Below are 53,229 nucleotides of genomic sequence, written 5' to 3'. Positions count from 1 at the left end.
TTTAAATGAAGCACTCTATTGTATTACTGTCTAGCTGTGACCAGATATCAATAAAGGCTGAAAAGGTGCAGCTACTCAATGTGTTCTCACAGCTGCAGTTAATTTTGAGATATGTTTGAAGCCAGAGAACAGCAGCAGAGAGGCACAAGAAACGTAACTGATAAGCTGTTCGTGTCAGTTCTGTAAAACACACGAAATAGACATCTGTAAGACCAAGGCCTTTAATCAGACAATAAGATTTGACACGCATAATATTTTGAAATCGCACTATGGCTCAGTTTTATATCGATTAATTTAATGCTGAAAATACAATATACAAGTTTTTAAAATATTTTCCCCTATTGAAAAATACAGTAGTGTATTTAGAATGTCTATCCACTTTGCTATGAGATTAGGCAGTCAGTTCTATTTCATTCTTTTTATTTACAAACAGCTTTTTATTTATTTATTATTATTATTATTTTTTTTACAAAGATTTCATTTGCTATTTGTAAAGGTGGCACCCACAGATTTTTTTTCTTAACGCAACAAAGAAAAATTGTCAAAGGCATTGTGAAACAGTGTTTGGAGTCAGTAACTAAGTATTACCTGAATGCAAAAAACTTGTTTCATTGAGGGCAGACTGAAATGCATGTATCTTCATACATCAATCATACCTGCAGTTAAGGGCAGTCTCTCCCTTTCCCGGTGATTCGGAGCAAAGCCCATTGGCCAGGTAGTCTGTGTGAGACCTCACCTGCATCTGCTTTTGCAAAGTGCTGACTGACAAAGGATCGACCTGTGAAGATAGTCTTTGCATGTCAGAAAGGCTCAATTAATTAGACAGCCTTTGCAGAGAGATGCTTCAGAAGATATAGGCAGAGGATTTTTACAGTAGGTCCTGAACACCGAGCTGGTTGTCTAAGGTGCGTATTGACCTAGCCGAGCTGTCACAGTGGTTCCCCATCTGTTGTGCTGGTGATGCTCTCTCCACCTTTTCTCTCCCTCTAGAGGTTTAATTAGGCCAGACAGAAAGCAATAGTGAAATTGTGCACGGTGTTTACAGAGCTGTGCACAAAAAAAACCCTGCGCAGCCACACAGATACATACATGTGCTGCACAAAAAGTCTGTATGGTAACGTGTTGAGCTCTAAGAGCTGCGAGTGGTTTGTGACAGATGGTGCCCCTCAACGCAATTTAAACCCTCACACACACAAACACCCCTGCTGCCACACTGCTTCCTCTCAACAGCAGAGGTGCTGAACAATTTGCCCTTATAGCAACCTTGGTGCTTCTCTCTGCCAGTCCGATCCAGTCCAGTAACCATCTCTGTTTGCCGTTAATCAGAACAGATGTCAGGCTATTCCTTCTTTTACCTTTGTTCTCCAAGTCATTACGTCCTTTAACTTTTGCCGCCTTCCCCATGTGCTACACTTGTATCTTGCAGAATAATAATAATCCAGGTGAACCATTAGGACCTTTGATTTCTTCTTTACGCATCAACCAGTGTGGTTTGAAGATCCCACTGAGGTACTAAAATGATATATGTGGGTTCTTTTGGTGCAGTGGACCACATAGTTAATTCTAAGGTGTAAAAAGGAACCCAGGAATGCTCCAGGCTTGGAACAGGGGTTTGTGCCACTTCACTGCCTGCTTCACTGCCTGCTTCACTGCCTGCTTCAGGGCATCCTTGACAGGAGCTCCTGGCCAGGCGTTTCTGCCTCATGGCAGCTCAGGATCCTTCCCAAACTTGTCGCTAAGCTGCTGAATGAGGCCGGCCAGTTCCCCCGTGGCCTGGGACTTCTCCTCCAGGAGCTCATAGCGGAGGCTGGAGATGTCCTGTTTGATCTCCTTCAGCTCACCTGAAGAACACACAAGTCGCAGTGATATGCTCAAAGAAGCCAGATATGGGCTCCCGTTATCTGACAGTCAAGAGGGCCAGTTTGGAGCCAGAGAGCAACCAACAAAGAGGAGTCTCATGGACACAGAGACCGAAGGTTTACTTTGGCAACAGAAATATTAATCATAGGAACAAGAGGCATCACTGAGACAGAATTTCACACGTTATCTAGATTTACTCAGACTTCTTTCAGATATACATTTTTTTGGTGACTGAAGTTGCCGTATTTGTAGTTAATGAATGGCTGACGTAATTGCACGTCCATAACAAAAGAATGCAAAGTATTGCATTCATATACACATGCAAATTTAGGTCAGTTGAGGAACAATGATGTTCCTTATTTTTTACCGGATAAGTACAGTTTTCTCTATGTTATTTATAATATCAAACTATATATTGAGATTTTTTGAAAGGGGCTTTGAAGATCGTATGATGCTGATGAAAGACATAACTTCAGAATTTTCACATAATATGAGGTTTTTGAGAAACAGCCAATTTTGATCTAATAATTGTAAAATGTTTAAAACTTGGTTATTTCACATAACACTGGTCAACAAAGAATTTTTCACGGAAGGGATAAAGGGTGTCTTCTATTCTGATTTAAGAAATACGCTCAGAATTTTTCTCTCACCCATAATTTTCTGTGATTTTTTTAGGCTATATTGATAGTATATAATTCCTTATTAAGAATGTACTGGCATATTCAAGAGCAATTTAGGAAAAATGATTTGATTTCTATATCTGAACATTTTTAGGACTTTACAGAACGGTGGATAAAGTACTGTAATTCTGTTTTGCCAGAGTTTACAGACTAACATGTTTGGACGTGTTGAATGACGGTTTTGCTTTCTCTCTGATATGGAAGGCGAGTGGAGTCCCAGGATGCTGGCTGACCTTTGCTGTACCCCTTAGAGGGATGTTCCTGAGGCCTTCCTGAGGAAGTACAGCAGGAAATCATACACTTCTGCATTTAAGATGAGTCGCTACCACCATGCACATACAGTATACTGTATATATACGTATAGTGCAAGGTTTAATTGTATGTCACTCACAATCCTTGCTGTAAATTCAGATTAGATATTTCAATTAATCACGAACAGTAATGCAAGGTTCATCTATTTTGATTTGTGAAACAAAAAGTAAAGATTTGTAGATCAGTGTAATTAAACAATATTGTTTAAATGTATTGTCTGATGACTTCGAGTAAATTTGTTGACAAGTATACGCTTTCTCTCTCTGTCCACTGTTCCTACGCTGGCTACTGAAGGAAATGCGATTTAATTTCTGCAAACAGCCTGATGTGTCAGGAATGCAATTTTTGATTAATTGCAGGCTGAAATAAAACGATCCTACGCAAGAGCAACTGCAAGAAAGATGGGCAGTAATTAGTTACTTTCCCGGTACCTGGAAAATAACTCAAACAGTGTTTAATGGAGAGGACTGACACACAAGCCTCCCCCGAAGACAAAGACATCTGTCGCATGGCAAGACGCATGGTAAGACGCATGGTTAGACATAAAACTTAGAAAGGTACAGCTTCAGGGCATGAGCAGTGTGACCGTGCCAAACCTCTGACAAGTATGGAGATGGCCAACATGTAGATGGGACATAAAAGTTAATGAGGTTTTTACCTTCGTTGACTTCGTCATTCTCTCTGTCCACCTGGGCCCTCAGCACGTAACGCTTAATGAGCCGCTTCATGATTTTCTCGTGTGCAGAAGCGAGGGAAGGAGAAGTGGAGGAAAAGAAGAGAGAGAGAGGAAACGAAAAGGGGAAGAGAGTTTGACATGTAGAGTTTCACACTCCCACACAGCAACACGCACACGCAGACACACTCACGGCACACACACACAATTTGTTGAAACTCTGAAATTTACTCGCTGCCAATTTACTGTCCCTGATGGCCTCTCCCACTGAGTTGTGAAGTGCTTACTAAGGAAACCTGGGCTACAAGCAGTTGGACACACACAGTATATTTTTACCTGCACTCGGCATCATGGGATATTGGAGGACTCCTAATGAGACACTGCCAAAGCCCACCTACGTTGCCATCCAATCAAAAAATACTTGCTACATACACAGGATTTTAAACTGAGAGTTCTATCAATTAACTGTGCATAGTATCTCTGATCATTCAGCTAATGGATCTGACTTGGGCTCTGGAAATGTCAAACCTCATTCATTCATTGACACCTACAGCCCCATCTTCCGTAACAAGTCCCACGGCTCACGCCTTATTAACATCCCCTCAATCTTTCAGTGTCAGTCTATATGACAGGCTGAATGTGCAACATCAACAAACAGCTCTTCTTCCAGACAACAGTCTCCAACAAAATCACTTAAACAATAAACATCTGTCCTGCCTAAATACTACACTGCAATAATGAGGATGCCCAGCTCGACCTCAGTAATACAGACGCCGACTATTGCCACAGTAATTAATGTGACCACTTATTAATAACCATGTGTATAGTTACTGTGGCCAGATTTGGGTTCCAGCAGTGTCTCTGCCCATGGACTTAGCCTATCTAGTTGCTTACTGGATAAAAAACAAGCTCTATGCAATGATAACAATACATTCGTGTCCTTCAAGTCTTCCTACTTAATTTGAGAGGGTCCTAGTCATCCAGGATATGTGAGAGTGTATCAAATAACCAGAAATCTTTGAGGATCCTAATCACCCTCAATGTTAAGAATCAGTAGCTTGTGGTAGGACACGTCCCACCAATTCTGCTGTAATTTAGGAAACACCTGAAGTCTGAGTATTTTGCTTTTTGCGAATACTTACCTGGTATCGAGTTGGGTGTGTAATTGGCTTTTTCAGTGTTAATTCATCCCGGCCTCTGGGATACATTCGGAATCGACCCTGCAGAGATATGTTAGCATCAAAACATTCTGAATTGCAGATTTATGTGGATTTAAATAAGGCAAATTCCTGCAGGGATTCTGGAGGGCGGGCGAGTGGAGAGGGATGTGCGGGAGAGCGTGATCTCTGCACCATGCTGGACCTGGCGGTAAACTGTGAAGCCTCCTGAGCCCAAGCAGCTCAAACCACCCACGAGAAGCCCTGCCTGCAGCCTGCAGCCTGCTGCTTTTAGCTCACCCTCTCACCCTGGTGCTTCAGTAGAGCCTGCTCTCCTGAACCCTCGTCTGCTGAGTCCTAGTCATGACCTTTGACTTCTCACTTTGAAGTATGAAGAAAGTGTGCCCTGTTCAATGTGAAATCCTTAGTGAAAGCCCTCCCAAATGTCACCCTAATGCATTGCTCTTCAAACCGCGGTTCTCAAAGTCCGAGCCCTGCTGATTTTCCAGCCTTCCTTTAGCTGTGAGCCAGGTATGAAGCATCTAAATCCCAATCAGAATCAGTAATTATTAAACTAACTACCTGGGAGAACTGAAAACAAGGCCTGGTTGAGGAGCCGTGCCCTAATGTCTGGCCATAATTTTATGATGTCCCCCTTGCTGTCATGATATGTATGCTCAAGCTTCTCACCTTAGCGCGTGAGTTGAGCATGCCCATCTCCACTTCGCTATCGTGGCTCTTGCCTTTGGCCTTACACAGGTGCACCACACACTGCCTACACCGCAGCACCAGATAGTAAAAGGACTTGGGACTGGGAACCAGGTTGAAAGGGGGTGGGAGGGTGCGACCCTCGTCAAAGTAGGACAGCCACAGCTTAGAGCGGGCGAACTTCCACTCCACGTCAGCGTCCTCCTGTACGGAGAAACACACAGCGGCAATCATTCATCTACAGCAGAGGTATTCAAACTGTGGGGCACTACCCCCTGGAGGGGTGCAAAGGAATTGCAAGGGGGTGCAGTCGAGGGAAAAAGATAAACAGAGACCTGTCTGGGGGGCTTGGGTGGGGGCAGACCTATTTCGAAATAGCAACCTTAAGAAATATTAAAAATAGAGAGACTTGCAGTGTCTAAAATCTCCCAGGACTTTGATAAGCTGTGTGCAACAACATTGAGGGAACATAGTTTCATTGTTTCCATTGACCTGTAAGGTAAAATTTATTTGTGGTCTTTCGTGTGTGTACGTGTGTGTGTGTGTGTGCGTGTAGGGGAATAAGGATAAATATATCAACACTAGGGAGGCCCTGTCAAAAAAAAGTTTCAATACCACTGATTTACAGCCTTCTAATGTCACTGGAGACACATTAAACTCATTTATCGGACAAGGAGTAACATTATTTGCCCAAGAAAAAAACAGTGAAAAACAACAATAATAATAATAACAACAACCACCATCATTCTATGATGCTATTCTCACCTCAATCTCCTGGTAGGAGTTATTGATCATAGCGATCAACATGTTGAGGAGGACAACCACCATGGTCACGTTGTAGACTCCATAGAGCACATAGCCAATGTTCTCTATAAACTTGTGGTCATACTTCAGGACCACCGAGATTACTTCAGACAGGCCGAAGATGGACCAGAACAAGGTCTTAAAGCTCTCCTCCACTCTGTTGGGCCGGAAACAGACCACACATTCGATCAAAAAGCGCTCAAATCTATCATTATAAACCACGGTGACATCAGATATTACTGAAAATGCAAACACTGGTAAAAAAAAAACTCAAATTTAATCAAGGTTACAGGCTCACTGTTCCACAATAATCTATAGTCCTACTGAACTCAGAAGCAGTGAATTAAATAGGGATAAACAAAAGGAACTTTATTTTATTGATTAGTACACCATGACTTGTGTGCGTATAAGAATGTAAATAAGGGACAAGCTGGAGCCTTTCACTGGCCTCTTAGGCACAGAGTGTGATGATGAGAGCAATAAGGATTTAGATTCACTGTGGTTTTCACAGCCAATACAATGACATTTAATGGGAAGGGGGTTAACCAAGGTAACGACTGACACCTCATTAGAGAAACATGGGCATTTCCTCATCGCTGACAGAGCGATGCAATCACACACACAGGTTTGTAATTATATCTTTGTGAGGACGCTCCATTCATTTCTATGGAGAAAACTCAAACCCCAATATGACGACCTTAACCCATACTCAGCCTTAACCTTAACCATAAGTAAACAAACAAAATATTTTGGTCCCCCCACAATGTAATATAATCCATATCCGCACACATACACACACACAAACTCTTTCTTGGTTACTCTTTTGAATCACACATTTTCTCATCCAGTTGTTTAAATTACTGTCATATCGGAACTTTCACTTCCTAATGAAGCATTTGTAGGTTTCAGGTGGGGAAGTAGCAGCAGGGCGTTTCTGAGATGTATGGAGGCTAAAATACAAGGATTTTGAAGGACAGATTCCAAATTATCAGCATTATGTAGAAAGAGGTCTAGAAATATAGTGAAGCAAATTTCATTCAAATGCTTAGTAGACCTTAGAAGATCATTAAGATATCATTTACCAGAATGGTCAAGTGTGTCACAATAGCATGTCAATATTCCTTCCTATGCATTATGGGACACTAGCATAAGAGACCATGGCTGGCTGACAGCTGTGTCTTTGGACCTTTTTAAACACATAACGTAACAAATCCATACATTTATTGTGCAGTGACTTACTTCCCCTGTAACTTTCAGGAATTCCATGCTATGCCCCAGGGCTACTGCACTGTGATGTTCTGTAAATGCCAAACAACGTCACTCCTGACCTGTCCCATAAAATCCAAAAATAACCATCCCCACAGAGTCTAAAGAGCAAAGTTCCCTAAAGAATCGAACATTTAACTGCCCTACGGCACCCAGCAGTGTCTTACAGTGAAGCAATTAAATTAATATCTCATTAAATTTAATATACTAATGGTATGATTACACTTCTGAATTTAATTAGCCAGAGCCTTTATTACAAGACCTGCTTATTAGACTAGTGTTTTTATATATATATATATATAATCTGTATTCTGTGTTAAAGTAGCATCTTACTATCGCAGCATCAGAGTGAGCCGACTGTCCTATCAGTCCCAGGAGAGGCCCTGATTCAACTCTACTCTCCAGTCAGCAAAGGCATTCACAGCTGGGGAAATTAATTTAATCTTATTACGCTTTCAAGCATGAGTGTCCTTTATGTCCCCATCACTCTGCCCCCTAGAGGGAGGGCCAAGTGCGGCAATCTCATCGTCAGGTATTCATCCGATGCATGGAGCAATCGCAGAGCCTTGGGCTCATGCACAGGTTTGTTAGATGCTCAGTGGAGAGAAACAAAGCCCCCCCCCCCCACCCACCCTGGCCTAATACGTCCGAGTGCCTCTTTGGGGTTGTTACTGGGTAACCGTCTGTAAAAGCTGCTGAGGAGAACCTGGTTTTTGACATGGGTGGAAGGGTCAGTGTTCATGCTTCATAGCTGCTGCTAGCATCATGGTAATATGAATGCACACGCCTGAGACACAGAGTAACGATATATATTCTTATTTTGTTTTGATGGAAATTGCATTTCCTTATCTACTACCTACTTCCTGTGGTTTTTACTAGTTCCCTCTCATAACACCGTGTTTAACCGTGGAATCATAATCAGAGCACTTTATGACACTGTGAGCTCCCTGCTGGAAGCCCGGCCACAGTTACTCCTCTCAATCTGTTTCTGTTAGCGGCCGTAACACTTAAACGGCTTTACTCTCACGCTCCACTCTCTTCTCCCAGTGGTTCAGAATAAGCAAGATTCTGACCCCTGGTGGCAGATTTGGAACGTGACGAAAATCGCTCTCCGGCCACCAGGCAAAATAATGAGATTTTTTTTTAAGAAAGGTGAGAAGGGGTGAGAAAAAATGTAGCTGGATGCTGAGAAAGAAACAGCACTGATGATAAGTGACCTGGAATGACTGGAATCTGGGATGACCCTCCTGCATTCATTGTGGGCTTAATTACTAGGCTCTCGATACCTAGGAAATTGAAAGGATTTATTTCTTTTAAATATATTTTTTAAATAATCTGGAGGTAGGTGTGTTGGAAGAGATTTCTAAGTCAATTCAATTACATAATCTTGATTTTGCAGATTTATCCCACTCTGAGTAAAATCACCAATGAACTTCAGCCTTGAATGTTCAGCTGTGTAGTTCTCACCCTGGTTTCCATTTCCTGAAATGTATTTTTTTTTTGTTGTAATCTACTGGTTTTATTATATTTTTTGCAGATTCCAGAAGCATGGAGTAGATGAAATGCGTGATGTTTTAAAAAACAGGGTGAGCAGTGACAGGCGGAGAACGGTGCTCCCACAATAACTTAGCCTTCAGCTGAGGGCGGCAAGGTTGTTAGCAAAAGAAATTCATGTTGCAAGGGATTTCTTAAAACTCACGTGGTGAAGGCGGGGTTATATTTGGCTCCCAGGTAGTAGGAGTAGAGGTTGAACATGCCGATCATGAAGGCCACGAACACCAGGATGAAGATGACCATGAACTTGAAGATGTCCTTGACGGTGCGGCCCAGGGAGATCTGCAGCGGGCCGAAGCTCTCGTTGGCGGGCAGGATGTAGGCGATGCGAGAGAAGCTGAGCACCACCGCGATGGCGTAGAGGCCCTCCGAGATCAGCTGGGGGTCTGAGGGTCTCCACCTGTTCCTGGCTGTGAGAGACACGGAGAGGCAGAGAGTCAGGAAGATCGCGAGAGACAGATGGGACAATGAGGCAGAGAGTCAGGAAGATCGCGAGAGACAGATGGGAAAATGAGGCAGAGTCAGGAAGATTGTGAGAGACAGATGGGAAAATGAGGCAGAGAGGCAGGAAGATCGCGAGAGATGGGAAAATGAGGCAGAGAGTCAGGAAGATCGCGAGAGATAGATGGGAAAATGAGGCAGAGAGTCAGGAAGATCGCGAGAGATGGGAAAATGAGGCAGAGAGTCAGGAAGATCGCGAGAGACAGATGGGACAATGAGGCAGAGAGTCAGGAAGATCGTGAGAGACAGATGGGAAAATGAGGCAGAGAGTCAGGAAGATCGCGAGAGATAGATGGGAAAATGAGGCAGAGAGTCAGGAAGATCGCGAGAGACAGATGGGACAATGAGGCAGAGAGTCAGGAAGATCGCGAGATAGATGAGAAAATGAGGCAGAGAGTCAGGAAGATCGCGAGAGATAGATGGGAAAATGAGGCAGAGAGTCAGGAAGATCGCGAGAGATAGATGGGAAAATGAGGCAGAGAGTCAGGAAGATCGTGAGAGATGGGAAAATGAGGCAGAGAGTCAGGAAGATCGCGAGAGACAGATGGGACAATGAGGCAGAGAGTCAGGAAGATCGCGAGAGATGGGAAAATGAGGCAGAGAGTCAGGAAGATCGCGAGAGACAGATGGGAAAATGAGGCAGAGAGTCAGGAAGATCGCGAGAGATAGATGGGAAAATGAGGCAGAGAGTCAGGAAGATCGCGAGAGACAGATGGGACAATGAGGCAGAGAGTCAGGAAGATTGTGAGAGACACATGGGAAAATGAGGCAGAGAGTCAGGAAGATTGCGAGAGATGGGAAAATGAGGCAGAGAGTCAGGAAGATTGTGAGAGACAGATGGGAAAATGAGGCAGAGAGTAAGGAAGATCGCGAGAGATGGGAAAATGAGGCAGAGAGTCATGAAGATCGCGAGAGATGGGAAAATGAGGCAGAGAGTCAGGAAGATTGTGAGAGACAGATGGGAAAATGAGGCAGAGAGGCAGGAAGATCGCGAGAGATGGGAAAATGAGGCAGAGAGTCAGGGAGATTGCGAGAGATAGATGGGAAAATGAGGCAGAAAGTCAGGAAGATCGCGAGAGACAGATGGGACAATGAGGCAGAGAGTCAGGAAGATCGTGAGAGACAGATGGGAAAATGAGGCAGAGAGGTAGCCAAGGGACACGGATACTCTGTTTGTGTACTGTACTTTTTAATTAGCTTCAGGTCTCACGTTTTGTCACATACACCATCATACACTAGTATCACTGTGCAGAAAAATGCCATATTTGATTGCACCACGTTTACTTGTTAGCTTTATGATTACAGTCTTCACACTTCACAGTATGTTCATTTGTGGATGATATTCTTGCTGCTGTATGGGATTCCCCCCCGAATCAATAACAACATTAATCTTAATATAGAATAATGGAGAACAACAGACGCAGTCTATACACAGCTTGTTTTGCATCATAATGAAGAAAATCCAAATTAAGAAATAAGTAAAAGTGAACCTAAAATCAGTGTTTTTTTATGGACAACTTAATGAGTGATCAAGTTTCCTACACAATAAAAACATATTGGTACAAAATAATTTCAGTCAATTCAGAGGAAGTACTGGCACCTGAAGAATGTTGCTCATAAAAATAGTGTTCATATACATAGGATAGGCATGATTTTCACCCTGGGTAAAGCAAAAATACTGCTTTTAAATAATTCCTGACTGTTCTTGCTCAGACTATGCAAACGTTTGTGATTTATTTCTTGATGCTGTAAACATCAATTGCATTAACGCCACTAATAGCACACACTGATAAAACTGAGTTCCGAATCTCTAAAGCTCCAAGATTTAATTTGAAAGAAGGAAGAAGGAAAGGAGCAGAGAAACCAAAGTCTCCCCTGGGTTAGCTGTTCCTGAAAATCATTAGAAAAATGACACAGAGTCGAAAAAGCCCCTGGCCTACTTTGCTCTTTTAATGTTTCTGGCTCAGAGTGACTAAACTGCCAAACAGGGTTATTATACAAGGACCAGAACATCCCCTCATGGATGCACACGCCACGCAAAGCCTGCGCTGCTGACTCAAAGATCACAGATTCATTTCTTTGCAACAAGCGGGTCAGTGCTTCAAGGACGTTCTGCAAAAATGTATTTCCATTATATTTTTATTTGCTTATGTATTGATTTTATAATGGGTCTGCAACATTACAGACACGTCATACACAACCAGAATTTAAACTCTTTGCATCTCAGAAAATAAGCAAAAAGCAATCTTAGAATAATTTTAGAAGAAATTCAGAGAGCGGAAGGACATTTTTAAATGCTAACATCTCTAGAATGATCTCATATCATCTCTGGTGCTGTTCCTTTCAATGACTTGCAGTGAAAGAGACAGGACGGCCACAACCCGAGATGTAAGGGATAAATGGGTGGAATTTCTGCCTCTCGCGCACAATCCTGGCCCCCAAGTTAAGATGGACAAAGAAACTGAGCTGCCCTTCAGACAGTACATGCTAGAAAAGACTGCAAAGCATCGTGGTTTATGACTTGAAAATAATATGACTACTTGTGTCAGTCGTCTCTGATGGAAGATGGTTAGTGCATCAATTCTGATGGACCGTGATTGGAGAGAAAATTAGTGTCACACCGATCGTGGTGTGTGATTGGAGAAGAAATTGGTGCAATAGCTTTGGTGGTCTCTCACTGGAAAATGATTGCTGTAGCACTGTTTAATAGTGCGTGAAATAAACAATGTTCAGTATATTCCGATTCTCTGGTCTGCTCCACAGACTTTGTCGCCATTCCTGTTTGTAATTCAGCTTATCGAATGCTTAGTTCAACATGATGTGTCTGCCATTTCCACTGGCCAAAATATGATTTTGCAACCATGCAAATAAACAGCTTGAATGAAATATTTTTTCCTGCAGTGACTTTTACCTACCATAAGATGGCAGCATTGACAACTCCTCATATGCGACAGTTGAAAACATGGAATTGTAATAGCTCACAATTTGTATTTATTTAGGGCGGTTTAATATGTAGCACTGCTACCTCACATAAGAATTAAGGGGTTCGAATCCCAGTGTGGGTGGAGATTGCATGTTCTTCCCATGTTGTGTGAGGTCTCTAGTTCTGAAGTTTCTTCCCAGAATCCAAAGGCATGCAGTTAGGTAAAAGGGTGCATGTAAATTGCGGTACTGTATGACTGTGTGTACAGGTGTGTGCCCTGTGGTTGATTGACACCCCATAGCGGCTGTATCCCTGCCTTGTGCTCTATCCGTTCAGGAATAGGATCAAGGTTACTTATCCAGGATAAGCTGCTGCAAGGGAAATGGGATCATTTATAAAATTCAATTGACATCTTGTTGCACAAGGTGTGCTATGCAAAGCAGCTGAGTTGAGTGCTTTGAGAACGTCTAAAAAAAACTGCTCAGGGCATCAATTAGTCCAATTAAACATGCAAACAGACATCTAACTGGATTTGTGATTACAGGTTGTAATTCTAACAGGGACATTTGTGTGGTTCCCTTGAGCAGGAAATCTGAATTTTACATGGAGCCGCAGAAGAAAATAACAGATATAAATGAGTGCAGCACCAGATAAATAGATTAAGCAGCTAAGTGATGTAATTTAAACGAGGATGACTTAATGGACAATTCTGTAGACTCACACTTTCAGGGATGTGTGTTCAATTCATGCCCCAGCTCGCTGTGTATGGATCATGCTTTGCTTGTGTGTGGGTCCCCAGTCACAGTCCAAAAATGTGACACAGAATTGCTATATGCCGTGTGACTGCCATGCATGCTGATTATGGTGTCCCCTACCTTGTTTCCCTATGCTATGTAGAACAGACTCCAGGATACTGTCAGCTTCATTGATTGGATAAGGGTTTATGACAGTTAAACAAAGGTAAATTACACATTGGGCCTCACCACGATAACCATTTTCTTCTAAATGTGCAGACTTATTGATTAAGCAAGGATTTCTTTTCTCTGCCAGAAAACTCATTCATAGTTACTTGTCAATACAATCCCATGTAAAACGCACTATAAAAGACTGCAAGAGGTGGCCCAACAAAGCGACATCTGTTACGATGAAGCTAGTAAGTCTCTATTACAGAATATTTCCATGTAGTATGTCTAACGCTACTCAGAGAACCACTTAACACAAATTCTGGCTTTGCACAACTGTCAGCACACCGTTAAAGCTTTAGTGCTCAGGAAATGTAGTCCTCTTGGATTTAATGGCTTGTTAGTTGCACTTTAGAGAGAAAACAGTACGTGAGCCAGCAGGTAGTAGTTAGGTATTGGCTAGGATGAGGGCTCAGAGTGCTTACTAAGAATAGTGAGCACAGGAGTAGGGAGCCTGCACGATGTAAGTCCAGCAACAAAACTACACTGTGGCTTAGTGAGTATTACTATTGCAGTTGGGCATTTGAATCCTGTCTCTGCTGTATGTGGAGTTTGCATGTTGTCACTGTGTCAGGTAGGTTTCCTAATCTCCTAATTTTCAGTCAGGTCAGCAGATATCTCTAAATTGCCCACAATGTTTATGTATGAATGCGCCCAGCAGTCGTCTGGTATCCCATATCCATGCCTAGTATCTTGTGCCACCTGGAATTGGGTCCAGGCTAACCTGACATGGATAAGTGGTTGGAAAATGTATGTATGGATGTATGTATGGATGTATGTATGTATGGATGTATGTATGTATGGATGGATGGATTATTGTATGTCCAGGAGCAATTCAGATACTCCAGGAAGGTAAAATCAAGGTCTCTTCTAGAACTTGCATCAGCAACCTTCAGACCAGGGGCCTGTTTCACAAAACAGGATTACTTGCTTAGCCAGATAACTTGATAAATCTGGCAAGTTATCTGGCTAAGCAAGTAATCCTGCTTTGTGAAACAGGCCCCAGATGTTTGCATGCCAACACTTCAAACCACCTGCAGTCATGGGGTAGTGTCTGCTGCCTACAGGTGTGGTTAACGCGCCACGGTACTGACCGTAGGTGAAGTAGGCCACTTCAGCCGGCAGGGAGGCATTGCTAAGGTCATTGTTGGGCACATGCAGGTCCACGTATAGCTGGGCCTTCGAGGCCTTCAGGAAGGCCATGAGACGAGCTGTGAAGGACGCCACGAAGATGGAGAGCATGCCAAAGTCCAGCACGTTCCACAGGTGCATCACGTATTCTCGAGGCCCGTCTGCCCAGATTTCCTTACACTCCGACCAGATCATACCTATAACACAACAGATGCTCTTACATTCTGAGCCAGGAAAAAAGATTAAACAAAACCATGTGTCACAGTCCAGTTTGGGGGTGATATTGTCAAAGGTGGCATTACATGATAAGGGACAAAATAAATACATTTTTTCGGGGGCTACTACACCAAATTCAGGAAGAGTATGTGAAAGTTGGAGAACTGAAACTTGCAATGATTTGCAACCATTTACCATCTTCTCCAATACAGACACGCTCACTACTAATTACGTGCTAAGACTTATTAAGAATGTTACACTTCAAGATGCACATTAATTTGCAGAAATATACCAAGCCATACATAGACAGAACTGCATCTACATATATGAAAACCCCAGAAATGCACTGTAATTACCATACACACTTACAATGATAAACAGACAGAAAAAGACAGACTTTCTCCTACGATGCAAACACATTAATTCCTAACACAGCCTCCTTAAGACTCTTCAAACACAGCAGATAATTGCTCATTAAAAAATGCCTCTAATCAGTTTCATTCTTTGCACAATTACTGGAACTTCAAAGAGCACAGCAGGGTTGCCCCCCACCCCCCCTTTTTGCTACCTGTGTCACTGAGAAGGAGAATGACTTGTACCCACCCTCCCCTGTTTCGAAACCCAATTCTCAGAGAAGGACAGAAAGTATGGCAGACATTAAAAAGTCACAATGTGGCAAAGTAATTGGATTCTAGCTCAAACAAAAGCAACTGAACCTTCGAGTTGAGTTCTGGGCGCTGCTCAGTTGATGCTCACACAAACCATTTCTACACTTATCTAGAGATTGATATGGTTTTTCATGAAGTAATGCCAGTGAAGGACTTTGATTGACTCCAGATTCTTATTCCCCTTAAGTCGTCGGACATCGTGTAATTCCCTGTCAGGCGGAGGATGCCTTCTCTTCTTTATCTCCTTTGTTACTCGATACCACTGGATGCTTCCCAAATCTTTCCAAGCTTTCTCTGAACTGCTTCCACATCGATCTTGCACTATTTTCCGGTTCACTGTCTGCTTCAAATTCAAAACTCGTTGTCAGAATGCACCAGGGGATACTTGTTCATTCAAACTGAGGGTGTCGCCAACAGCAGCTAATTTGACTAATAAGCATTCATCCATCCAGTCATCTTATAACCACTCAACCAGGACAGGGTCACATGGGTAACATGGTAAGAAAATGCAAGCCGCACACAGAGAGTGGAAGCAGAATACGCGTTTGTAGTTATGCAGTATATAACATTTACCATCATGTTGCTATAACAGTGCTGCAATGCAACTGGGCTATCAAGACAACTACCTTCATCTGCATTATGAAAGAAATCATATTTTACTCACTAGAGCGTAATCTTTCCCAAAATGCACTGGGAAAACACAGGCTTACAAAACGAACCAGGACAGAAGACAAACCTTATTCACCGAGAAATGTCTTAAACTACAATCCTGCACAAAAAAATGGGTCAAAACTTAATATTGAGCAATTTGGGTTTGGCCTATTTTTTTTGCCCAGGAATGTACTTCCACCACAAGAAAGGATAGATTCTACTGTCTGTGAACACAGACATACCCGACTTACTTAGAAGACATCAATATGCAGCATGCTTTATGTGAGGGACCATATTACATGTAATGAGACAATATCATGCTCAGACCGAACAAATCCTGCTCACCAAGGACCCACTTCATGATGAGCATCTCAGTCCAGGAGAACTGAGTGGTCTTCACCCGAAAGATCTGCCGGGGGTGGTCAGTGACGGTCTCGTTGGGGAGGGTCTTGATCCCCTCAAAGCGGTCTGAGGCATTGAGCACCAGAAGGCCCAGGAAGATGGTGAAGGAGACAGCGTGGGCCACAAACTTCATGAAGGGACTGCGGAGTATCTGACCAAGCTGCAGTGGGCAAGAGAACCGCAGTCGACTCATTTCATGCAATCCAGAAAATGCTAATAAAAACCAAACAAACATTGACTGGCTGGCTGGACATTACAAATGTTATCATACATTTACCCATTTTCACAGGGTGATGCTTTAATAAGATGTTTAACACAAGGCAACTGCATCAAGTACCACAGAGTTTCATTCTGGCAACGTGGTGACCTGTTATTTAACCATAAAGATCATCTGTTTCAGTTTATTAATATACCAGATGGTTTATCGGTGTGTGTTAGGCTCCATGAGAGGGGATTTTGTGTATTTAGATGGGTGCGTGTATGATGCTAGTGAAAAGAAAGAGGGCTTGTTTTCCATAATAAATGTCATTTAAATTGGGGGATTTAAAGATCACGCATGATGAGATTTCATTAACTTATAGCCCACAGTGTGCATTTATCGTTAACACGATTGGCTGATTTGGAGTGAAGGAATTAATGACTTCTCTATTGGGTGCTACATTGCTCTGGAAGAAAGGACCAAGCCCATTATCTGTCTGACCTTTTGAAGACTGATCTCACAAAATCAGCAGGTAAGGCCCAATAGAAGGACTGTGATCCATTCTGCGAGGAGCAAAATTGGAGGTAATAAAATTATTAACTGTAGGACATGCATGACATGATTGATTTGAAAATGGAGTTTGAGGTATCTACAAATTTAAAGCAGGGTTGAAGGCCCAGATCCATGGAGAGGCCATCCCAGAACCTGCACCCACACCGGCCTGCCCTGGATCGGGTTCCCCACCCCTGATTTAAAGGGATGTTCTCATTGCTCATTATCATGTGCCAAAGTGGGTGGGGCTCTTGTAGTACTCAAGCTTTCTGCACTTTAACAGGTTATGGAGAACGTGTGACCAAAATATCCCCTAAATGTAACTCTTGAGAGAGGGCTACTGTTACTGTTAACTAATTAATATGAATTTCTTTAGTGAATTATTCAAAGCCACATGCAGATTATAGAATATATTGGGTAACGCTTCACATGAACTGCACCTTCATAATGCATTCATAGAACATGTAAGTACACCTTACCACCCTTCCCTACTCTAACAGCTGTAGTATACATTTAATAAGAAACATTTTATGATAATAAACATTATAATTGTGTAATCATATAATGTTTGTTATTGATGTATTTTAAAGCTGTTAAGGCAAGTTAACATGTTAAGGTCTAATAAACATGGTTTTGGCTTGACTAAACATACATGACCATACACACACGTGCACTCACACACACACACACACACACACACACACACACACACACACACCTGCTGGTGACCACTAAAACTCATTTAGAAATGAGGAAAAAAGAAAAATGAATGATTAAAGTAGTGATTAAATAAAAATGGTGCCTCAGTTACGGGATTCATTAAAGCAGTTTTCAGATGATTCTGATAACAGCTTTTGTGAAAGACACCTATGGTCTGGGCTTTAATGATGTGTGAACACTGAAGAACAGCACAAGGCAGTGCTGCCATATAAGTGTCAATGACCCCCATAAACCACTCCTGACCCCCCATATAGAGCCATGCCTCATATTTATACACGCAAGAGCTGTTTCCAGAGCAAACACACGGGGGCTGCCCTCACAGCCTCACGACATCACAAACTGCCTGACTCACCAGTACAATGGGCGGTATGGAGAGCTGCTCACTGAACGGAATCGCCCCACTGGAATAAAGAATGCTGGCAGCTCGGAGTGGCAGAGAACTGAACACAGATGGTTTAGGTTTAAGCCAAATGTCATGTCTCCCAAATCCATGAGCATGGCCTTGTGACAGGACTATAATCCTCCAGGAAGAGGACAGCGTGAGCCTTCGTACAGCTGAATAAGCCCTTTGAGTAAAGGTTATCACACCAGACTTCAACCAACTCAACAGTTGTGCGCTTTAATCTCCTTTTGACCTCCTGAGCGTGGAAGTGAGGGGTATGTGCTAGGTCAGCTAGAACAGGGCGTGCACCGGCCGGAACCACAGCCATGACCAGAGCGAAGATGTACGCTGGTGGCCAAAATTGTGGAAGTACTTCCAATTTTTAGAGATTGCAGAACTTTATTCAACTGTTGCTTCAAGTACTTATTGGGGGTAGTGTGTTGCTCAGTGGGCTAAGCCTCTGTGCCTGTGATCAGAAGGTCCTGGTTTGTGCCCAGCCTCAGCACATCTGCAGCTCCTTAAGAAAGGCCCCTAAACCCCAGCTCCCAGGATGCTGCTATGGCTGGCTGGCCTTTGCGGCCAGCTTGCTGTCACCCACAAAGAGCAAGCTGAGGGAGGCAAAAAGAGAATTTCCCCACAGGGACCAATTCAATCATCTAATGCACGATTTTTGTAACATTCTTTGATTGTTTTAAAGCATTACCAGGAATATTTCTGTAGTAATTTTTAAAGGGTAATGCCAAAAAAAACGCTAGGTGTTTCCACAATTTTGACCACTAGTTTAGGTAGCGAGTTGGTGCACGGAGCAGAACCGAGAGTGTTAAAAAGCAAGTATAAAACAAAAGCGCAGATCATGAGCACCATAACTCAGCAGTGTTCAGGCATACCTTGCTGCAAGGCATGATCCAGTAAGCAATGGCCAGGAATGGGAGCCCCACAGTCACTCCCAGCACAGTCCAGCATTTCACGCCGATGGACTGCTGACGGAGCCCTGACAGGTTCTCATACCAGATGGTGAGAAGCTGCTGCTGGCAGTTGGGATGGGCTACGAACTGGGGAGACAGAAGAAGGATGGATCATCTATTACAGGAGACGACAGACATACATATTAATCCCTTGTAACCCCTTTCACAAAGGTTAAAGGGGATCATTTTTACTTCACTGTCTCATTGTTTTAATCTGCACATAAATCCATCGTTTTAATCTGTACGTAAATCTCTCCATCATTTTCCCATAATCACGCCATTCATTCCAGGGCTCTGGAATATGCAAACCAGGGGGGAGGCAAACCATTTTTATTAAATAGTTCGGTCATCATCTTTGATTTCATATTGAAACAAATCTATTATTCACAGACTTTACAAGATAACAGTGCTTAAGAATTACGTAAAGCCGATGATTAAAAATAACTGGCGTTGGTTTCTTTCGTTTGTAAAAGACAGCTGTAAGGTTTTTGTTTTTCGCCACATTACTGCTATAGCAACTCATTAATCTATACAAACAAAAACAGCATCATTGATCTTTATTAGCATTTTGTTATTTAGGTATTATTAACAGTAGCTTGAGAGACATGAAGGTCCACACTTTTCCAGGGAGGGCTAGGAATCAGAAAACGAGTACGTGCTTGTGCTGTGGCCCCCACGTGAACAGTTACAACCCATTTAGCGGCCCCCTATTTCCCATATACCCCTTTTATAATCCATAGTAACCTCCACTTTCTTTCAAAGAGAAGAGAGGCAGAAACACTTTAAGAGGAAAGCAGGGTACGAACAGACATTTGGATGTTCAAAACAAACATGTAGTGAATGAATTAGTTCTGTCTTAACAGGAGCCCAAACAAACCCAGCATTTCCAGAGTACATTGTGCGACTGTCTCCGAATGGATATTTAACTTGTATCAGTTTAAGCTGCTCCCAGATTCTCTTCACTTCTCACTCTGCTCCTAACATTCTTCTCACAGCTATTTTGTCTTCCTCCCTTATATATCTCTCCTTAAAATCTTGCCTGTTATTCTCTCCCTAGACTTCCTCCTCTTCGTCTTGTTTCCTTTGTCTCATCTTCTTCTTTCTCCCCTGACTTCGCGATTGTTACTCCTGTGTTACTCCTTGTTTTTTTCCCTCTCTCTTGCTTTATGTTGCCTACCCACGTGTCTCTCTCATGTCAATCTCTCCTGGTCAGTCTCCCCTTCCCTTCTCTTCCTTTCTACCAAACAACCACTCTTGGGACAGCTACCTTCTCGCTTCCCGACATGAAGAATCTATCCCTCTAAGCCCCCATTTGCGGGATATAGGAAGGTGTCTTTCTTATGACTTGCTACCCATGGAGCCATATTGATCCCAGGCTCAATTACCTGTTCTGTTTCTTCGCAGGGATCATGGAGAGAAACGGCGGACATAATTGTTCAGGGAATCTGAACAATAATCCTATGAGCCTCACGAAAGCCCTGGAACTTCTGATGTAAAAAGGTTACAATTTTGAGCATGAAAGATGACCGTTGTAATCCTTCTATGCTTGGAAGCATCTTTTGTATATTACAATAAATATAGTTTACAGCTGCCTGAGTGTCATAGATGCAGTTTGTTGTTAATATAAATATAACCAGGATAGACACTGAAGTGAGCCTACTGTATCAGTCTTTTATACTCCAGTGAAATACAGTTTTTCCCGTAACAGTATGCAGTGGAGTAATTAGTCCTGAATTATTGGACTAAACAGATTTCTAACCACTTATTTTGGTCACGATCACCTGGAAAGTTTAAATACTTTTCATTTGGTAAAATGGTAATATCTCTGAATTTGAAATGTTAGTATGTACATTGAAAGGCAGACAAAAATATACTTAGAGTGAGGTTCTGCTGTGACAGGCAAAAATATACTTAGATTTAGGTTCTCCCATGACAGCGAAAAATATACTTAGATTTAAGTTCTGCTGTGACTGGTGTTGGTGTATTTAAATAGGGGCTAGGATGGATTTTGTGGGATGATTATTCACAAAGGTTTGCTTAATTTGCCTGCATGATGTACATTTAACATTTTCTGCCTAAAAAGAAACAATTGCCAACTCTTTTCCAATGGTGGACTCAACTTACTAATAATTTGACTAAACAGATTTTACTTTACAAGGGTATATAAAGCTGGGTTCATTTCCTTCTCACTAATAAGGTTTACATAAAACACCAGTATACAAAATAGGGAAGTTAAATGCAGTCCAAGCAAATTCAATGTGGTATCTGCTCACTTTGATCACTGGCTGTATTTTGATCGCTTTACATGAAGCCCCAGGATGTACCTTTGATTAACGTGACAAGAGATTAAGCGAGAGTGTTAAGGAGCAGCCTGTCTGACGTAGGAATAATCAATATTACTGACGGCGTGTCTGCCAGTCCTGAAGAGCTGCCGTCAGAATTATTTAAAATCTCACACGGGCCTTTTTGACTTAATTATTAAAAACCAGATTTAAATTCGAACCATATTTACATACATTACACACTGATTGGGCTCCATCTAAATCCATCGGGATCACTCAGCTGAAACCAGACAGCCTTAAAGCTTCACTGTACACAAGCTTCTGAGTATGTAAATGCTGCGCTGGCGAAACTTTTAATTAAACGTACACTTTAAAACCGGGAGTTAGATTTAAGTCCACCTTTCAGATCAGGAGCGTACCTAATAATTTGGACCCCCTCTCACCTTGGGGACCTTGTCCAATTTTACATGTAAAGCGCTGGGCCCCCTGAATCTGCCATGCTGTCCACACCCCCCCCAACACCCCTTTTAGATTGGTATATTTTGGCCAAACGGGTTGATTGTTTCTGAGTATGTCACTGTGAAGATTTATCTGCAATATGTTATTAATAAAAAAGTTGATTCCAAAGGCATTGGTTGCACATGGCTGGACAGCTGATCTGAGCCATAATTTCAGCTGTTTTTTTATATGCAGAAATTGCCAAGTTAACCGAGATATTGAGGGTAATTGTATGAGAACAAATAACAACAATGTCTAGCAGCATATTTACTAAAGGTTTTTTTTGGCTTGTCTAATAAATGATGCTGTATACACTGGCTTAGGTGTCAGTGTAGCTCTTATTAAATGGAAGCTGAATTACCTTGTTCATACCACCAGTGAATACCTATGAGAGTCACTGGTCTATAGGGAAAGATTCATTTTTCTCTCTTGCAGAAGTAATACTTGGTTTCACATGTAATGAGGAACCTGAGGACCTAGTGGAATTGTGTTTCTGTTTCTTAATCTAAAGCATCGATCATTTAAATGTGCTATGATACATATCTATAAAGATTTCATTATATAGAAATGGAAAAATAGTAATGGTTTGCATTATAAAGAGCATAGGCTGAAATCTAAAGACGACCAGGGTGAAAACATCCATTCACACACAACTAACTGCACATACTGCACCCATAACACTGGGTACATAGTGTTTTTAATGTGATATTTGATGAATCATGCAGGCTCAGTACTGCTTTGTGCTTTACATACCTGGCCCTTTAAACACGCTTAAGCAAATGCTGACTTTTCCCCTCAAGATTTCCTTGAGTCACTAAACAGTTAAATGGATTGTTAGCCACATTGGCAATGAAGTTAAATGGTCAGTCACCAATTTAATTAATTGGGGGCTGAGTTTGTGAAATCACTAGTCAAACAAGCAGTGAGATGCCTGGATACAATTCAAAATGGAATTATATACTCCTTGACTTCAGAATAATCTCAGAAGAAATGTTAAAGTCATACACCAGTGTTTGCCAATCTGGTCCTCAGGGACCCACAGCCGGTCCACGTTTTTGCTCCCTCCGAGCTCCCTGCCAGGCAGTCCACATTTTTGCTGCCTCGGGGCTGGGAGGGAGCAAAAACATGGATTGTCTGCAGGTCCCCGAGGACTGGATTGGGAAACACTGTCATTCAGTTGTCTCTACACTTCATTAATATGTTTTGTAAAGATTCAGAGCAGGGCTTGTGGGGAATCCCCTTCTCCGTGCTCAGTGATGTATTATGCAGTTTTGCTGTTCCTGTTTTGTGCATCATAGCGGCTCCCTGTTGAGTTTCTTTGGGTCAGTGCATGGCTTTATGTGCCGGCTTCCATAAGGGCGGCCCCTCTTCTCAGGACCCAATCTCCCAAATACAGCAGGCATCACCTGCTCCAAAAGTCCCCTCTTCCAGAATCTTCAGAGGACTCTTTCCTCGATGGCAGTTTTTTGATCCTTGAGTGCAAGGTCGGCGATCTGATTTAAAAGTCAATTGATAAAGTTCTGGTATGATTACAGCCTCACTTCTCGACACATTCTTCAGGATCTCTGACAGCTCCAATCAGCCTTAGCCTTCTTTAATCAGCATGAGATACGGCCGGGAATACCCTCACCTTCTTGACCTCGTACTTGATGGCCAGCTTAACACGGCTCAGGCAGGGGCGGTGATGATCACCCAGGGGGGCCTGGTCCACGTCCCCATTCAGGATGGCCTCCACCTCCTCCGTGTCCCGGCACAGATCCAGCACCCCCACCAAAAAGTCCTTGCATTGCATGGACAGCTTCCGGTAATCGTTCTGTGCATGAGGGTAGGAAAAGGAATGACATGAGGCAGCCAGAGAAGTCAATGATGGGAGGGAAGAGAACAGGAAGGATGGGGTGAAGGAGGAACATCAAGAGACATGGAGAATATGAGAGTTAAAGAAAATAGATGAATAAAGGGAAAGATGAGAGAGACGGAGACAGTAAAACTGCACTGGGTCATGACAGTTTGGGTGTAGAGCCAGGATGGCGGCTCCAAGCTGCAGAGAACTATCACAGCATCATGATTGACTATAGCTGAGAAATTTGCAGCTCATGACTACAGTCATTTTTTTTTTTGAGCACTGCTGTGATTTCCAGCTGGCAGAATGCAGGGGTGGGTCTGCTGTCACTGTTACAGATTTGCTACTAATAGCATTTATGTGGGAGGCAGAGAGCAGAGGGTAATAATACCTACAGTGTCACAGAAATAGCAGTCAGTGGGGATTAACAGTTAACAGCTGACAGAGTTGGCTCCGTTGTCACCTTTAATGCTGCTAACAGCAGATTTGTGGATATTAGAGAGCGGAGTGCAAAGATCACTCAAACAATCATGGTCCATGAAAAAAACACACAGGACGACTCCTTTGGCACCTGCCTGATTCCCTCCTTTAATTAGAAACTCCCAGGCTGGCAGGGTAACCCTAAGAAATGAAAGTCTGTCAGAGTGATTGAGCATCATGAGAACTAGGGACATGCCACAGAGCTGTGGCACTGGCTGTATGTTCATACGCAGGTGAAAGGTGAGAATCAGGGTTTAAGTCACCCCACAGTCCTCTCTGTGCAGCAAAGACTAATAAAACAGCAAGCAGTGCCATGCAACATCCATGTTTTAGAATATCCAAGCATAATAATAATAATAATAATAATAATAATAATAAAGCATCGGTGCGTTCAAAAAGACTGCTGATCAACACATACAGTCCCAGATTTTAGAAGTTTTATCCTCTAAAGGGCCAGACTAATGTCTTGAAGTTCTGTATACTGGGACTTTCCCACAAAATTACTTTAAACGTTGGTACAAACGCAAGTGCTGGAAGTGAAGAAATTAGTTTGTGACTTTACTGTTAGCAAGGTTATATCTTAATGAAGTTTTAGATCCCCACTTTATTAAAAAAAGACATGAACCTGATTGGATTATGAGAAGAGCTGAAACTTAAACCTGAACTTAAATTAATACCTAGAAAAAATAACTTTTGCTTAATATGATTAATAATTGTTTACCACTGAGTAGCTCAGCTGTTGATTATTGAGTGTATTATCAGTACTATCAGCAAAATCTCCTATATGTTAATTTGGTGCACATCTCCTATGGGCTTCACTTAATGCACATCTTCTATAGACTTGTTAAAGGTCTCTTTAAACTAGTGCACATCTCCAATGGACTTCACTTGTCTAAGGTCTCCCTAAAGTAGTGCATATCTCCTATGCACTTCGCCTGTTAAAGATGTCCTTAAACTAGCGCACATCTCCCATGGACTTCAATAGTGAATGGACTGCCTTGATTCTAAAGCTTCAGCCAAACTGATGATCAATAACATTCATCAAAACAAGAAGGAAGGTTACAGGATATTAAAATGTGACTGTTTTTAATTAATGCCTGAAAATCACTCATTGCTTAATTAAATTAGCAGGGGCCAAAAATGCCCAGGTGTCTTATTCAGTGATACTGTTCTGGAAACTGCTTCGATGCAGTCTGATGAAACTCAAACCTTTAGGGAAATCTCTCTGAATGTTCTGGAAATACGGACACAGACATAGATACTTTCTACCTTGATGGATTAAATAACTTTATATCACGTTAGCATCAAAACCTGGGCATTGTCACCTTTAAAATGACAGAAATTATGGAAATGTCTCTGGGAAATGTTATCTGGGAAGGCACAGGTGATGATTGTCGTCATCTGTATGTCCCAAGCACCTGTTCTCTGGGGCTTCACAACTCAAAGCCACTCCTGTGTGTTTGGAGGCTCTGTAGTCATATGAATATGCGCGTGTGGACAGTACTGTAACCTTAGAAGCTGCACAAAAAACATAAGCGAGAGCCCTCTGCATAAGAGTTGTGGGTTATACTCCACATGCCTATTATTACCCCTCAGGAATGAATAAAAGGAATGACGCCATCCACATTAACAAAACAAGAGAGATGTAAAAAATTAGGTCATAATAAAGGTTGATTGCAGCCAATTAAATGGGCCCCTTGTGGAACTTATTTAATTTTGCAGCCATCCAGCAACACAAGGACAACAGCTGATAAAAATGAAAGCTGTCGTGACCTCATTCCTCCTAAGCAAATTCTCATTGAGATACTTGTCTGAAGCCCTATATTGAACTGCCAAGACACATTAACATGCAAGCAAATGCTGACAGAGCATGCAGTGCAAACCTGCCTGAAGCCTAAATGCATCAGATCAACGTCAACGGACCCCCTTGTGGATTAGCCAGAGTAAGCAACCCCTTGCAGTGCAATGTACTGCCCTACAAAGGCAAAACACAGTAACTCTGCTGACACAAACTGAGAAAAGGGACTTCAAAGATTTTTGACTGTTCGTTCATATGTGTAGTAGGTTGTCAAATGTTTTCCTCAAAATTATATATAGAGTCTAAGAGACTCAATTTTGGTAATAATTCGGTTTTATATTTGCTCTATCCAAGGATTAATCTTACAGGGATTCTAGGCAAAATTGCCTTACCTTGAACTCGGTCTCGATGTTAGCAAGCCGTGCCAGTTCATTGCTGAGCTCCAGGGCGGTGAGAACGGGGTCTGCACTAGACAGGGCGAGGTAGGCGGGGCTGGCCAGGCCCTTGTAGGCATTCATGCGGGAGCGCGAGTGGCTGAAGGGGTCACGGCGCTGTCGTGCACCACACTCCGCGCACTTGCAAAAATAGTCGTGAGGCTTCTCGATGCGCGCGCCCCTCACCAGCAGGATGTGCACAATCTCATACTCCTGGCACTGCGCAGCCAGCACCAGCGGAGTCACGTCATGCGAGAAGCGTGTGCCGTCCTCATCGTAGGCGTAGAAGTCGTCATTGTGCAGCTCGCGTTCCAGCCCGCCCGCGAAGGCCGGGTGGCCCAAGATGGCCTCCACGATGCGTACATAGCCCTTGCTGATGGCGAGGAGGAGGGCGTCGCCCACACGGGCCAGGCCCTCCTTTAGCAGCAGCAGTTCTGTCACCTCCAGGTGCTCATTGGCCACCGCCAGCTGCAATGCATTCTGGCCCATGTAGTCCACACAGTTGACGTTGAGTGTCTTGGACTCCTCCAGCATCTTGCGCACCACGGGGATGTTGCCGTACTCGGCGGCGTCCAGGAAGCGCTCCTCCTCAGCGGTCAGGCTGGTGCCGCGCTCATTGAACATGTAGGCCGGCCCACGGACCGCCTGCCGACGACCCTTCTCCCGTAGGGTGGTGTGACGCCGGTGCATGGCCTTGGCACTGCCTGCCTCCGCCCTGGACAGGGGAGCAGAAAGGGTGGAGAGGGATGCAGAAAAGAGGGGGGAGAAGAATGGGTGAAGGAAGGGAAAAGAAACAAGGGGGGGGGGGGGGGGGATATTCAACCTGCCATTTATTTGCATCCTTACTTATTTTCCACTGCACATTTTTATTACTTATTTTATTGTACTGGTTTGTCTTGCACTGTCTTGTACTATCCCATGATGCCCAACCCTGCAACAGCGGCCTAAGAATTTCAGTGTTTCTCATAACAATAACACCGAAACATCCTGAGACAGAGAATTACAGTAGGAGAGAAGGTTATCGCCATTCCTCTAATGCCGTAATTGATAACGGCTGCGTAACTAGGCGCCGTTCCACATCTTGATTTGTACTGCAAAGTTAATACAGGTTTTCAGTTGGTAAAGGAACTGGGCCTTTTCATCAAAAGCCCCCATTGCATTTTCACAGAATACAAGCAGATGCTGGCGCTTAAATCTGTTCTGTGTTCAGAAGGCAGACTTCTTCGTACAGACTTGCCCTGCGTAGATGAAACTGGCAGAACTGGAAATGGTTAGAGCATTCCCACTGCACTGTAGTGGGATAATGGCCCCCTGCACTACTGTCACCCTGCTGCAGCTTCAGTACGCAGTGTCACACACTGCACTACTGTCACCCTGCTGCAGCTTCAGTAAACACAGTCACACACTGCACTACTGTCCTCTCTACTCTGCTCATTTCACTCTGGTTTCCAAATTTTCCTTTCTCTTTATAAACATCTATCATATTATCATATGCCACAAAATAGGATTTTGCCCCCTTTAGGAAAAATTTACATCTGACCCAACAACAAACCATTCAGAAGCATCTAAATTATCCCTCTCTTTCTGAACCCCATGTCAAACAAAATAGCAGTAGCTTTCAAAATGTGTTTTCAAAATTTTCACAAAGCCAAAGATTGGGTAAAAGTACTGTACCGTATTTGTAGCTGTGCACCAGTGCTATTTTCAACCCATTATTTAGAGATGTGAAAAATGTATCTGTCTGTCTGTCTGTCTGTCTGAAGAAGCTGTTTTGTGTGTCAGAGAGATGTTCTGCACTCAAGGGTTTACATGTTGCTAATTTACATTTCTTCACGTTTTTGGTCATTTACAGTACACAGTGTATTTCTGTGTTGATCGGTTGCAAAATACATGGTACCCTTCCATCTTCCAGAGCTGCAGTGTCCCATGGATCTCTATGCCAGAGATCATAGGTTCTTCACAAATCAATGTGACAGTCTGCTTATTCATCTTCTGTAAGTCATACAGCTTTTGGGTTTGGTTCCAGTCTCCAGCTGTGTGTCTGGAGATCTCCCCGTGTTTGTGTGGGTTTCTTCTGGTTTTTTAGTAGTTTGACAAATAAACAAAATCTGTGTTATTCCATGCTACAATACAAATCATGCACAATTTCAAGCAGCAATCTTGGCACCTTAGGGACGCCTGCGGTGTACAGATGAAAGAATCGATTCCCTCAATGGCATGTCACAGAGGTTACCCAGAACCTCGCCAATTACCCTGTATCCCATCAAAGCCATGGCTTTGTGAACTGTCGCTCGGGCACGATTCTGTTCAAGTTAACAAAAAGACCCAGACCAACTTTCAAAAGTTGGGCCAGGCATTCTTACTTCATTAAACTAGGAACTGCCATGTTCAGTCTTTACTGAATGTCATTACAGAGCCAGAATTTATGGCCTGGGCAGCACTGGTGTGGACTGAATTATTTGATGGACAGAATTATAATTTCACCAAGTGAATATCATATTAAGAAGTTCCATGCAGGTGTGTGCATGCGTTTCGGTGTTTGTGCGTGTCTGTGAGTGTGTGTCCGTTACTACTGGTGAGGCAGTGCTGTATGGTCTCACAGGGGAAAGCTCACAGGTGGCTTAATCACCGAAGCAGAACTGCAGCTGGAATTACTTCTCACGGGTTATTTGGATTTCCTCTCCATACCAGCAGCAGTGCATTCAGCAAGAAAATCACTCTCCACACCCTGCACTCTCTGCCTAAGGTTAGATAAGATTTTTTTTTCTTCAGCCGACAGTGGCAATTACATATTGGTATGGTAACATGGGAGGCTGTCTGGGGAAAGCATAAAAAATCTTCCAATTGCATCTAACTAAATTGATGATATGGGTTTAAGCTGCACAGTCAAAACAATCAACAAATGCAGTGAAAGCTATAGAACAAAGCCAATGAACCTAGACAAACCTTTCCAGATGTGCATTTAGATTAGAACAGTGTTTCCTAATCCGGTCCTTGGGGACCCAGCTGGTGCCTTGATTTTGCTCCCTCCGAGCTCCCTACCAGACAGTCCACATTTTTGCTCCCTCGGGGCTGGGAGGGAGCAAAAACGTGGACTGTCTGTTGGTCCCTGAGGACCGGAATGGAAAACACTGGATTAAACAAATTCACTGGCAACATACTGTCCGGGTCTGTTCTGTCCTACCCTGCCTTTCAGCCCTAGTGTGTTTTGCATAGCTCCGTGGGTTGAGCCTTTTGGCCCTGTGACTATACACCCACCGGTCAGGAGTTTGAGGTCGTCCAGAGGCCTCATTTGTAGCTTAAGTATTATCAGTTTTTCCAATGTGTTTGTTTCCCCAGTCAGTTATTGTGTGCTAATGTTGCTGTGTGTTGTTACTTGGCTTGTTTCTGAATTTATGTTCCTGGTGTTTCCCGGTTCCCTTTGTAGCGTTTACTCCTGTTTCGTTCATTTTGGTTTCCCCAATAAATCCCTGTTGTCTCTTGGAGCCACAAGTGAATCATCACCTTTTCCCTGCCTGCTCCATGCCACCCCATAACACGTACAGCCAGGGGTGGGGAAATAAAGAACTGATGGCTGTGAAGCATGAATGATTCTTCCTTTCATTACACAAATAGAGGAGCAGGTGACAATGAGACCCTTCTCACTTGCGTTGCGCTGCCGGCACGTCTTCAAAAGGGAGACGCACCGCTGTTAACACAGAGTGACGGGAGTGCTTGAGGACAAAAGAGACAATCACCAGGAGATAACCCATCTAAAGCATCAGAAATGAAACGCATGCTAAGGGAAACACTTGACCACCAGCGAGATGATTGTCTGTGGTTTCTGCACGAGTAGCCAGCAGTGATCAGTGGTATAACACTTGGAGCTTATCCCTGCACAGCAACTTCTGCAGATCCATCACATTCTTGATGCTCAAGTCTATCACTGGATTATCCATCCATCCATCCATCTTCTGGAACGGCTTGTCCTATTCAGGGTCGCAGGGAGTCCAGAGCCCATTTTGAAGGCTTTGGATGCAAGGCAGGGAACAACCCAGAATGGGGTGCCATCCCATCGCAGGGCACACTCACACACCATTAAATTCCATTTATCCATCCATCCACCCATTTTCTGAAACTGCTTAATCCCAACTGGGGTCGCGGAGCCTATCCCATGAACAATGGGGGCAGATGGGAACCATCCCTGGCCAGTCGCTAACACACCACAGGGTGCACACACTCACACGCACACTACAGGGCCAATTCAGACTCGCCAATAAACCTATCCCGCACACTTTTGGACTGTGGGAGAAAACTGGAGCCTTAGGTGAAAACCCACTGGAACACGGAGAGAGTGTGCGAATGGGACCAAATCCAGGACCTTCTTACTGTGAGGCAGCAGCGCTAACCACTGCACCACCGCGCCCCACCCCACCCATTAAATTATTATTGTTATTACATTTCTGCTTCAGAACCGAGTATCAAAATGAGGTGTAGTATGTGCACAATTTAACTCGACTGGCACTTTAACTGGGAAGATGAAGAGTACATCCAACTTTGAATATTAAACACAAATTTAAAAATATTCATCTTTGGCACATTGACCTGTATTTCCTCCCACTGGAGACCAAACCACGCATTCGCACACTCATATGCACCTGCGCATACAGACACAGATTAACTGGAACATTTGTACACATTAACTGCATAAGAAACTTTCCACGGGTAAAGCTGTGCAGGGAAGGCTATTATCACAGCCTTTGGGGAGTTGAATTACAGAGAGTATCATCTCACTACCGAAACGCTAAATCCTACACAATGCCCCGTTACATGCTAAATCCTTGTAATAATCTGTTGTATAACTGCTTAAGGGGGGACATACCCATGAGTTTCATGGAGAATTTGCTTCTCCCTTGTTAAAAAAAAAAAAAGTAAAAAAAAAAATAAAATCCTGCGCTCGCCACGGGATTCAGCGCAAAAAGTGAAAGTCGGCGCGGTTTTCAAAACTCTCTTCTGTCATTTCGTTGTTGCCCCGGCCAGTCACGACAATGTATATTTCGCACGATAAAAGATAGTAAGCTTGAGTTATATACCTCTGAGAACTCAGACTGGAACAATATAAGTTTCTCCTCCACTTCGATTTCTGTGCCTGGTTCGGTGCTTTGTTTGTGTTGGTCGCGCGACAATGGCTCACAGCGCGCAGCGTCAAACTTCAACTTTGACCGCGGTGCATACCTTTCAAGTTTTGGATTTGACAATAAGGGAAATTTTCCGGCACCCACAGCGAACCATCCCACCACCCCAACCAAGCTCCAGTATCCCTTACATTTTAAGACAGGTGTACAAGAAATCTAAAATAACCACTTGTCATTTACATTTTATTTTCATTACACATTTTCTTTTAATTTCTCATGTTCACTCATCATGTGGCACTCTGGCATTCACCAATGACTTATTATACAGATTTGTTGCAGACTTTGTATCCTTGTTGAAGTCGTCACAGAAGGTGAAAGTAACGTTGTTTTTCCCACACAGCATTGCCATTTTAACCTCCGCATTTATGACCTGGTTAATGTTGTAAATGACCTGCAGACTACTGCAGGTGGCAGTTCTCGCGAGGCTACTGGCAGTTCAGTTTGGAGAGGCAGATGATTTTTTTTTAAATGATATTATAATACGGGAGATTTACGGGAAAATACTAATACGGGAGGACGGCGGGTAAGAGGGGTAAAATACGGTAGTTTGCCGGCCAAAACGGGAGACTTGACAGCTATGCCGCGGTGCGCGGCCTTTGCGCTGCACTTGCGCTTTGCTTGGCGCAGCGCAAAACCGTTCTCGCGCTGCAGAATCCATAGAAAATAATAGGTTTCAGAGCGCAGCGCGGCGTCTGCCACCTTCGGTCTGAAAACTGCTTTAAGGCAAAACTGCAATGTGCTTCCTATCACAAAATACTCACCAGAGCTTAGTTCAAGAAGGAAAGGAGTGCGCACTGCTGCACCCACCATACAACAAACCACCTCAGGGATAAGAACCCAAAGTGCAGCTGTGCACTGTGTGATATCACAGCACTACACTAGTCTGAATGGAATGGAGCAGTGTTAAGTATTTTCCGGTGGTTGGAGTTCCAATCCTGCCAACAACCCCCATTTTTTTCCTGAAAGTTGGAGGACCTGCTTGCAGGGCTGGATGTAGATTAAGGTCATACCCAGGATGAAGCAATTGCAGGTTAAAGGCCTTGCTCAAGGGCCCAACAGAATAGACTGTCCGATTGCCAGCACAGATCCCTAGCCTCAGAGACACAAGAAGTTCAAGAAGACATGGGTCTAATTTACATGTAGTCTATGAGAATAGAACCTACTATTCTTGCCAGGGCACACTGGCGTGTGTCTATGTTATGCAGATCAGTGTTTCTTAACCTGCTCCTTAAGGACTCACAGACAGTCCACGTTTTTGCTTCCTCCCAGCCCGGTAGGGAGCTGGGAGGAAGCAAAAACGTGGACTGTCTGACAGGGAGCAAAAACGTGGACTGTCTGACAGGAAGCAAAAACGTGGACTGTCTGACAGGGAGCAAAAACGTGGTCTATCTGACAGAGAGCAAAAACTTGGTCTGTCTTTGCTGTCCCCGAAAACTGGGCTGACAAACACTGCTGTACTCCATGTGTAAAGGGGCAAACCCTAGCTGAATTCCAATTAGCTATGATATGAAAGTGAATTTCTCAAACGTTTATGATGAGCCTGCTGGGATTCTTCCATGCCAATATTCTCCGAAGGCCAATTTGCCAACAAACGTTCTACCTGAGGCAAACGACACAAATTTAATGACACTTACCAGGTAACACGGCAGACACAAAACTTAAAGTCTTTAAATCTGTCAGCTGAGCTGTTTTGTTTTATATGTTCCCCATTTGCATTTGTTTTTCTTTGCATTCAGCAAATGTGTCAGTGTATTTACAGGTACTTTAACTAAATTTACAGGTGCATTAATTTAAGGTGGTATACTGCTCTCTAATTCTGAAATTATGCACTCCGGGTTTTTTTAAGCCCTGCCCCTGGAACGAATCTCTTACCCATACAGAAAACCGAGAGTCATGGCCCCCTCAGCTGACCCCTCTGTTTCCATAGGAACCCCATCAGCCATAGCTGCTTTAGCATAAGGCAGAAAGAGTGAGGCTCTGCAGCCCAAAGAGTCAGCATCTTACACATATGAATGACTGGCGCACACACCCACATACACCACACACACTCAAAATAAATAATAACATATTTATTAGCTATTATTTAGAAGTTATGGATCTATCATAAAGCATTCAAAAACGTATTTTAGCCCAAGTCTGGTTCATGTACAACAACTCGCAGAGCCTGCTTTCAAAGGTCTGTCGCACACATTTCTGTGCAGCCTATTCCGTCACTCATGAATGATGTATACTTTGCATTATAATATGTCCGGTGTAGGCATGTCTAATGGCACACATTAGCAAAGTCCCGCCAGAGGGCAGCGGTGTCACCATAGCATTATTGAATGTCAAATGCATGAATCACCAAGTTAAATTACACAAGGTTCTCTGCACTTAAACCCCATATACATTTCTTGAGTGAAATGACCGAAAACTATTTCAGTGTCGTCACAGCCTGGAAAAATCTCAGTCTTCTTCCTTGATGGGGGGGTATATTCTACAGCTGTCTTTAAATATAGTTGTCATTTCTGATTTATTTTGGACTCCTGCTTGACAAATTGCCTGGATACATAAAGGCAAAAAAAGCAACAAGGGGAATCTTCATGTGAATAACCCTTGTCCTGATCATCATAACACCCCTGATTCAATCTGAGATTTCAACAGCTTGGATCATGGCACAAGACTAGATGGTATAAGGAGATTCTAAAGGCATTCCTCCCAGATGCACACAGAAAGGGTACTCAAGGACTGCTGGGTGCCTAAAGTACTAATTATCTTCCCCAGCAAAGCGTATGTATCCTTGGAACTCCAGCTTGGCTTACACATTAAAAGTTTCATCGATAGGAAACTCTTCCAACTTCTAACCCTTTATCCAGATCAGAGTCACAATAAGCCCAAAGCCTATCTGAAGAATCATAGGGCACAAGGCAGGGGAATTCCCTAGAAAGGACACCAGTGCATTTCAGAACACATGGACAAACACAAACAAACACACATGCACACACACAGAGTCACACACTACGGGCAATTCAAGAGATTCAAATTTGCACAACTGCATGTTTTTAGACTGCAAGAAGAAACCAAAGCACCTGGAGGAGAGCTATGCAACACCGCAAGAACAAACACGCTACACAAACAGAGCAGCGGCAAGTCTTATTGAAAAACAGCAAAATTAAGACACTACAGTGAATGAGTACATAATAAATCCTCAGCATCATTATTAAAGGTTAAATTGTACATGTTGAACCCTGATAAGCTGTGCAAAGTCCCTATTTTAGCACCAGATAGCCTAAAATAAAATAATGACTTTAATTGCATGACTTTGATTATAATAACTATTAAGACCAAGAAAGCCATTCCTTTATTAGTCTGAGGCTCCAGCTACCCCATACAAATCAAATATTGCTCTTGTTAAGGTAATACATGGGTGAAATGCTTGTCGTCTCATCTTAGGTAGTCATTATTAAATTTGGACATTTCTGCAAATGGGTAAAATTAAGACATGTCACCTACTATTCAGTTTGACGTAGAGCGGCTTAGTCCTGGCAGGTTTTATTTCTCAGAACAATGCTGAGTATAATTTATGCGTATCTACAAGCACTGAAGCTGCTGTTTTCGCTCCGAGGGCCGAAAACTCATCTGATCAGAATGAATGGATTATTTCTTGTCCGTGGTCCAGAAGTTCACATCTGGACATCTGCACTTCATGCCCATCTGATGGCCATTGGTTCTCATGAGTTAGGATCGGAATCCGGGCCATCTGTTCTCCAGACAGAAGCCAGAAAAGGGTGTCCTGTCCCTCTATTACTAAACTTTGCTTGGCCTATGTCTGCTTTCACTGCGCGGCACATATCACCTGTTTAAGTCTGAGTAAAATTAATTACATGTTTTTATATCCTTCTCGCCCATATGGAACCAAATTGCTTGCCCTCTGCTGGATCTTATTACGACTTGTAACTTAGAAAAGACATTTTATGCTGCTTACTACTAATAAGAGTGCTGATATTCACTTTATTGTCTGAAATTTATTAATCTCAATGCATCTACTTTGAAAACTAAGTTCCAGTAGTCAGATATTATACAAAACCTCAAAGCACATGGAATACTTCTACTGTGTTTTTCTATAGACAACAGTATTCTATATTACACCATATCTGTATAGATTCAAATGGGCCAGAGGTCTGTTTTTTCATTCCTCCAAAACAATTACTAGATTACCAAAGCTACAGCCTTAATATACTTCTGGGAAAATAATATTGAGATGCCCATGCCTGGTTTATAATTAAGAAAAATATTAATAAAAACCAGTGTTTCTCTTTCCACGAATCTCCCACTGTAAAGTTATGTTAATATCTGGTTTTGGAACCAAATAATTAAAAAAAAAATCACCTTAGGCTTTGAGAAATTCTACTAATGTCTTAATTCACATATTTATAGCAATGAAGATCCATCCTTCCATCCATCCATCCATCCAGATACATGTATTATATGCAGTCTAAATATGATTTAACGTACTGTTCTTCATTCCATCATGTTTATCCACCTTGGGTACATGTGTGTACATATATATGAACATTTTTGTACACAGTTCTGCATATATCGACAGGAGCTATTTAAAACCTAGCTACCCTATTCTCTGCTAACTGCAAGGTTCTTTACATACACTCCTTGGGAAAAGTAAACATATGAATGCAAAATTAAATACGTGTTTAAATGATCCTCAGTTCCAGTTAAAGTGTATTTTTTATATTAATAAGAGTTTAATCATTTTCATTTGCCTTACTAAATATGGCCCCCAAAATTCTTGGCTTGGACAAAGGAAACAAAGAGTTGTAGGAAATGGTGTAGTACAGTGTAGTTATGGAAAATGTGACTCAAAAGTTTTAAATATAATGTGTATCTATAGGTTCTCTGAATGCATATCAACACGTAAAATAGCCTTTCGGCTCATTTTCTACATCGCAAACCAAATATTCATTACATTATGCATTTAATGAAACAGAGGTTGATGCACAAAAATCAATATTTTTCATGCTATATATTTAAGACGTGTTTGTGTGCGAACTTACGCTTGCTGAGAAGCCCGGTTGTATAAGGAGTCTAGAGAGCCCGAACAGTGGTTTTCATACTCCGCGGAGTCCTGCTGACGTGAAGATCGCTGTCCCTGGTCCTGAATCCGGCAGGAGTTTTCCTCAAAGCCAAACATCTGCTGCTGCTTCCCGCCGCGCTCCGAGAAAACCGCATATTTTCCTTCCGAGATAGTTATTTGCACGTTTTGTGGTTGCCGAAATAAAGTACCTGACTGTTTAAAGCGCTGAATTAACTTTGGCGGCGAGGCGTCGCTTTCGCTGAGCTCCTCAGACTGGGAAAGAAGGGCGATCCCGGGCGGCCCTTGCGGGTTCTGGGCGCATCCCCACTCCCCGAGCCCGCCGGCAGGCGTGTGCGCAAGAGAGAGATAAAACATGCAGGAATCAGCCGCAAGACCCGGCACTTGTTCGGCAGTGTCACTGTCCTCTCCTTCCTCAGACATGACGAAGTTAGCATATGTTGTTATAATTCACAATAAAAGGAGAACAAAACTACAACAGCTAAAATTACTTGCATACTATATGAGACGGGGTGCATATCATGACTGCCGCAACAGGTTGGACTTAAGTGTCGTATGAGCTCGGGCAAACCAGCTTCAAGCACACGAATTCAAACTGAATCAAACACACAGACGCCCCCGCGCACGCACGCACGCACGTACACACACACACACACACACACACACACACACACACACACACACACACACACACACTCAGACCTGTAGTCACATGTTTGTGGGGACTGTCCTTTCATTTCAATGGACAAAACCCTAATCCCAACACCACAACCTTATCCTCTACCCAGCTCTAACCTTAACCACAAGTAACCAAACAAAATACAAGTCTTTTTTTTTTGTTTCCTTATTGCAGTCACAGATTTTTATAAAATTGAATTTCCCCTTGTAGGGACCGAAAGAATTGTCCCCACAATGTCAAAATAACAGGCTTTTATCACATTGTGGAGACATTTGATCCTCACAATGTAATGTATACCTGGACCACACACACACACTCTCTCTCTCTTACATATGCCAATTAAATGAGTTGGAGCTTAAACACACCTTTCCTGCACTTATACGAAAAATTACACCATACACAAATATATAGTTTTAAGTTGTAAATTGATTGTAAAAACGTAAACCATAGCAGGCAGCAGACCAAATCTAAAAAACAATCAATATTATGGTGAAAAGTTGCATGACCTTAGTTGAATATCTGCATTACAAATAGCTAAATAGCGACTCATACGCTACACAACATGTACTGCATGTAGCAGAATTATGTAGGTCTGTGCCAAAGTACAACTGGGTGCCGTATGACAAAGGGCTTTTTCTGCTGAGATCCATATGATGTACTGCAGATTTATTATTATTATTATTATTATTATTAGTAGTAGCAGTAGTAGTAGTAGTAGTGGTAGTAGTAGTAGTAGTAGTAGTAGTAATTGTTGTTCTTGTTTCTCTCCATTTCATTTCTCTTGTCCCCAAACCCTCCTGGCTTACAGTTCACAGAAAACCATTAATCGGCGCCATGAGATTCTTAAATACTCACTCTAAAATCACACAGGATGGGAATTCCCCCCAAATCAGCACAGTCTACATATAGCCTCTGCTTAAGTCACCAGTGAATCAATAAAGTATCACTATTAATGATTTTGTGTTAACTTATGCCACTATATTAGAATGTACTAATGAATATTACAAATTATATCTGATTTAAAAATAACATGGACCAGGTCTATCCACATCAATCGATTAAACGGTAAAAAGGAAACACATTTTAATGATATATAGAACAGAATTAAACTTCGGTGCCTGTTTTCAGAGTGTGTTTGTTTATCAAGGACCATGAAGTATTAAACCCGGCACCAACAAGCAGGCAGGCATACACAGAGAAAATAAAAGGCCGATTGGCTCTTTCATCCTCTGCCAGATGGGAGCTTCTTTATGACTGCTTATGAAAGTAGTCTGCACTCTTTCATTTGTGGGTCCTGTGAAGCATCCCTGTTCCCGAAAAAGCCCTCCCCTTTGAAGCCCGCTGCCATGCCCTGGACGTAACAGTGCCCGTGTATCGCCTGATCCATGACCTACGGAACTCCCGCTAATGATGACCGTGACGCCTGCTTATTGTGTATTATTGTTATCGTAGCGTGTGTGTGTATTAAGAAGGTGTCTGTATGTGCAGGCCACCCAGGCAGCGCTGCAGGTATCCCCGGAGCTGAGGGGCCGCCTGTGAGGCTGAGTGCTGAGCAGTTCAAGGGGAATCCCTGCTATAGTATCTTGGAGTAAAGAGAGTGTCTGGGTGGAAGAGACTTCTATGTAAAATGGGCATGTAGTATCAGTTGAAATGCTAATATAACACTCAGAGCATTGCTAATAATAAATTATTATTGTCATTATTATTATTATTTATTATAATAATAATATGGATAATAATCTTCATCATCGGGGGGGGGGGGGGGTTACCACTGTTGTCTCACACCTCTGGCACCAGGGTTTGAGGCTCCGCCATGGTTCTGAGGTTAACTGGAGTTACTAAATTGTCCCTAGGAGTGCATGTGTGAGTGAATGGTGTATGAGTGTGTAGTGGGTTCGAACCACATCCTGGGCTGTTCCCTGCTTTGCACCCATAACGTCCAGGATAGCCTCAATAGCACCGCAAATCTAAACAGGTCAAGCAGGTTGAGAAAACCGATGGATGGATGGATGGACGGACGGACGGATGGAGGCTGGTGGCCTTGTTACCCGCCGCATGTGGAACGCAGGCAGTGTCACTGCACGTGGGTGTAAGTAGGTCGCAGCACTGCCTCCCAACAATGGTCCCTGCACGGCCACTTGGAGACCAGGTGCGGCCGCCTGCAGCTGCCCCCGCTGCGTGTCGTCATCAGCACTCACTGGCCTAGCGGCCGCCTGCAGCTGCCCCCGCTGCGTGTCGTCATCAGCGCTCACTGGCCTAGCGGCCGCCTGCAGCTGCCCCCGCTGCGTGTCGTCATCAGCGCTCACTGGCCTAGCGGCCGCCTGCAGCTGCCCCCGCTGCGTGTCGTCATCAGCGCTCACTGGCCTAGCGGGCGCCTCGGTCCCGGGTGCCAGCTCGTTAAAGCAGAATATTTTGAGTGGATAACGGCATAGATGACACTTTGGTAATGCGGGGCTGCACATCAACAATCTCCATACAGTTACACCAAAAATCCTACAGCTGCACTATTAAAGATTAATTCTGCCTTCCTAGCATCACTTAGAATTGCAATAAGTAAATGGGCACTGTGGCTGTATTCTGGATTAATAGAATATACAGCTCTGGAAAATTTCATATTATTAGACCATTTATTTTATTTATTTATTTTTTTCCAAGAATCTGCATTGTTAAATCCTGGTTTAATCCTGGTTCTGTTGGCAGAAGGCTATGCTGAACAGCAGGATGCTTTCTAAGGCCACGGTTCACAAGAACAAAGTAAAACAGGAGACACTGGGAACAGCCAGAAACCAGTCAGGTAGAGGGCAGAAGTGACTATCTAATGCTAGAGATGACCGTCAACTTATCCAATAGTGCCTCATAAATCAATGGATGACACCAAATGACCTTCAGAAGGAATGGGAAACATTAAGTGCAGGTGTGAAGTGCACTGCTAGGACAGTTCATATCAGGCTTCTAGAAGCAGGACCGAAGTCCCATAAAGCAAAAAAGAAGCCCTTCATCAATGAGAAGCAGGGAAGAGCCAAGCTACAATTTGCAAAAAAATATATATATTTTACACAGGCGCACACCCATAAATTGAGAAATGAGTGAAACTGAACATTTTGCTATTGTCTCTTAATTTTTTCCAGAGCTGTATATCACATATTGATAGCAGCTTCACTGTACTTTCTACATAACAGTGTGACACTGCGTTTAGCTGCTCTGGTGGATTCGGTCTGCACTCTGATTATGAAGCTCCCAGTGTTCGGGTCCCCCAGAACCCCAAAACACCTCACTCAGTCAACAGTACCCAGTGACCAGTCCCTATTTAGCATACAGCGACCCATACAGCACATGAGAGGGGATGCCAGAAAATATCCAGACAGATGTTTCACCTGCTTCATTATGCCCTAATTATGCAGGATATCCTAAGATAATGACAAATCTTTTCCCAGCCCACGATACCCATCAATCAGAATGGGGCAGCGGCCATGTGCTGTGATTTATGCATGACAAAACACGTGCCCGTGCACACACCCTGAACGGACATAGCTATTTATCATCCTCAACCTTGTAATCATTCCACAGTCATTTCAGTGTCCCCACCAATCAGTCACACTCCTCCATGTTGTCCTTCTCTGACAACATCTGCGACAGAGAGATTCAGACTGCGGTCAAATCAAATGGCAGGTTTCTAAACAGGAAGTGACCAAGTGGATGGAAATGCAACAATATGGTTCATCTCCCTGGGTGTGGGCTCCTACTCACTGATGATGGAAGAGCAGCAGGGTGGATTACCTCTCATTCTGGTGCTAAGGTCTCTACCAACCATGCATGGATCTCATGTAACTCGAGAAACTAGAAAACAGAAAGAAAGAACGAAAGAAAAAGAAAGAGAAAAATTATGAAAAAGAACACATGAGAAATAAACAGGAGATGTGTCAAAGAAAAGATGGCATTCATGAGGATGAGGGGGAGAAGAGAGGGAAAATGGAGAGAGATCGAAAAGCAATGAGTTCATTGAATACAAAGAGGCATCATGTCGATCAGGAGGCTTAATATCGAATGTCTGTCATTCCTTGCAAAGAGACGAGCTCAGGTGTTCTAGGAAAAACCGCGGGAAGCGTGCCAATGATAACGACAAGCAGGCATCGATTGGGCATGATTTCCTGGAAGTAACATAGTTATAATGCTCATTGAGAAAAAAACAGCTACTGACTTTTACATTAGCTATTAAACAATGGAGGATACTGTTGAAGTATAATGATTTAAGATAAAACAAATATCTGTTTATATTTTACATAGGTTTCACTCCACAGGAGCTCAATTCTTAAATGCTTACATCTCATGACTAAAGTTTGTGGGCTTTGCACAGACTACAGCTCCTCCACGAGCATTCTGGAAACCCTTCCATCTTGGTGGGGGGGAGGGGGGGGGGGTGCAAGATCAAAAGGACAAAGTAAGAGAAATAATATTAGCAACTCCATGTAATGTGTACAAATCTAGGGTGAAAAAAAATATACATACATATATGTGTGTCATATATACAGTATATATATATATCTCAAATATATGTGTGTGTATGTGTGTGTGTGTAATATACCCTATCTATAATATCTAGAGTATTTATTGCTTTTTAGGTTGATAACTAAGATCACATCAGATGAAGGCACGTTTCCTCTGACAACAGGTTCGTCATGTGACAACAGGGGCCAAAGTATAGATAGGGGCACTGCTACATAATGCTGTAATGGAGACGTGGAGTACATTACAAAAGCATGCGCAGACCGTTGTTGTATTATACTACGGCCAGGAGGCAGCAAGCTTAACTCCTGTGAGGTTAATCTGCCCTAGCAAACCTAATATGAAGCCAGACAAAGCCACAGAGCCGCACGACTGCCTACCGAGCTACACAGTGCAAACATGTAGGCATCAGTGGGGCACTGCTCCAGGAAATATTATATAAAAAGAGGAGAAATAGAGGATATACAGAAGTACAATTAGCTTGGGCATTGTGGGATGCATACCTGGTATGTGTTGTTTTCCTCTACTTTAATGAGAAGTAGAAGTCTTTATATCTTTGCTGGATACTCTCCTGTTCAGATTGAATTTATCAGCCATTAAGGGGCGGCAGGTATTAGGGCTCATTGTGAGGCTACTTTAGACAGGAGAGAGTGTAGCTGAAACTCACACGACAAGAGGAGAGAAAATTATCTGGAGTATTGCTGCTCACACTCAACACTGGCTGGTGACAGCTGCAGAATGAGCAGAAGTATCACTAGAGATATACAGCAACTACACATTCTGTCACAGATATTTTAAAATGGTAAGTGCAGAAAGTCGCCACCCCCGTTCGGAATTTTTAGAATTCTTGCACTACATCCTGACACTAAAAATACAATTAAAATGAGACGTCTCTCCCATTCATTTACACAAAATAACCCACCACAGTTGGGTGAAAATAAAATTATTAATTGCCTATGGCAATGAATTAAAATTTCAACACTAAAAAAAACTGTATTTGTATTTGTATCTGCAAACTTAATTCGGTATAATCAATCATGGATCACATAATTGCCCCCCACCAGTGATTATCTGTACCGTCTTGGATTAGTTCTGGCTTAAAAATCCAAAGGATACTGCTAAAAATGTGTAATGTGCAATGGTTAAAAGATAAAGGGTCAGTGTCCTTTAGTGGCCTTGTCAGAGTCTTGACCTCTGATTGAAAATCTTTGGATTGACTGGAAGAGCAGTTCATCAATACTAAAGGCTGATTTATACATGAGCTTCTAGCCTACACTGTAACCATACATATAGCCTAGGCCACAGGCTATGTTGGCTACTTATGCTTAAATGTGTCAGTGTTTGATGGTAAGACCAGTGAGTATAATGAGATATGGGGAGAGGAAGTTTTCCTTGCTGATTTGACAACTGAAGGACATGGATGAAAAGATACCTTTCAGATATTTTCGAAGGTCAGCAGGTAGATTTGATCATTTGCTTTGTTGCCTTTGCCCATTTCCGGCACATCAGTCTACACTCAATGCGCCTATTGACATTCCCAAGAGCCTGGCAATCAGCGTCATGTCCCATCTTCCGGTGGAAGCCAACAGGCTGTTGCAGTTGGTTTCAAACCGGCCTCAGGTTATGGTCCTCTAATACTGACAATGACAAAAGCTATGCTTTCTGGTCATTTAGTTATCATTTACACATTTATGTATCAGGCAGTTTTCATGAATTTGCCTTTTCTTTTAATTCAGTAACAATTTAGGTACAACTAGTATTCACACACTTAAAATCTGTGTGTGGTTGGCTTTCCTTGACTGCAGATTCAAGACTCCAGCTCCTGGTTTTGCGGGACAAACAACCAAAATGTGAGCACAACTAAATTTGTAAACACAGAATGCATCTCGTATACAGTGCATTGTGGGTAATTTCTAATGTACTAAACAGTGAGTTTTGCTATTTAGAATTCAAACTACAAAACAACAGAATGCTGGTAATGCTGCGGTATTTTGAATATTAATTTCAAAGGGAATAGAATATGACTTGCTTGGGATATATGTTTTATTGCGGTTCAATTACAAAAAAAATATATAATAAATAATAATAACAGAAGCCTATAAGGGACCCAAACATGTGATTTTACCTCAGTTGCATTCCAGGTTCACCAAAAATACTATAAAATTCTAAATCAAAGTGTGTAATTTTTCAGTATAAAATTAAGAGAATGTGGAAACTTTAGGTTAAATAAACACTGTTCTCATTGCTGTCCATTCCTGAAGCTTCATCTCTAATTAGATAGGTGGCATTCTCTCAAAGTACCAGGATTATTTTCTGATACACCCTATAATGTACTATACTGTGCTATTTCCCACAGGTGAATCTACCTGCCCAATGTGCATGCTGGCTTTCTCCCCATTTATACTTTAATTAAGAAGTTTTCATTAGACTACTTATCAGACTAATCAGGTATTTCAGGTTAAGTGACACTAATGGTCTTTTTTGAGGATTCACTATAATTTCAAGCATATTTAAATGATCCTCATATTGGAATGTGACACAAGTAACTGTTTCATTAATTTCAAGCTAGTTAAATATATTTTTAAGCTTTCAGGTTGATTATTTAATTATTACATTCAGTCAATCATCGACTCATTGAAATTGTGAGCACATACAGTTCACTGAAGGGGCAAAGAATTTTTACGATTGTAAGACTACTATGATTAACACAAATCAAGCATTTGGATAAGCATAGTTCACTTTATCATTATGAGCATAGTGTGATGCACATTATGAGCTCGGGTATTGCTAGCTGATTAAAAGAGCAGAAACAGAAGCAGAACTCATGCTGGTATGTCAGAGAGAGAAGAGAAAGATTGTTTCTTTCATTGCCTTCTGTTAGACGCCCTCAGCTCATGTCCAACTTAATCAACAGTGAGTCACTGAGACTAAGGCGCGTAAAGCCTGCCCCAATGCACAGCATCAGCTTGCGGCTTAATAAATAACCCTTTCACACATTATCGCTTACTAATGGCCACTTGCTGGGGCAGCAACAATGAGCAAAACGGCGTTCAGATCCACAACTTCCTGAGTTTACGCAATCGCTCCCTGGCTGTGTTCAGAACCATATGACACCTTTAAGCCAATATGTGCAGCAAAACAAATGATCTTCCTGAAATGTAATTTTATTTGCTTGAACATTTTTCTGAGTGACATGAAAATAAAACCCACTGAGCTGGTAAATGTTTACCGTAAATGTAAGAAAAAAAAATGGGCAAAGACAGAGAAATCGTGTGAATAAATTCAGTATATTTGGGTCTCGTCAATACGTCCTATGTCATGTGATGCCTTTAGGAAATACAGCATGGTCAATGGCACATCACTGAATGGCACATCACTCATTTCTGATCGTAAATGATAGAGATGTGTGTCCTGAAGTATCAGACAGCCATCACTCTTTTGATATCCCCCAGATACTTCATGCTGCTCTCGCTCCGATGTACCACAAGCATCATGGAGAGTCAGTGTACATAAATTAATCTACCGCTGACAGAGAAACATGTAGCATTAAACTGATGGCCCTGGTTTGTTGTTGATGACCCATAAGGATCATCACAAGGAGAAAGACGTTTTGTTATAAAAATTAACTTGCTGCCATGTATCACTGGCTGGGCAGGAACAGATGAAGAGAGAACAAGTCCCAGCAGGTTACTGGGTGACACACGAAGTAGACAAAGACAATTCAGGGAACACGGAAGACACAGATACTGCCATCTGTAAAGTGAACACAGGGAGCCACAGACACGACGGCACATACAGAGACTAGCACAGCCAGAGGCGGACATTTCAGGTCCAGAAAGTAAAAATCCAAACCAGGATTTTGTTTCAACCAACCAGCTGAGCATAAAGTGTCACAGTCACAGAGTACTCAACTGGTTGGTTGAAACAAAATCCTGGTTTGGATTTTTACTTTCTGGACCTGAAATGTCCGCCTCTGAGCACAGCATACGCTTGACCTGCCAGCACAGCCCTTACACATATAAATGGCAACACACAGGTTCGACACATGAAGGCAGTCAGGGATGGAGAACCGAATGAATGAATGCTACATTTATATAGTGCTTTAGCAAAACATTAGGGAGCCATTTCAACCTCCACCACTGTGTAGTCCCCACCTGGATGATGCAACAGCAGCCATTCTGCACCAGTAAGCTCACCACACAGTAGCTAAGGTGGTGAAGGAGCAGTTAGATATACAGTAGGGGGTGATTAGGAGGGCAGATCAGAAAGGGCCACAGTGGGAAATTTTAGGGTACCACCTCTGCTCTTTGAAAGGATGCCCAAAGATGTTTTATGACCTCAGAGAGTCAGGACCTGGGTTTTATTTCTCATCCAAAGGACAGGACCATTTTTACAGCATAATGTCCCTGTCAGTGCACTGGGATCCACACAGACCACCGGACAGGCTTCCCTGTTGACCACAGTGTCCCTGTCACTGCACTAGGGAATTGGGATCCACACAGACCACCAGACAGGCTTCCCTGTTGACCACAGTGTCCCTGTCACTGCACTAGGGCATTGGGATCCACACAGACCACCAGATGGCCACACCAACACCTCCTCCAGCAGCAACCCAGCTTTCCTAGTTGGTCTCCCACCTAAGTACTGGCCAGGCCCAAACCTGCTTAGCTTCTGGTGGATTACCGAGTCTGAACTGCAGGTGGTATGGCTATTGACAAAACTGGCAATGATGAGTAACATTAGGGTAACACAATAGTAAGCCTGACACCACGACTGTCCGAGACGCTGTATTATGGGAAACACGGTAATAAATATCAGGCTGCACTTCATATTAAAAGGCCTCAACAATGCTTAATATCCTGCCAGCATGTCGGGCTGTATGATTGCCACTCATGTAGGCTTACGGGTCAATTACAAATTGAGTCATAGTGCTTAATGTTATTATTTCTATTCCATTTTGTTTTATTCAGCACCCTCAACAAAAGCGTTACTCCACCTAGTGTTTTAGTGAATGGCAGGGCTCATGAATATTTACCATCAATGTGTGATTGTAAGCAGTATTTATATGCAAGGAACTCTCATAAGCACGAACCACGCTGGCTTGCTTGTTCATGTATATTTATGGCACTAGTCAGGAGTGGCCTCTAGGTGTATGTTGATCATTTCACTTGATATACAAACTATCACACACAGTAAGACATTAACAACGTTAAAGTGATAATAAAGTACATTGTACATCATTATACAGAACCATACAGTACTGTACTCTCACGAATGAAATGGATTTTGATGTTTTCGCCTAATTTCTTTTTTCCCAGACTGCGGTAAGCCACAGATAACTGAAATCGCAGAGCGGATTCCGTACAGGTGTCAGGCTACAGCACAGGGCAGGCGACTAGCGACAGGGCTGGTCCTACGCAGCACTGTAAATCAGCCTTTTCCCGTAGATCCAAACTACTTAACTCTGAGGACAGTGAAAGAATATGCAAGCTCAACTGTGGCTTCCACTATGAAAAATCTAAGTGTCAAAGCTTTATCATTCAATGTTCATTCTTCACAGAGCCTTTCGAAAAAACCATGGTTAAATTCTTAAAGGTCTGAAAATTCTTCCTGCATCTCTAAGACACGCCAGGCAAAGTGAAATGAACCACCAGCAATAACTTGCAGTTAGGTCTACATATCAAATGGCCTTTCAGTCACTTTGGGAAGAAAGAAACTTCTGCTTGCACACAGAATCAAGTTCGTGTTAAATTCAGAGAGAGCGCGGCTTCATCATTTGTTTCATCTTGAACCGACATCCATCAACAAACATCTATATTTTCGTTTAAATTAATCCTTCATCAAAGACAGAACCCCAGAAGGCTAAAGGTGCCACAATGCTCTGAAGCACAGACACACACCACTTAAATTAATGATGCTCTTTTAAAATTAACTATGTTAACCTCAGCTCAGGTGACCTAGATTCATTTTATTTCCCTTTCAATCTAAAATAACTTGCAATTTACTGGCAGCCCACCCTGAATGTACCCATCCATGTGCCCTGTTGCCTGGGATATGCCACCAGAGTCACATGAACTGATACCATCTTTCCAGCCAGAAATCCTGCCATCACAGACTTTTGTTAAAAGTGACTCCATACAGTAAGTACAGTGTTATTCATGAAGTTAAATGGAATTTCTGTAGCCTGTAGCTCTGCTGGCATTTCATGCTTTTGTGTGTTAGATCTTTGAAAGGGAGTGTGAATAATTCTATTTGACATGAACGTTCAGCTCCTTCTTTTCCAATGATCGGTGTAGGTTCAACACGGGGCAGCAATAAACCCCCAGGTAATCAGTGTGAGAGATCAGTGTCCGGGGGGTGTGTGTGGGGGGGGGGGGGGTCTTCTCCTGTTCAGATCCACATAGGGAACCCCTTTCAGCAACATGCAATGCAAAATGACAAAAACCTCATTATGAACTATATATATTAATTTACTATATTTGCCTTATTCTACAGTATTATAATTAATAACCAGTGACCTTTCACTAACAGGGAAAAATCCAGCAAAAAAAGAAACACATCAAAATTTGATAAAAGGAAATTAAGTTCAAAGCTAGAAAATGATTTTGACAGTATTCAGATCTGTCTTTCTTTTTGATCTCTTCGGTTATACGTATCCTTCTTTCATACATTTAAGGAGAGCCACATCAAAAATTGAATTCCGGGGTGATCAATATTCATTTTAAGTACACAAAGGGAAGATAATGAAAAGCTGAAATGAAAAACAAAACCACAATAGGCTTGAGAAGTAACTCCTGACCTGTGGGGACTCACTGAGTAAAAGGCTCACTCAGCCATACAAAAGCTGACCATAGGGGCTTTAATAAGACTCCCAAGGTATATCCGTGTGTAGAGTTTACGGTCTCTCTCACATCTCATGGTCTAACTCAGCCGGCAACAAACTCTAACAGAACAGGAAAGTTTGATTGGCAAGTTCACTCACACGGTAGTCTTTTACTGCACATGCCCTTAATTGTTTGTATACTAACAGAAGCTCAGCTCTGTAAATTGCAAAGCCCTTAACCCCACTTGCTCCATGGACTGGTTGCCGGTTTCATGAGGTGGCCTCCTGGGATGCTTTTCCAGCTGTCCGGAAGGAGGTCCCACATATGCCGAGCACTTACTGGATGCTTTTCCTTCAGTCTCTAGTCAGTCTCCTCCAAAACCATTTCTACTGTGTTTAGCTCATGTGGCCAGGTCATGTGATGGTATTGTACATCCACTGATCCATCTTCCAGCTGCTTATCGTGATGGCCTGGAGCCTACGCCAGGCAGCATAGGGATTACTATTTATGCAGATAATTTGCATTTGTGAATGCGGTGCACATGTATGTAGCCAGGCTAATAGAACCGCATTCACATATAAAGTTGTACTAGAATTCCTAATGACATCATCATTATCATCATCATTTTAAATTGCTGAGCCTTCCACCTTTCTTACTAAGCCCTCTCTGAAACAATTTACAATGTCATGCTTCTCATAAAGAAGCTGCCCATGTCTAAGACCATCGCACACCAGACCAGCTCAGACAGCTGGGAAGTCTGGTAATTGGACTCAGAGAAGCAGGGCCAGCAGACATGCCCAAACAGAGATGATCCTTTAGACAGGATCATGAGAAGCAGACAGTGGAAGAGGTGAATCCCAAGACGACCCACTAAGATTAAACAGAGAGAGACAGAAAGAAGGGGGGAAGAAATGCTGAGAGCGGCCCTAGCTGTTACCAGGTTTTCTGCTCTGTGGATTTACAACTCTGTGGAAGCTGCTTCAGTGCTTGACAGCAGCGTATAACTGAGGATTTCCAACAGTGCAATGCATGGAGTTAAACGGCGTTAGCCTGGAAGCTCATCAGGATAGCAACAGTATGGACAGCAGAAGGCAATGATGATATCAACCTGGTTATAATAGTGTCAGTCTTATGGGAGTGGCTGGGTATAATTATAGCAGCCTTTCTATAGTGGTGTCACTCCTTAGCAGATTAAGCATTTTATCTTGCTTGGACCAGTATGACGTCTCCCAATGGCATTTTAGTCTTTATGCAATTTAACTAAGTGTCAATATTGCTCATAGAAGTCATAGAATTGTTACATGTCTTTTTTTTTTTTTTATTGAAGCAGCCAGACCACTGAGAATATTGCATGCCTGCGGCACACGGGGCTGTGACAGTCAGACAAACCAAAATAAGGCATTTACAGAAAGAACAGTGCTCTGTGTTGACTATATCACTATATACAAGAATACTTTAACCAGCAACCAACTCTGCACTTGCAAACCTGGTCGTATTACTGTAACACTGTAACTATGTAGCAGCAAAATACTAATGCAACCATGCAAGGAATGAAAACAATGTAGTGAAATTATAGCGCTTTACCTCTAGAAGGTACAGTTTGTTAGCATCTCAAAAAAAATTGCACAGACATGGGGGATTCATATAGGGGCTGCGGACCCCTGACTATAGATGAAGACATCATCTCGCAGTTAAACGGTGACTGCACTGGGCACTAAGCTATGATTGTCCTTGTGCTGCTTAGAGTTCCTGTCACATGCTCAGATACAGCTTTTAAATAGTTAATGTTTATGTGAAGACTGGTAGTTTGTTGCTTATCTGAGGTGAGAGACAGGCTTGTGCGGCTACCCCCCCCAGAGCTTAGAGATGGTTGGCTTTCATTGGGGATTTGGGGGGGGTGGTGATGGGGGTCTGGCGGCAGGAGAGATATGAAAGCCCACACTTGCTTATCAGATGTGTATTGAATCTGACAGTCGCTCAGTGGAACGGCTGGACCTCTCTCACTGAAAAGCCATTTGCTGTCTGTCAGTGGATTTCCCCCATGTTGACACCCAGTGCCAGTCTCATCAGCTATAAATGAGTTAAGCGCTCCTTGGTATGTGTGTGTATGTGTGTGTATGTGTGTGTGTGTGTGCGTGTGTGTGGTGGGGGGGGGGGGGGGGGGGTGTGCGGAGTGGTGCGGAGTGGGGTCACCATTTATTCTTATTTAGTTTTTTCTTTTCAACAGAATCAGTCCCTTCAGCATTAAATGTTGCCGCTTCAGGTTCATTGTTGCAAAGTTTGATTAGATTTCATATTAAAAGCCCTACAGCCTGCACTCTCCCTCTTAACCTGTATGTCTTTAAAAATATCATTCAGTTTTAAACAAAGATGAGTTGAATGTCTGAATGGTGCTTGACACTGACCTGTCTGTCTGCCTGGGTGTCTGCTTGTATCTGTCTGTCTGTCTGTCTGTCTGTCTTCCATCAGTTCATCAGCCTCACTATCTACTTAGTCTGCATACTGCATACATATGAATCCTGTCTAGTGGCACTTTTCCACTGCCACAAAGAACCGTGCCACACACGAGTTGTACTGCAAACCGATTGTTTTCCATTGTAAATTATGCAAGCCGTATCCGGTCTGACACAGTCCTGCTAGTGACCAGAGTTGGTTGTGTCACCATTATTCGATTGATAGAAATGCTCTGACATACCAGTTTTCTGCTCATGGATTATCTGAAGCAAAAAAGGGCCTATTCTATATATGATTCATTATTAGTAGTATCACACATTGTGATGTATTGACTGGGCCGTCTTAAAAACGTGAAAGGGGACTTCAGAGTGCAGAGCCAAAACCTGGATGTGTCTGTGTATGCATTACAGTAAAATCCAGTTATAATGGACTTCAAGGGACCTGGCAAAACAGTCCGTTATATCCAGAGTTGCTGTATGCCCAGAACACAACTACAGGACATCATTTACTCATGCCACACCCCAGCAGACACACTTGTGGTATAGATTATTATATTGTACATGTAGTAATCCAACTTTACCTGACCAGATGCGTGACTATTAATAATCCTGACTACGTATCTGCGCTGGATATCACTGGCAAGCCACACGCCTTGTAGGCGGAGCCTGCATGTCCGTTATAGCTGAACAAAACTACAGCTAAAAGCGGCCCTGGGCACCAAATTGTTTGTCCGTTATAAGCGAAATTCCGTTACATGCGAGTCCGCTATATCCGATGCTTTTTCTGCATGTTCGTAAAGGCACACGGCTGGGACCAGCGGACCTCGTCCGTTGTAGACGATATTCCGTTATAAGCTAGTCCACTATAACAGGATTTTACTGTAGGTTAGTATTACAATGTAATACTGTCCCCCACAATGTGATAAAAACCTGTTATTTTGACGTTGTGGGGACCATTTTTCAGATTCCCACAAAGATCTGTGAATGCAATCAAAAAAACTAAAAATGGCAAAAGTCTCATATTCAGTTTGGTTACTTATGGTTGGGGTTAGAGATAGAGCTGGGTAGGGGTTACTTAAGGTTGTCATGTTGGTATTAGAGCTTCCCCATAGAAATGAATGGAGAGTCCCCACAAAGATATAATTACAAACCTATGTGATGATGATGATGATTACCAGCCACATTCCAAAGACTGTGAAGAAAATTAATTAATGGAAAGAGGAAGCTAAATTTTGGTTCATGGCATTACAAAAACTGTACACAGAGTAAAACCTGTAATGACACAGCAGTGCACAGAGGTGACAGGCCTATCAGACAGGCCTCTCAGACAGGCCTCTCAGTCAAACTCGGTTCCAGTTGCCATATCTGACAGCAATCATATTCATAGTCCTACTAAGTTGTCCTATCAGAAGACATATTAACATTGGCTTGTCTGTAAAACTAACTTCGTAACACTTACATCATAATATTACTATTTATTAATGTTAACTTTATTAATATTATGTTAATTTAGGAGGTTACATGGACATTATGATATGAAATTGCAGATTAATTGCGTCAGACTTTGGAGCAATTAAATGGAAAGAAGATATTAGCTGTCACACTTGTACAGTATATCAGAGCATGAGGCAATAACAAATTACTGCCCTAATTCATAATTTCCCTGCACCTCCTAGGAGAGACCCCGGGTTCACTGTGACTCTGAATGGATAAAGGGCTACGGAAAATGAACGGAGGGATAGTAAGGATCAAAACGATGACAAAAACAAAGGGACGACAACAAAACAAAAACAACAATAACTATATCAATAGTAATGATGATGTTAGGGAATTGAAGAAGGGTTTCTTGTTAAAGAGCCCTTCCCACTCCTTTATTCCTTTGATCAAACGGA

At 42.7% G+C, this 53,229-nt stretch overlaps 1 protein-coding gene across 4 annotated transcripts; it reads right to left on the bottom strand.

The window, feature by feature from the left end:
• Positions 1–250: 250 nt before the first annotated feature.
• trpc7b (transient receptor potential cation channel, subfamily C, member 7b) lies at positions 251–37,392 on the bottom strand. Of its 4 annotated transcripts, none has more exons than XM_023842803.2 (12): positions 36,841–37,392; positions 26,577–27,333; positions 23,697–23,879; positions 19,209–19,373; positions 16,412–16,628; positions 14,495–14,728; positions 9,160–9,424; positions 6,156–6,351; positions 5,373–5,594; positions 4,668–4,745; positions 3,511–3,586; positions 251–1,841 (listed from the first exon to the last, which is right to left on the bottom strand). In XM_023842803.2, exons 1-12 carry the CDS (start codon positions 37,299–37,301, stop codon positions 1,702–1,704), a joined length of 2,994 nt encoding a protein of 997 aa, XP_023698571.1. In that variant the 5' UTR covers positions 37,302–37,392; the 3' UTR covers positions 251–1,701. The 4 variants fall into 4 exon arrangements, with proteins under 4 accessions (XP_023698571.1, XP_023698572.1, XP_023698574.1 ...); XM_023842804.2 differs by lacking the exon at positions 36,841–37,392 and adding an exon at positions 32,554–32,619; XM_023842806.2 differs by lacking the exon at positions 36,841–37,392 and adding an exon at positions 31,691–31,779.
• Between the last annotated feature and the right edge of the window lie 15,837 nt (positions 37,393–53,229).

This window comes from Paramormyrops kingsleyae, chromosome 10 (assembly GCF_048594095.1).
Source record: "Paramormyrops kingsleyae isolate MSU_618 chromosome 10, PKINGS_0.4, whole genome shotgun sequence".
Taxonomy (NCBI): Eukaryota; Metazoa; Chordata; class Actinopteri; order Osteoglossiformes; family Mormyridae; genus Paramormyrops; species Paramormyrops kingsleyae.
Note: the sequence above shows the minus strand (reverse complement) of the source record. Positions and strands in the feature narration are given on the sequence as shown.

Bases quoted from the DNA above. Each gene is read 5' to 3' on its own strand.
- trpc7b (XM_023842803.2), bottom strand. From the start codon at position 37,301: ATGTCTGAGGAAGGAGAGGACAGTGACACTGCCGAACAAGTGCCGGGT. The intron at 27,334-36,840 runs GTAAGTTCGCAC...TCCCCTGTCCAG, and splicing joins AACCGGGCTTCTCAGCAAGC to GGCGGAGGCAGGCAGTGCCA. The intron at 16,629-19,208 runs GTATGCCTGAAC...TGCCCACTGCAG, and splicing joins GGATCATGCCTTGCAGCAAG to CTTGGTCAGATACTCCGCAG.